Consider the following 71,062-nt stretch of genomic DNA (forward strand, 5'->3'; position numbering starts at 1 on the left):
GACTGAAGCCCAGTGGTTCGATGAAAGCGTGAAACTCGTCATCGGTCGGTGATGATCGATGGTACTCTGGAGTGGGGGTTGAGTGGTGTGGGTTTGCGACCCTTGAGACTCGACCTGGACAGCGGAGACTCGACGCAGTAATAGCGGTGAGGCGTGTGGTATGCACGGGGCATGGAGACGGGCCAGGGCTCTGGTGATCATACATGTGGTGAGACAACTGCGAATTTGACTCACGATGACTACAAGCAATGGTGAAATTCCTTCAAGTTTCAGACAGGCGGTCAAGAAAGGAGCGGTGATGTTGAGTTCAGGTAACTCTTATGTGCAGCATCCAATATGTGAATTGTTCACTTTCACGCAGGTCAGTGATCGGTGTGTGATGGTGCTGAACGGATACTCTGGAAGTTGGGAGCACAAACTAGAGTAAGGGGAACTTAATTTTGCTCGAGTGTTAACTGTGGTCAAGAAAAGAAGGGACTACAAGTTGCAGGTAGAGTCACATGGAGTCTTTGGAGTTGCAGCGATACTCATGGAATAAGTTCAAGTCCAATATATATGAAAGTTTGACGCATGGACAAATGCAGGATGGTGGAATATATTCGCCAAGGTGGAGTTTGTTGGAGTTGTGTCGAATATAGTGTACAAGGTAGGTTACAGTTGGACTTCTAGTTGTATTGTGTTTAGATAGGATATGGAGTCGTGTTCAAGTAGGACACTTGTATCCTAGACCTCTCATATATAGTGGGGTAGACACACGATGTAACCTATGCCAACATAATAGCACCGGAACGCAGAGAAAGCCGGCGGCATGTGCCGGTGTCCAGGGTGACTGGGTGCGGTATTGTAGCGGTGTCATGGGGAGGAGCGCCCATAGTCAAGCCCCGAGGATGTAGCCATATCGGTGAACCTCGTTAACAAATCTCGGCGTTGTGCTTGTGTGATTGCTTGATCCTTAGATGATCAACAGTGCCTCGGATTTATTCTAACAGTTTCACCTGCGATACTCTAGCACCATTTCCAACAAACAAAACAACCCATCCTTTGGAAACAATCAACAACCAACTTCTAAGCCTTCAACAACTATCCTTTATCCTCACCAACAATGGCCTATCCACCTTCTTCTAGGCTAACAGTTGGATCCTGGACCAACCTTTATCCAATGCCTTCCCCGGTGATTGTTCAAAAAAGACATGGTCACAAGACCCCAAGGAAACCAGCTCCTGTAAAGACGAATTCTCATAGTGATGGCCAAGGTGGCATTAGAGTTGCACGAGCTAAATGATACCAACTGAAGTTAATATCAACAATACCGCCCAACCGTTACACAGATATAGTCAATATCTGCATAATTACTTCCTTCCCTGAAGTAGCTTTGTGCATTTTAAGACGATTCACCGATCACCGCTTGCACTTTGCGCAATAATGGTTGCTCCTCGCCATCGTAGAGCCGCACAGGTAGCAGAAGCAGTGCCCGCACCTGCAAATCAAATCAGAGGAAACAATAATTAGTTTGCACTTTGGCGCACATAAAAATTGACTGTTGGTGTGCAGGAGCGAAGGAGATTCAGTGATGAAGCTGCAGCTACCTGCAGGCGATGAAGGTGCAGCCGTCCACCCTCTCGACGTAGATCTTGCACTTGGGGCACCGCTGCCACTTGCTCTGCTGCGCCACCTTCCTCAGCAGCAGGTCCTCCCGCCCGCGCTCGTCGTCCCCGAGCCGCTGGAACTCGGCGCACTCCACCCCCTCGTGCCACGGCACCTTGCACTTCGCGCAGAACACCCGCTTGCAATGGGGGCACTCCACCTTGGCCGCCGCGTCGCCGTCGCCGTCCCCGGGGTCGTCGTCCACCAGCAGCGCCGAGCAGTCCTTGAAGGGGCAGTAGAACTTGAGCTCGCCGAGCGCCATGTCGCAGAGCGCGGCGCCCCACCTGTGGAACAGCGGCGCCGGGATCACGCGCCGGCACTCCTCCGGGTGCAGCACGCCGTCCTTGCAGCCCGGATCAGGGCAGCCGATGGCCAGCAGGTTCTCCTCGACCCTCGCGGCGATGTACTGCCGCACGCAGCCGGCGCAGAACGCGTGCCGGCACCCGGGGATGCGGAACCGCTCGACGCCGGGGACCGTCTCCATGCAGATCGTGCAGTCGAATTTCTTGGCGCTGTTGGAGCATTCGCCTTTCTCGAACAGCTTCCTCTTGCCGCTGGCGATGTCTTTGAGGAAGATCAAGCTGCAGCCATCATCGTCGTCTAGATCGATCACTTGAGGGGGGCTGTCGTCGTCCAAGTCGATGACTTGGCGCGTCTCTGGTTTCGACGGAGATGTGCTGGGATCAACAGGAAACAGGGGCAGCTCCGACCGTAGTTTGCGCCTCCCCTTGCGGTCAGGAATGGACCCTTCGGGGGTCCCGGCGACGGCGGTTCCGGAGGAGGAGGGGGCGGTGGCCTGGTCGCGAGAGGGGTCGAGGGAGAGGAGGATGGCCTGCTGGATCTGCATCTCCTCGCGGCTGCTGGAGGAGCCAAGGACTGTCACTTCGTCGTCCTCGTCGGACGAGATGTCGATGGGGCAGAAGGGATTGTCGGCCTTCGCGGCGGCGGAGGCGGAGGCGGAGGCGGAGGACGCCATGGCCGGCGACGGGTGGTGTCCAGCCAGAGGCGGCGCTGCTCTGCTTCCCATCCGTCGTTGGTTGTGGGCTGGGGCAGTTTCAAATTGGAGGAGATTGCGGGACGCGTGGACGGGTGCGATCTACTGATGCGAGAGAGAGAGGGGTGGGGGCTGGATTTTTGTTGGATGTGGTGAATCGGAATTAGGGCTCGCAAAAAACTCAAACGTCGCTCTCGCTCGCTCATCGGCTCGTAAAAGTAACGAGCCAAACACTCTCAGTTTCTCTTCTTGTATAACAAACTAAAAAAAAGTTATTCTTGTAACGATGCTCCTTTTTATTTATATTTATAGAAAAATAATAATGGTAAATGATTCTAACCGAGCACTGCCTAAGCCCCCTTGCTCATGCGCCACATGTCTAGTGAACCCCATGCAGCCTCTCCTCGTCTCGTTCTTATGGTTGCGTGACACCACCCGTCGTTCTCCCCTCTCATCTCCCCCTCCCCCCCCCCCCCCCCCCCCCTAACGTTTACCTTCGTAGTTTCATCACGCCGTCGTCCGCTCTCCCCTGACTTGTGTCTCACCATGTGTGTGGGGTGTCGCTGCTATGAGCAGGGACCAACACTGTCATTATAGGGATGCATGAAGCATAGACGTTCCGTGCTACAAAGTAGGACCACCGCGGCTGCGTCTCGGAATCTGGAACTGCTTCTGGTGCAGGCCCCTTCACCATTGTTTAGGTACACATTTTACATTCCGTGAAGTCTAAACTTTCTTATAATCAAAGTACAATGTGTCCTTCTCCAGCCGCTTATGATCCTTTCATCGTGTGGTTGCGTGACACAAAAGGGCCGGGCATCGAGAGCCCAGGATGGTACAATGTTCACCATCGCGCTCTCCCCTTGCTTTGAGAGGGGCTGTAGACTACTGTGGACGGGCTCTAGGTCGATACGGGCTAGCCATCCGCCCGATGATACTACAAGTTCGCCAACCAATGTTGCGGCCGGGTCAGACGGTGCTACAAGCCAGTGAAAGTGTCAATGGCGTGTTGCGACCGCCAATGGCGGGTGTTATGATTTTTTACCAAGGATGTTATGACTAGAGACAACAAATGTTGCGACCAGGTAGTTTTTTTCATCCTTGTTCCTACTAATAAAGTTGCGAGATCTAATGGTTTTGCGGGTAGCAATCGAGCAGCTGGCAAGGCATGTCTAGTGCTCTCCAAAAACAATTACATCGTGAGAACATATTCTTGTACATTCTACCCGGAAAAAATATATTCTTGGTACATTCAATCAACTCCGTCGAGTTTATGGAATTGCTCCATGTACAAGGCACACCCCTCGCTTCTAGTGGACTGAACTGGACTGTTGATAGGTCTTAATTTTGCAAACCTCACATGCAGTAAGAGAGAAACACGACTGGTATCTTTTACTCCCTTCGATCGGAAAAAAATGTCCCGGCTTTGAACTAAGGTTTGGAAAAAAAATGTCCCAGCTTTGAACTAAGGTTTGTTTTCCGATCAGAGAGGGAGTATCATTTAAATGGTAGAGTAATCATTTTTAGAGAATTTTAAACAGTAGCTATATAAGACGAAAGATACCCACACACACACGGGACTTAAAAACCTGTCTCCGATAGGAAAAACTAGCATAGCCCGCGCGGCGGCACGCCGCACCCGTCAATACGTTGTATCCATATGAAGTGTGTTTACTTTTTGAAACAAATGTTATTGGTTTAATATAAGAGAACCCTGTGCGTATGAAGATAAACTGGAAAGAGGCATATTCTTGGTATCATGCATGCTGCATGTTGCTAAACAAGGAAAATACATGTTGATACATCTCTAATAAGTTTCATAGGACAAAGGGTATGTTATGATGATAACTTCCTTCCGTTAGTTTATTTTTATTTTAGTATATGAAAGCACTCATTTTAAAAACCAAGTATATGAAGGCACCATTAGCCGAGGGAGTGTCATATCAGTAGTTAACATGATAAAGTTCATAAAGGGGGCAAACAATGTGTACGAACCTATGCTTGAATCAGTAATTTATGACCATATAGACTTCAGCTATACATCAAGATAATGTTTGTGTATATTGGAAGTACCAATTTTTATGTATACGAAAAAATACCAATAGTTACGCCCATCTGTTGCAGTTCTTTTTTCTGACTGGTGACTAACTTGCATTCATGACATAGCAATTGAAAAACATTTTCTCAGTAGCCAGGCAAAAGTAGAAAAACCCATGATGACGAAAGCACTATTATTTGAAACAAAAAATGCAACCATATAGACCAGGATACCATCGACCAACAAATGAAGACTCGGCAAAGATGGCATGCAAAAGGTAGTGCTAACTCAGCTATGTGTAGCGTAGATCATGCGGTACATGTGGTTGTTTCATAGAATTTTAAGAACTTAGCTGTTAATATATGAAAAATATACATGGTTAATATAGTTAAGACCTTTTAGGTACAAAAATTACAATAATCTGAACATTGAGTAAGCAAGATTGTAAGCCATATGTGATTTGAGTGGTAGCACAAAGCTTGCATCTTGGTCGTTCCTTCTCTCCCTTCCCTGTTTTTACTCTGTCACGAACATTTGGAAATTTTAACATTTGCATGTAGTTTCTGAACTGAACTTCTTGTAGGTAGACCATCTTGTTGTTGTCTATTCTAGATGTGTACAATAGCAAGAAAAAAATCATAGTAATGTACTACATTACAATACAATCAGATCTAAGAACCGGTATCCTGCATTGCACTATCATCAAAATAGCCGCTTCCTTCCTTGATCAAAATCATGTTGCCTATAAACAAATAGTTCAGGTAGTACAACAGCAAATGAGTTCCTGCCTTCCTAGGCAACTATGACGCAAACTTGTTAGGACTGCTTTCATATGCAACTCTGATGTTCCATTCATCTTTGGAACTGCTAATCTAGTTCTAGTTTGCATCAAATTGCACCAAGCTCTCACGACAGTTACACAGCCTAGGGAATTCTTCTAGGTTAGATCAACAATAACTTCATGCCATGCACCCTTTGAAGGGAAGAAAACTGACCAACCTGAAGTTGAAAAGCTACAATGTTTGCCAGTAACATGCAGTGAGAATCCATCCATCTCGTGCGACCCAGAGGGGCCCTTGTTTACAAATTTTCTCATATTCACCCTACAATAAAGTTCTTCCACAGTTATTCCAAATTTTTATTTCCTAAAAAAGAAAGCAAATAGCTTCAAAGGCAAAGAAAAGCAGAAAATATCCAATCGGATTAGTCACTTGGCAATAAAAACATCTTGCCTGGTATGTGGTGGGTGAAGGGGTTTCCTGACCAAGTTAAATCGACAACATGGCACCAGCACCTCGAAAAATCGTTTGCATAGTTTTGAGACCCTTGCTCTGGAGCATTACCTCTTATGCTTGTACGACAATCATTCGATCAACGAATGAAACAATGGAGCATACATATAGAAGTGTACAATATCAGGTGCATGTAAATGCAAACTAATGGAAAATAGAAATGGGATGATGAAGCAATGGGGTGCATATAAACAATTGCATCCTGGTTCCTGTGCACGGTTGCAATCTGTTAGGTATATCTCATAAAAAAATCAAGTTCTTATACCAACTTCTCCGTAGCAGATTAGAGCACAATAGTGCATTGAGAAGAGAAAATAAGTGGAATAAATAAGTAAACCACTAATGCTTACCAGCCTTGTGATGTTACTTAGTCCTCTGTGTTGGTCGGGGATAGATCAAACAGACGCTAATTTTGCTGGGTTTTGAAATCCACTGAACTTACAACAATCAAAGAAGGCTCACCGTGGTCTGAGAAGATTGCCTTCTATTTATCTGTAGCCTGCCCAGCTTGAGAAAAGTTTACATGAGGATAAATGGAGCATGACCTGTTCAGTATTTGGAGGAGTATATTCTACAAGGATACACATTCAAGATTTGTGAGGACAACACTTTAAGCCTACCGCAAAAAAAATCTTCAGCATCAAAACCATGCAAATTAATGGTGGATACACCAACTATTTTGGCCAACCGTATCTACTGTAGGGATTGGAATTATTTAAATTAAACCCAAAAACAGCGATAAGAAAAATTTAATCAAGATTATCATTTCAAGGCTATAGAACTACAACTAAAAACAACCGGTGTACAACTTGCGTTAGAATCATATATACCTAAGAGATTCATCCCCACTAACCTATTTATCTTAACATGCAGGCTATCCACATCAGCATCCAGCCACATCAGCGTTTCGTGACTGGCTTACAAGCAGGACCCACTACAGGGGCGTACAGATTTGACATATCAACTTTTTTTTGTTGCCACAAATATGAGCGTTCTAGAAGATAAACGAGCCATCTTCATATATACCTAAGAGATTCATCCCCACTAACCTATTTATCTTAACATGCAGACTATCCACATCAGCATCCAGCCACATCAGCGTTTCGTGACTGGCTTACAAGCAGGACCCACTACAGGGGCGCACAGACTTGACATATCAACTTTTTTTGTTGCCACAAATATGAGCGTTCTAGAGGATAAACGAGCCATCTCTCGAATCCTTTCCACTTCTTGAAACGTAAGCTACCTCCACGTCTTCTGTATCCCCATCCTTTCCATTCCCTGAAAAACCAAACTCCCTTCCTATTCTCCCCGTCATATTTGATCTCCTTCGACAAAGGCTGCCGCCGTTGAGCATCGAGGCTGCAACCAACACCACGATGAAGGTTGGTCTCACCACTCTCCTCCCGCAAGATCAACGCCTCCTCACAACGTAGCCCACATCGTCTACCTCATCTGAGCTGACTCCACATCTGTTGAGGAGTCGATCTGTGATCCCTTCTGTTTGCATAATCGATGTTCTTGGTCTGCAGTCACCTCTCCCCTCTTATACAGATCGGTGGAGCGGATGCCTTCAAATCTTCGGTACCCCCGATGGCCATGACTGTGCATCTGGCCTCGCTGGTCCTTCCGAAATCTAGAATTGACGGAAAGGAGCTGCAGCGACCCTTGCCAGCATTAGATTCGAAAGTGAGGAGCTAAGCCAACCCCTTTTGCAACCGCCGCCAGCCTTGCCCCCTTCCCGATCTTCTTCAAAATTTCGCCTAGATGCAGGTGCCGCCCAATGGAAAGGTGAGAAAACATATGATATTTTTGTTTTCTGTTAAGTCCATGGAAGATTTGACCCAAATTTTTGTCGAGTGTTGTGGAATCTTGATCATGTAGCAGATCCCGTAATTAATTTTTGTGAAGAGATTGTGTTCAGAATTTTAGCCAAGGGATTTTGGATACTGCCCCCATTGTTGCAACACAGTTGGAAACAAGCAAGTAATTGTGTTTGCTTAATTCTTGGTTCATCACACCGATGAGCAACAAATTGATAATTGGATTAGCATGGTTGTATTGTTTTATCCCTTTGTCATTGCTGTTTTATAGGATGTTGAAAGTAAACAACAATGATGATTTTTTTTCCTTATAAGCAAGGATTTGGTACAGTATCAGGTAATGATCTATTCTTGATACTGCTATGGCAAAAGCACTAATACAGATTAATTAATCTACACATCATGCCATCATAGTTTTATTCATGATGTGCATGTTACATTTTAGTAAACGTATTTACTTTCATGATGCCATATAGTGATTTTACTACAGATTGTGATCAACAAGGTTCATGTTGTGTGTGTTTGTAAATTTTTCTTCCAGTTTTTATGGGATCATTACAGTGTTATGTACCACATAGTGTATTTGTCTATAAATTGTGTTAGACAGTTGGCATCTGACGTTTGAATACAATATTTAAAACAATATTTCCTTTCTGTTTCCTTCTTCCCATTAGGTGAAATAAGCATATTTTATATTGCCTTAGCTATCTTACCATGATTTGCTGAACCTTTTGTTTGTAGAAATCCATGACAGATGATTTATAGCACATCTGAACTTCCCTGTACTTTAGAAATTGGCGAATCATGTGTATCTTGAAGATGCTTCTATATTTCCCTTCCAGATTTCCAGCGTGGATGGTTAAACGTTGAGAAGTTTATAAGGATTTTCTCTACTTGGTTGCTTTTGAAATTCTAAGCATGTTTAATTAGCTTCAAGAGGTATAATATTCTAAACTCTGAAGCCTCTTACTATCTTGGTCCACCTTTTTCTCATAATGTGGCTTGCAAAGAATTAGAAATCTTGATTGTTTATAGTGGGATTCATAAGTGAGGATCATTGAGCTACTAAGATGATATGCTTTTACTCTTATGGTGTCTAAGTCACTACATGCAAATTTTTGTACGTTCTTTTGTGGTCAGCGTGTGTCACCATAACTTTTGCAATCTTCTACGGTGTCGCTTCATGTTGTAACCTAAAAGTGCACATAATTTATCACTTCAGGTTGTAGTCGTGTTACATCTTGTAGATTATGTTTGACCTTCTCAACTCATTTTTTCGTGAAAGTTCCACCAAATTGTTGCAGTTTTTCTTCCGCTCTTCATATTAGAAGACACGACTTATTTGAGTCCAAACAGAAAGAAGTTAATTGGCCATGTTGTACTGCGAAACAAGAAACCCCTTCCACTTAAGCATTATACACACAACCATCATTTTGAACTTGGTGATCAACTAAATATATCAATTGTTTAGCAGCTATACTTAGTTTTGATTGCACAAGCTAGCAACCTACCCAAATGTGTCAAAACAGTCTCATTCAGACTTATGCAAACCTCTAAATTTTATCAATAAAACATCCGGCAACAACATCCCGCAGCAACGCGCGGGGAATCGTCTAGTTAAATAAGAAGCATGGTTGATTAATTAGTGAGAATGGATTAAATATGAGTACCCACAACCTCAAGTGTGCACCCAGCCACCCAGGTCAATAGAAGCAAACACGGACACACGCACCCACCATGCAGCACGCACACAAACACACTCAGCATACTGCGCACTGCACCAAGCCATGCATCACACACTGACACACGATACAGCGGCAGCACGCGAGCCGTGCACGCACGCTATGCAGCGGCAGCCCGCGCAAGCGGGAAGCATGCGACGCATCGCACAGGCTGGTAGAACGCACGGCCTAGAGAGCGGGGGTGAGGCAGCCGCCATGCGAGCTCTGTGCTGAAGTTCACATGGAGAGAGGGTGACAGGGAGCTGGAGCGCCTCCTTGCGTCGTTTTCGACAGAGCGCTGGGTTGGATAGGCTCCAGGTGCCGACGGGTTGGGCGAGCTCAAGGTCAAAAACGCCGTCCTCGGCGTCGACACGGCAGAAGCTGTCCCTTCTTGGAGTCCAGAGAGCTCAGGTCGTGGGAGGCACCCGCCCGGTCCTCTGCAGTACGCAGCTCCTCGGCAAACGCGGCGCGTAGCCTGTCCTAGCAGTAGGCAGCGACCTGAGCACCACCATGCCCGTGGTACATGGCGACGAAGTGTCGCGGGGAGGCGGAATGAGGTCGCTGATATGATAGAAGCGGGGGACGACGGCAATGGCGTCCTCTATCTCCGGGCAACGTCCGCAGAAGGACTCGAGAGTGGAGAGTCGAGACTGGAGAAGCTCCTGCATGCGCCACCGGGGACCGTCGCGGTGTCGGCGGCAACCGCAGACATGACGTGGAAAGGAGAGTGGGCGGTCTGGCATCGGCGGAGGCGAAGAAGAGGCCCTCGAATCGGCAGAGGCGACGTAGCAGGTGCTCCCTCACAGGGGCGGAGCCAGGAGGGACGAGCAGGGGCCTGCCCCCTCCCCCCCCCAACGATCAACAATTTTAGTAGAAGCAACTAGTAATTATCAACAAGATTCGATCAATGTATGTACTCGGCCCCCCTATACTCGAATCCTGGCTCCGCCACTGCTCCCTCAGGCGGACCGCGGACCCCTCTTCGTCCGGCCGGCGTCCCAACGATGAGGACGCAGCAGGCTATCCGGGTGCACGGCCGTCGCCGCGCGCGTCAACCTCCGTAGCCAGCCACTACTGACGCTCGGCTTGCTGCCGGTGACGCCCATCTCCAAAGCCGGCAACCAGAACGCCCATAGCCCCACCAATGGCCGACTCCAGGTCCTCGGCCCTGACGTCGCTCGCCACGTGCAGGCCGTTCTGCGTCGGAAATCTTCCCCAGCCGGCGATGAAGCGGTAGGCCTCGTTGCAGCCCAGCTTCTTACAGCCGAGCACGGTCCCGTCGCGGCGGTCGTAGGCGGTAGGCCTGCACTCGCACGCACGGCTTCTCTTCCGCCGTCAGGGCACTAGTAGAAAAAGGGTCTAAGCACATTAGTGCCGGTTTGTATTTGAGCCGGCACTAATGTATACATTAGTGCCGGTTCCAACGGCTAGCCGGGCCGCTTTCATTAGTACCGGTTCGTGACGAACCTTTAGCACCGGTTCGTGCCACGAACCGGTACTAATGAGAGTGGTGGCAGGATGTTGTCAGACAGGTGCCCCTCCAGCCCCTTTAGTACCGGTTCTTGGCACGAACCGGTACTAAAGGTCGTCCTACATAGACCCTTCGTCCACCCGAGCTCACTTTGTTCTTCCCCTTTCCCCTCTCCTCTCTGTTCTTCCCCTCTTCCTCTCGAGCTCATCACACATTTTGCCCAAAATTTGTCAAGATTTGAAGGCCCCCATCCATTCAAATGATCACAAAGGTTAGCAACTTTGTCCTTTCATCTCTCATTGCTAGATTAGCTCTTGCAATGCTTTATATAGTGATTAATTTGTGAGTTTAGTAATTTGGGAGGATATATATATATGTGCTAGTATTTGATTTATATGCAATTTGAGGTAAAAAATAACACTTAGTTTGCATATGTAGGTGTGGTTTACTTAGTGCCTTCTAAATCTCCATCGTAGCCACCGTCGATCGCCCGCACCGTCCCGTCGCCGGCACCACCTTGTGGTGAGCCTCTAGTTCATGAAATTTTATATAAAAATTGATGTTTGTGTGATTTGGATATATAGTTACTCGTATAATTATCTTACCCGTACGTTGTTTGTTATACATATAGTGCCATGGTTTTGATATCCGTCCCCGTTAGCCCTAGTCCTTGTTTTGATTCGGATGTGGTATGTATATTCTCTTTTAAAACTAGTTGCATTTCGTGTTTATGACAAATTATGCCCATCAAGTTGACATAGAAATTTTTTCTAGGAGGTATGTGAACCGGAAATTCCAACCGACCCTATTGCCGAGAGGTTAAATTTAGTTGAAAGAGAAAACAAGTACTTGAAAGAAAAATTGAAAAGAATTGAGGGGGAGAAGATGGAATTGGAGTTGCATGTTGCCGATGTCGTCGATGATCACAAGATGAAGATGGAGAAAATGCGCTTGAAGATTAGAAAGATTAGAAAATATGCCATCGATAGTGAGGCTTGGTATCATTATGCTGTTGGATCCATTGTTACCTTAGTTGCGATCTTGATCGTATTTGTTGTTGCATTTAAATGCTTTAACTAGAGAGTTATTTGTTTGTTGCATTTAAGTGTTGTATGAACTTTATGTATGAACTTGTATTAATTTGGTCTATTCGGTGTTGTGTAATGAAGATGAGCCGGCAATGGATGTACGATGACCGATGCTCTCCCCAGTTCGTTGAGGGCGTGCATACTTTTCTGCTTGCGGCTGAGGCAAACAAGCGGGCGGATGGTTTTATGCTTTGTCCATGTGCTCGCTGTAAGAATGGTCACAATTACTCTACGTCAAGAACCATTCACGTCCACCTGTTTAAGTCCGGTTTCATGCCCCATTATAATGTTTGGACCAAGCATGGAGAAATAGGGGTTATGATGGAAGACAATGAAGAAGAAGAGGACGACGACAGCTATCCTGGCCATGGGTTCCCTGAATACGATGATACAACAATGGGGAAGAAGCTGAGCCGGTAATGCGGGAAGAAGCTGAGCCGGCAATACGGGAAGAAGCTGAAGAAGAGGCATCAGATGAGCCCGTTGATGATCTAGGTCGGGCCATTGCCGATGCAAAGAGAAACTGCGCAAGTGATTTGGAGAAGAAGAAGTTGCAGCGCATGTTAGAGGATCACAAAAAATTGTTGTACCCGAATTGCGTAGGTGACAAGAAAAAGCTGGGCACCACACTGGAATTGCTGCAAATGGAAGGCAGAGAATGGTGTATCTGACAAGGGATTTGGAAAGTTGCTGGTAATGATAAAGGATATGCTTCCAAAGGACAACGAATTGCCCGAGAGTACGTACGAAGCAAAGAAGGTTGTCTGCCCTCTAGGGTTAGAGGTGCAGAAGATACATGCATGCCCTAATGATTGCATCCTCTACCGCGGTGAGTACGAGGATTTGAACGCTTGCCCGGTATGTGGTGCATTGCACTATAAGATCAGCCGCGATGACCCTGGTGATGTCGAGGGCCGGCGCCCCAGGAAGAAGATTCCTGCCAAGGTGATGTGGTATGCTCCTATAATACCATGGTTGAAACGTTTGTTCCAAAACAAAGAGCATGCCAAGGCGATGCGATGGCACAAAGAAGACCGTAAGAAAGACGGAAAGTTGAGAGTACCCGCTGACGGGTCACGGTGGAGAAAAATCGAAAGAAAGTATGGGAAGGAGTTTGCAGATGACGCAAGGAGCGTATGGTTTGGTCTAAGCGCAGATGGCATTAATCCTTTTGGGGAGCAGAGCAGCAACCATAGCACCTGGCCTGTGACTCTATGTTTGTATAACCTTCCTCCTTGGTTGTGCATGAAGCGGAAGTTCATTATGATGCCAGTGCTCATCCAAGGCCCTAAGCAACCCGGCAACAACATCGATGTGTACCTAAGGCCATTTATTTGAAGAACTCTTACAACTGTGGAACGGAACAGGTGTACGTGCGTGGGATGAGCACATGGGGGAAGAATTTGACCTAAAGGCGTTGCTGTTCGTGACCATCAATGATTGGCCTGCTCTCAGTAACCTTTCAGGACAGACAAACAAGGGATACCGTGCATGCACGCACTGTTTGGACGATACCGACAGTATATATTTGGCTAATAAGAATGTGTACCTGGGACATCGTCGATTTCTTCCGAGCAGGCATCCCGTAAGAAAGAAAGGCAAGCATTTCAAAGGTGAGGCGGATCACCGGACGAAGCCTCGCCACCGTACTAGTGCTGATGTACATGATATGGTCAAGGATTTGAAGGTGGTCTTTGGAAAGGGTCCTGGTGGACAACCTGTTCCGAATGACGCTGACGGACGCGCACCCATGTGGAAGAAGAAATCTATATTTTGGGACCTGCCCTATTGGAAAGACCTCGAGGTCCGCTCCGCAATCGACGTGATGCACGTGACGAAGAATCTATGTGTGACCCTGCTTGGCTTCTTGGGCGTGTATGGGAAGACAAAAGATACACCTGAGGCACGGGAGGACCAGCAACGTATGCTCGGAAAAGACGGCATACATCAGGGTCATGCAAGCTACGCTCTTACCAAAGAAGAGAAGGAAATCTTCTTTGAATGCCTGCTCAGTATTAAGGTACCGTCTGGCTTCTCGTCGAATATAAAGGGAATAATAAACATGGCAGAGAAAAAGCTCCAGAACCTAAAGTCTCATGATTGCCACGTGATTATGACGCAACTGCTTCCAGTTGCATTGAGGGGGCTTCTACCGGAAAACGTTCGATTAGCCATTGTGAAGCTATGTGCATTTCTCAATGCAATCTCTCAGAAGGTAATCGATCCAGAAATCATACCAAGGTTACAGAATGATTTGGTGCAATGTCTTGTCAGTTTCGAGTTGGTGTTCCCACCATCCTTCTTCAACATCATGACGCACGTCCTAGTTCACCTATGCGAAGAGATTAACATTTTGGGTCCTGTATTTCTACACAATATGTTCCCCTTTGAGAGGTTCATGGAAGTCTTAAAGAAATATGTTCATAACCGTGCTAGGCCAGAAGGAAGCATCTCCAAGGGCCGTCAAAATGAGGAGGTCATTGAGTTTTGTATTGACTTTATTCCTGACCTTAAGCCGATTGGTGTTCCTGAATCGCGGCATAAGGGCAGACTGGATGGAAAAGGCACGCTAGGAGGGGAACAAATAATATGTATGGACGGACATTCTCTCGCTGAAGCACACTACACAGTTCTACAGAATTCCGCCTTGGTGGCTCCGTATATGGATGAACACAAGAATTTGCTACGCTCCAAACACCCGGAGCGGTCTGATGACTGGATTACACGTGAACAAACTAGGAGTTTCGCCAGCTGGTTGCAAGCACGTACCATGCATGACACCTCTATTGAAGATGACCTGTACTTGTTGTCCCAGTTACCATCTTCGAATATAATGACTTTCAAAGGGTACGAGATAAATGGTAATACATTTTACACGATCGCCCAAGATAAGAAGAGCACCAACCAAAACAGTGGTGTCCGCTTTGATGCAGAAACCAAGACGGGAAAGGAAACATATTATGGTTATATACAGGACGTATGGGAACTTGACTATCGACGTGGTTTGAAGGTCCCTTTGTTTCGGTGCAAATGGGTCAATATGACACGAGGCGGGGTAACGGAAGACCCGCAGTACGGAATGACAACAGTGGATCTCAACAATCTTGCGTATGCAGACGAACCATTCATCCTAGCCAATGATGTGGCACAGGTTTTCTATGTGAAGGACATGTCTACCAAGCCAAGAAAAAGAAAAGATAAGGAAGCGAATGCATCATACGATGAGCCAAAGCGGCACATAGTTCTTTCTGGGAAGAGAAACATCGTGGGAGTGGATGACAAGACAGACAAGTCAGAAGATTATGAAAAGTTTGATGAAATTGCTCCATTCACAGTGAATATTGACCCGAGCATCCCGTTAAATGATGAAGATTTTCCATGGCTACGACGCAAAAGGACACACGCGAAGAAAAAGTTTCACACCCAAAGATCTGGGATGTGATCGGCTTAACTATCATCACTTTCTTCTGTGTTTCACACCCAGGAGGGAATCTCTGTAATAGTTAGGGTAGCTAGTTATGTGTTTTGGCATTTGAAACGCGAAGAAATTTTATGTGCAAGCAAATTCTTTCATGCATTTACTGATTTTTTCAGCTAAATGACCCTGAAATTGAAAAGCATTTCAAATGAACTCAGAAAAGGATGAAAGTTGGTATGATATCATAATTTCACCCACATAGCATGTGCAAAAAAGTAGAGAGGGTTACCGCAAAAACTGGATGCACTTCGTGTACAAAATGGACAATCTGTTTCGAAGTATCAGGGTTTCGGACGAAAACTCATCCGTTACAAAGGCATTTCATTTTTTAAATAACCTAAACATTACCAAATTGAATATAATGATAAAACACACTAATATTAAACATAAGAAAAAAGAATCACTGAAAAATCTATTTTCAAAGTTAAGTTATTCACAAAAATAAATAAAGCAAAAAAATAAAAAAAAAAGCCCACCTACTGGGCCACAGCGGCCTGCATACGATTAGAAACCCAAATTCAAGTTGGGCCAGGATGCAGGCCCGCTAGCCCAGTAGGCCCAACAGGGCATCGCAGAAGAGGTAGGCCCAGTAGGCCTGCTTAAGAGAGGAGCTCGAGACAGCAGCGACGGCGGGGCTTATAAGCAGGTGCGAGTGCCCCTCGGCTAGCAAGGTGGGACTAAACTTTTGTGCCCCTCGCTTGGCAGCGCACACCCTTTAGTACCGGGTCGTGGCACCAACCGGTACTAAAGGGGGGGCCTTTAGTACCGGTTGGAGCCACCAACCGGTACTAAAGGGGGTCGCTTCCCGCCGCTTGGGCTAGCCAAAACAGACCTTTAGTACCGGTTGATGGCTCCAACCGGTACTAAAGGTGGGTTCTATATAAGAAAACACTTCAAAATTTCGTCAGTTTCTCATCTCTCCGTCTGCTTCTTCTCCTCTGCACCGTCGCCCGCCGCCCCCGCCGTCTCCATATCCCTCGTCGCCGCCCCCGTCGCCGCCCCGTCCCCATCGTCGCCGCCCCGTCGTCCCGTCCCCGTCGTCACCGCTGCCCCGTCCCGGCCGCGTCGTCACCGTCCCCGTCGTCGTCGCCGCCCCGGCCCGTACGTCCCCGTCCCCGTCGTCGCCGCCCCGTCGTCGCCGCGCCCGTCGCCGTCCCCGTCGCCGCGCGCCCCCCGTCCCCGTCCCCGTCGCCGCGCGCCCCCCGTCGCCTCTCGCCTCGCCGGCCGGTGAGCGCGCACACACACATACATTTTTAGTTATAGATTTTTCTGTTTTTCAGAAATTGTTAGACATTTTTCTGTTTTTTAGAAATAGTTAGAAATGTTATAATTGTTGGAATAGTTAGAAATGTTAGAATTGTTAGAAATGTTAGAATTTTTTTCTGTTTTTTAGTTATAGAAATAGTTATAAAAAAGTTAGAATTGTTAGAAATTTTTCTGTTTTTTAGTTATAGAAATAGTTATAAAAAAGTTAGAATTGTTAGAAATTTTTCTGTTTTTTAGTTATAGAAATAGTTATAAAAAAGTTAGAAATTTTTCTTTTTTTAGTTATAGAAATATTAGAAATGTTATCGAAATGTTAGTTATATATAGCATTGTTAGAAATGTTATAGAATGTTAGAAATTTTAGTTATCAAAATCCAATAATTAAAAAAATGTTACTTTTTGCGGGCATACAGCTAGTATTTGTTGTCGACGCCCGGCCCGCATCCTCGCCGTCGACACGTCCGCGACGACGTCCAGCTGACCCATGTCCGGGACTGGGCTCCGCCGGGCTGGCACTGGGAGGTGCTGCTTGGAGGGGCGCGTCGCTTGATGAGGAACCCGGCCCCTGGTCCCGTCGTCGACCCTGATCTCGTTTGGTGGCGTTCGCGTGGGCCAGTTTCGGTGCGGAGGGAGCCGGCCCCGCTGGAGGTGGTACGTCGTCGTGTCAGGGAGGAGGACGAGCACGTCCATCGCTACATGGTTGCGTTAGAGGGCGGCAGGTTCTCCAATACCTGGCAGTTTCTTCAGGGATCTCACTTAAGCTATGATCCTGTGAGGGTTCCTTCTCTTTGGGTGTCCACCGCCCCCGCCGCAGGAACCGCGAGTGTCCTAGATTCTTCTGTAGTATTCGATCTTTATTAGCTACCTAGCCAGTGATGTACTTGATATATAATATTCAAGACGATGTATTCGAGATTATATATTATTCGAGACGATATATTCGAGATTATATCTATTATTCGAGACGATGTATTTGAGATTATATCTATTATTCGAGACGATGTATTCGAGATTATATCTATTATTCGAGACGATGTATTCGAGATTATATCTATTATTCGAGACGATGTATTCGAGATTATATCTATTATTCGAGATGATGTATTCGAGATTATATCTATTATTAGAGACGATGTAATTTGAATACTAAGTTGTTTTATATTTCTTTTGGCATAGTTAAATAAAAGCTATGGCGGACAATACCAACAGAGAGGGAGAACAGACCATGTTCGATATAATACGCGGGCCAGATGATGATCAGAATGAAGAAGATTATGACGGCTCTGAATTTCTAAACAACACCGGAGAGGGTGATATGATATTCGATCACGACGACCGAGAAGATGAAGTCATGAACTACGACGAAGAACATGTTGATCCTGAAACAACAAACACCGGTGAGGTATATATATTTATATAAGCAGGAATCTGGTGATCATCGCATGTTTTAAATGAGTTGAAGATATATTAACGAATCGATCTTTCTTCTTTCAGCCATCCGGATCGAGCAAATCTTCAGGCAAAAGGACGAAACGAGGCCCGAACAAAAAGTTGAAGGAGGGCGTAAAGTACAATATCGAGGCATTCAAACCTAATGGCGAACCATTAGCGCCTAAGAAGATTGCGGACAAGTTCGTTCGTCAGTGCGGAGTTCTTGTGAAGGACCAACTCCCGATCTCCCTTCAAGAATGGAGAAAGCCAGCAAAGCCACGTCCAAATGTTACTTTTGTCGACGAGAATAAAAAAAACTGCTTTGGGATACTCTCATGGAACATTTCACCCTACCAGATAATTTCACAGAAGCAGATATGCGGAAAGTCAAGGACGCTGCTTTTAGGAAGATGGTGGTTGCATTCAAGAACCACAAGAGAACGACGTGGGAGAACTACGTCAAGGGAGGAAGGAAGACTCCAGTATTCGAGGGGATACTAGAGAATCAAAGTGCTCATTGGGACGATTTCGTGAAATTCAAGGATTCAGAATTAGCTAAGGAACGGTCGAGAATAAACAAGAAGAATGCTGAAAAAAGGATAAGTTCCATAAGCTGGGGCCAGGTGGCTACGCGGTGGCAATGCCTAAGTGGGATAAGTCTGAGAAAGAGATGGAGGATGCAAGTATCACTCCGGTTACTAAGAGCTGCCCCCCCAGGTGCAGGACTTGGTTCTATGCGCATGGGGGGGAGTTGGACCCGAAGACAGGCAATGTTTCGACGAAGGCATGTCTGAACGGAGCCGATGATGCGCTACTTGTTGCAATAGAAGAGGCTCGATCGGGGGTGTTCCAGCCCAACAGAGAGAACGACGAGCTTACGCGTGCCTGGGAAATCCTGAACACCCGGGAAGAACACGAGGCAAGGGCGCTATTCCGTGGTATGAGGGGTTTTCAGACTGGAACGCCGACTACAGAACCCGTGCGAGAAAGAAGATTGCGGAGGAGAAGAAGAGGAAGATGGAGGAGGAGCAGAGGAAGCTCGACTATGAACGCCTTCAAGGCCTAGAAGCAAGTCAAGCGGAATTGGTAGCTAAATTCCAGCGGCAGCAGGAGCAGATCGACTCACTTAGCCAGTAAAGGGGGTCTCAGCAGCTGCAGCAGCTAGCGGATGATGCAGCATTGGATACCACCGCCCCATCCATGCCGAGAAGCAGCGTGGGTTCCGCCCCGGGCGATGCAGTAGTGCTGGATAGATACCCCGTGGATGACATCACGGAGAACACTAACTGCGAGCTACACTTCAAAATGAAGAACATATCCATGAAGGTGGCAGACGCCGTTGCTTTTTCAAATTCCCCCGAGGCAACCTTCCATTGCAACCCGATTCCAGCGGGCTATGCTCGTGTCTTGGTTGATGAGGTGGTGGACCAATATTCGGGGCTAGAGCTTGACATTCCTGAAGGTGACGAGGAGCACACACTCGAAGATGCCAAACATCATATCATCCTATGGAGAAAGGATTGCATCATTTTTCGAAGGCCACCGACACCGCGTCACCCGACTCCTCGTCGAAGTCCGCTACCGAGTCAGCAGACTCCCGCTCCTCCAAGTCCAACGCGTGAGGCCACTCCTCCTCCTCCAAGTCCGGCAAAGTGTCAGGCCACTCCTCCTCCAAGTCCGACACAGCGTCAGACGTCCACTCCTCCTCCAAGTCCGGCACAACCTCAGGCCACTCCTCCTCCAAGTCCGGCACAGCTTCAGGCCACTCCTCCTCGTCCAACTCAGCCCCGTCAGCCGTCTCCGCCGCCTCAGCAATCGCAGAAGAGACACCCCGCAGCTATGGTGCGTAGCGGTACCAGTCGAGGTCATAGTACAGGAAGTACAGGTGGAGGCAAGCGATATAAATATGGTCCAAACCTCACTACTCCTCTTCCTGTGAGGGCTTACGACAGGACCGAGGAGCAAACCAATGCCATAGTGCGGGCAGAAGTCGACGCCCATTTTGGACCGAAACCGCCACCGCCGCCAAGGGAGAAAGTGCCTGTGGAAGTAGTTGACCACTTCATTCGTATGGCTCAACCACCAGCTCCTAAGCCTGTTGACACAGACTATGAGCGCCACATTAGGAAGTTACATCGACAACGTCTACAGAAGGAGGCGAGCTCGAGCTCGAGCAAACAACAAGCAGCTGTCAAAAAATGTGAGAAAATCGTTGTCCAGCTGGAAGAACAGGCGGCGCAATCGACCCCCCCCCCCCCGCTTGTTGTGCCGCCAACAACACGTGACAGTACGCGCGCCCAATATTATTGTGGGCAAACAGTTTACGTTCCCGAGGTGGGCGATGTGGTAATAACCCAGGAGCATATAATGCATGCTGAAGAACTCAAGATCACTGTTGGACAACTCCTTGAGATCGAGGACATGTCTGTGATTACAGAGGAGGAAATAAAACGGAAATATGTCCGGGGCCAACCTTTGGTCGAGCCAGAAGATGTCAAGAAGCTCCCAACGAGAATGTATGAATTGCATCAATGGTACATGGACATTATCAAGAGATCCGATCGAGAGTCCGTCATGGTGTATGTCAAGAAGGATCATTACTACCATGAGAAAGTTGTGGCCGTTGAGTATTCTGAACTGTTTCAGTTATACAATCAAGACACACTTGACAAATCTATCGTCAGTTGCTATTGTCTGTAAGTGATTTCTTTCTGTAATTTAAGTCTCAAGCTAGCTGTAGTGATCCTTTTGATCAATCATTACCTGTAATTATCCTCGCTATATTTTTTTCTGTGGTATTATGCAGAATGAAGATGTATGAAATGAGAAAAAATGGACGCTATGGCATTGGGTTCATTGAACCAAACGCCGTTAATGAATACACATGGAAAATGAACAAGTATTATGAAAAGCAGGTAGAGGACATCATGCTAGAGTTCTTGAAGCGCCTCAAATACAATGATGATATACTACTTCCTTACAACTTCCAGTGAGTCACACATTCTTGTACTACAAATTCTCTGTTTTTGCCTACTAGCTAACTACATGTTTTTGCTTACATATATATGCCCGCTTAATTAAGACATGCAAACGTGTGTGCATGCAGATTTCACTGGATCTTGTGTATCATTAAAGTTGACGCCGGAACAGTTAAAATACTGAACTCGCTACTCAAAGCAAATAGTGACTACAACATCTTGTATGGGATAGTCAACAGGTAATTTCAATCATTATTAACTATATATCTCGGCCTATTTAGTTCGTCATTTCATGATATGAACTATTTAATAACCCCTTTATTTATTTTCTTTGTCGGCGGGTAGGGCTTGGGTAAGGTTCATCAGCGTCACGGAAGGCGAATGAAAACCATAGCTGAAATGGTTTCGATCCAAGGTAAGTAATTAAGTATTACTAGCTAGCTAGCTAGCTGCCATCTCTTTAATTATCATGCTTGATTAATTATTATCTGATCAAATTAAATTCCATTCTCGTAATAAAGGCCCTGAAGCAGGCGCAGGGGACTGATCTGTGTGCATTCTGCGTTTGCGAGAACATTCACATGATGGCGTCCGAAAGGAGCAGATCTCAAAGACAGGAATGGGTACACTTGTCAGAACACTATTCACAATTTTTACACCATTATCGATATCTAGTCACACAACTAATACACATGCATATTGATCTCCTTCTTAACAGTTCAAAGAGGTGCGGGACAAGCTCCTAGAAACGGAGCGCGTAGAAGCACTTCAAGAGGAAATAGCGGGATTTTTGCTCGACCAGGTCATAAATCCGAAGGGAGAATACTATTACCCGCTACCGCCCCCATCGAACAGGTCATGAACCACTTCCAATTGTCATCGTGCTCCGAAGGCACCAATTAGGCTAATGCCACTGGCTCCGAAGGCAACATGCATATGTAGGAAAAATTGTATATAGCTATACATGTGTGTATGTGTAAATTAATATGGTGGTTTGTGAGACATTGATGATATATATATATATGATTGGTTCTACTAAATTTTTTATTTATATATATACATATATATGCATAACGTGTACAATGTGTAGTACCGTAAAATACCAGCAAACGAAAAAGAATTAAAATGGAAAACACAAAATTAAATGAAAAAAAAATCATAAAATCAAAAACCCCCCAAACATTTTAATACCGGTTGGTGTTACCAACCGGTAATAAAGTGCTCCCGGCCCCCGGAGCTGGCTCGTGCCACGTGGTTGCCCTTTAGCACCGGTTCGTGCTGAACCGGTACTAAAGGGGGGAAGCCTTTAGTGCCGAAATGTTAGTGCCGGTTCCGAAACCGGCACTAAAGGGCCTTACGAACCGGTGCTATTGCCCCGTTCTGCACTAGTGGGGTCTTGTCCAGCAGGAACGGCTACCGCGGCGCTAGCTCTCTCTTGCACGGCATGAGCAACCGGTGCTGCTTCAGCACCCGGTCCGTCTTTCGCGCTTCGCGTAGACACACACCGTTGGGGACGCTCCCAGTCCCAGGTCCTGATGTCCCGTAGTGCAGCGTCCAACGGCGATCGCGTCGACCGACGGGTCGTCCTTCGTGGCTGACGCCGGCTTAGAACACGCGGTCGACCAAAAACGACACTTCTTGCTTGCAGAAGATTAGGCCTGGTGGAAGGCGACATGAGGCCGGGGAGCGATCTGCAGCAGGAACACGGCCACGGACGTTGCGCACGCGATTGATGATGGCTGCCTGGATTTCAAGAGGATGACCCCGCCGGCCTCGACCAGAACACACAAGAGTATTACTAATAGAGCCCTTAAACCCTTAAAAATAACTGTTTTTTTATAGTTTTCATCGGAAAAAAACGTAGACTAGAATCCTTTAACCTTCAAATCCTCAATTTTTTTTAAAAGTCCAACCCTTAAACTCTCTCCTAATCCTTAAAAGTAAGAGTTGGGAAGCAAAACTTACCCCAACCCTCATTTGGCGGTTATACTCGCGCGAGAGAAAAAAATCCTCTCAACTCCCGCGTCCACGCCCGCGACCGCCGCTGCTAGTCGGCCCCATTGTCGGCGGCCGTCCCGTCGACCTCCCACGCGCAACGGCAACGTTGTTTATGAGAAATATTCCATTATAAGGGTTGGGTTTGAGGGTTTTAATCTTTGCCCCTGTTTTTCAACCCATAAAAATGTATAAAAAGATCATTTTTAAATATTTAAAACGTTAATAAGGGTTTGAGAGTTCTACTAGTAATGTTCTAACGCTAAGAGAAACCATCAACGCAAACCGTGATGGATGAAGTGAAACAGCAGGGAAGGCCCATATTTATAGGAGATCCGTTAGAGTAGAAAACCAAATCGAACACATCAGCCTGGCCGCGAAACGACCAGAACAGCCGATCTAAGCGGCAACCGCCTATATGTCAACAGCCCACGTGTACTGAATCGAAGCCCAACTGTAATCAGTTGTTGTCGTGGCAGCCTTCCAGTAGAACAGCGGAGCACACGGGAAAAAGGAGCCGATCTGCCGACGCAAACGCGCGGCACGCAGCCACACGCATGCATGCAGGAGAAAGAAATTGAGGAGGAAAAAAAAATAAAAAAAGCGGCAGTCAACGGACGGGCATGCACGGCCAACTGAATGACCACAAAACACTGGTATACACACATGCAGCCCAATAGGAACGGGAGGATCGGGCGGACATGCACATCAAACTGAAAACCTGCTAGAGACACCCAATAACGTACCTGCTCATATCCCCCAGTAAATAACGTGTCACTACCTCATTGGCCAGTTTTCACTGTGAGAAAAAGTCGAAAAATACAGGAAAAAAGAAACCTGGCCAGGTTTAGTATATTTACTAGTTGATACCCTCGCGGCGGCACGCCGCGCCTTACTTATTGGCGGTGATATATGTTGTTGTATAGTAAGTAAATATTCTTATGTTGATGATTTTTTTTTTTGAAAAAGAGATTGGCACGTTTAGTTCGGCATTCATTTTTTATGGGATGGTGATCAAAGGAAGGGAGAAAATATTGGTTGGCTATTTTGATCAATGAGATAAATGGAATTTTCTATAGTTTTGGCTCTCTTCCCTTTAAACTTGGTCGGAGTGTATGCATGTTATATGAGACATATGTGGATCGAGTCCTTATACATGAGGTTTGATGTGTGGATCAAGCTCAAAACATGTGTTATCGATGCACACGTGTTACATATTCATGTGAAGGATGATGATATGATTTGTGTAGCTTGTGGTACAATGGGTTCTTTTTTATAGATATTGTTCGATCTCGAATGTTCTAGCCTAAGGGAGATGGTGCTAAAATAGGGATTCGTTGTGTCTGCGGCATTGCATTGTTTCTGTATATTGTTTTTTATGTAGACTAAAATAATAATGACCTTGGAGCTATACGGATGCTATGTGGACTTGAGGAAATAGAGTGCAATACATAAAGGAAAAAGGAAGATTTTATTTCTTATGGCGATAGAGTAGATGTTCTACAGTGTTCTGGTTTTCCCTCCGTGATAATGTAGTAAATAACTTGACCGAATTATTGAACTTGGTTGCGTGCTGGTGTTGGGCCAGTATATGGATTGTATGATCATTGGTAGCCGGGTGTTCCGAGCACATGTGATACAATCTAATATGTCGTTTGGGTACAGGTGATATAGTCAAATCTTTATTGGGTTACATTGCATCACCTTGGGCAGTATATAAGTCAGGAATTTGAGAACATGTCAAGTTTATTTATTGATGTCATTGCGCCCTTGTGTATTTAGTAGGAGGTCGATGAGTTTAAATAAGGTTAGCTACACGCTGCTTGTGAAGTGTGCAGAACGGTATCTTTTGTGAAAACATGGATTGACAACAATCGTGGGAGTTCCACGTGATGAGGAATGAAGATGTGGAACTTGCATGATAAAAAATATTGCCCAGATCTAAATGACATACATGTACATGAGAGTAGAGGGATGTACAACATAACCGATAAGAATAACAGACTGAAAAACCTTAACAAACTGACTGGCTAACAGTACGGTCAGTGTTACAACATGAAGGATCACTCCCATATTGTGCAGAAGTGTACACAAAAAGCATAGTATATGTTCCTAAGAATATGAACATTCATGAGAAAGTAAGAAATTTGCATACATTAGGAACTCGTTTCAGCATGAAATAGTTCATGTGTCGTCATATTTTCTCAGTAACAATTGCAGAGCATGATAAGAAGGATAGAACAATACTAATAGTTTCATTAGGCGGTTAACTACACAAATCATTGTCACCTTTTCTGCCTTATGATTCTCCGGAGAAATATCCTCCTCAAAGGGCTGTGAGGAAAAGGCATCCTAGGAAATATAGAATTTGGGAAATTCGTTACAAATCCTACGGCCACATCCAATAAAAACTGAAAATTCGAATACGCAAACACTGGAGATAATGGATCCTTTACTGGATAGGTTCGAAATTATTGCTGGACAAATATTTTCTAATGTACATTCAGGTCAAAAATTGAAGAAAATAATGACATGGAATGTGGACCCACTTCTTTTGATAGCCTCGTACATGAGCCTGGTGCAACATTTATGGAAACAAAGATGGTAGTGGCAAACCATACAATATTGCAAATCTGTTCAACAATTCCTCAAATGCACACATGCAAAGAAAACAACAGATGACCATCAATGCCAAGTTAGGAAATGTGTGTCAAGCATCAATAATTAGGGTGAATGAGCAGAAGCTTGCCTTGTTTCAAAAGAAGACACAAAATAATGATACAGAAGGGCGATGAACATCCATAAAGGTTTTAGGAGTGAGAATGACATCATTTACAAAATCTTACATCCAAATAAAACTATATTGATAATCATGCCTAAAAGGTTAGGCAAAATCTGGTTTTTTCTACTCTTAAGTTATTTTTTGGAAAAAAAGGAAAATAGCTGCAACCAAACGTCATTGAACTGATGGAGTGACATATGAGAACACCCCTCCCAACAGAACATTCTTACAAAGAGGATGTTCATTTTTCAGACTTTCTTGCAGAGCCCGTGTAAGCTCCCCATCTTCTAAATGATCATCAATACCTGGTTCATAAAAAAATGAGATAACATTAAAATGGTGCTTTCTATCAACTCTTCATTTTTTACAGCCTCCTTAACCTACAACTACTATTCCAAGATAGGCAATTTAATGACTCATACAACCAGACAATGGAATATAAATTTGAGAGTATCAGAACTGGTTTAGATTGGATAATACAAACCTAGTGTTTCCCTTCATTTGATCTTTATCTGTAAAGAATAGTACAATAGTGCGATCAACAGTGAAATAATTAAACAAAGCAACATCCGGTGACTTATATAAAAAAAATACAATATGGCGCCTAATATTCAGGAACCATCATGAGTTTGCTTCTGATACGAAACAAAGAGCTATATATTCGAGTTACTAAGAAATTCAGTAGTGCATCTACACCATCCGTATACGGATCCAGTATGAGACCATCACCTAGCTACTACACGCATGCATCAAGCCCACACATCACACATGCAGCAGCAGCTAGCTCGTAAGCCCTGCACGCACGCGACGCAATAGCCCGCGCATGCAAGAAGCACGCCGCACACAGCGAATGCGCGGCAGCAGGGCGCACGGCAAGAGAGCGAGGAGAAGACAGTCGTGCGCTCACCGTCGTGCAGTTCAAGTGGAGGCGAATCGACAGGAAGCTGAAGAACCCTTTGTGAGGGTTTCCGCGCTGATATACCGGAGGCAACTGATCCTCACGGCGACCTCACGGGCCGGAAACGGCGGGGTGCCGAAGATAGGCGCAAGGTCGAAACGACGGCTGCGAGCTCGAGATGCATGCAGGCTGGGTGAGCTCGCGGCCGGAGTTCTGCATCGCGGACAGACACGACCTCGGCTCTCCTGCATGCGCCATCGTCTCTATACTCTCCTCTCCACGCCATGTCTGCGGTTGCCGCCGACACCGCGACATGCAGGAGCTTCTCGAGTCTCGACTCTCCACTCGAGTCCTTCTGCGGACAACCAGAGCTCCTCCACCACGCAGGCCATGGCGGCGAGCCGCCCATCCACGGCATGTCCTCAGAAAGTACCTATCCAACCTCCCTCCCTCAAATCGCTGCCGTCGCCCTCTAGCCATCGCCTTCGTCACACAAACCACCGCCGTCCTGTGAGGCTGCGCGTCGTCCATTATCGCGTCCAATGCACGCCAGCAAGCAAGCCGGTTTCCTCCGCCGTGGATGTTCGCGCCTGAGAGTGAGAGGGCCTGCTGCTCCTCAAGGCGGCGGCACTGGAGACTGGACGCAACCTCGCATGTATCAGTGATGAGCTCGGTGGATGAACCGACCGAGGAGGCGAGGACAAAGGAGGACGACGTCCACGGCAAATTGTTCATGCGGTCCCGTGAGCTACGCACCTTGGTAGGCCGCATGTGCGTGCATCTCCTGTCGCCGGCTGAAGGTGGAGGTCATAGCTTGCATGACCACGAAGCCGGCCACCACCGTGGCCCGCGCTCGGAATCCACCCCGCCATCAAAGCCTAGGGCCGCTGCCGACCGGCTCCACGGGCTGAAGCTGCGACCGATCCTCACCAGGCCCGACCGGTGGCGCAAAGAAGGTTGACTGGGAGGAGGAGGCCAAGAGCAGCTGCAGGGCATCGCCGACGGACAGGACGTGACGGCGACGGCTACTACATGTGAACCCGAGCGGCTGGTTGAAGGGAAGAAGGCCAGCATAGGAGCAGCCTCCAATGGCGACCACCATGCTACAGAGGGGGACTTCCTGGAGAGCATGGCAGAGATAGTCACGGCCAGGACGACGTCTGAGCGTCGTAGCGGGGCCTCGAGGAGCTTCTCGCGTGTTACCTCGTCGTCAACGCCACTAAGCACCACCGCGCCATCGTCACCGACTTCCGGCGGGCCTGGCTCGACGGCACGACCAAGATATGCTGCCACCGAACTCTGGTTGCTTGTCCTCCACCCTGCCCATCCTGCTGTCGCTCTCCACAAATCGGTGCTGATAGAAGTGGTGGAGAATAGACAAAGATAGAGATACAACTGCGTCAGTGGGGATGCGGCGAATGCCCTTCATCGAAGGCAGGGGGCTCTTTATACGCGTATAAAGGCGGTGGAGGATCTGGCGGGAACCTTCTTCCCAGGGCCTTCGAGAGGGCACGATCGAGGGCGGCAAGGCGGCGCTGCATTGGGAATCGAGAGTTGGAGAGAAAAGCGATGGAGAGAACCGACACGTATACCTATCAGGAAGCCTCCACACAACTTATGCTGTCAAAATTAAAAGATGGATATCTCAACTGAGGACACGTACGTAAAACAACAACCGCATGCGAACAAAAGCCAGCAAATCGCAAGAGCCGGGTCTAGCACATGCAGATTTTTTCCAACCAACAGACGTGGTCAAATCAAACTCGTACAAACTGACACAGCAAAAGGAATGTTGTATACCTCCCTACTGAATCGCCAGATGCACCCGAACGCGTACAAGCCCAGATCCCCCGCTAATTGGCGTGTCATCACACCATTGGTCAGGTAAAAAGTTAAAAAAACCAGATAAAAGAAACCTGGTCAGATTTAGTATATTAAGAATTATGATTTTGTACAACTAGTTGCCGATGCAACCCATATTCTCTCCTCCTTTTATATTTTTCTTGAATTTCTAAATAATGTGAAATAACTCAAGGTTGTTAGTAGTGCTATGTAATACACATTGTAAAGCTTCATCCAATAATATAACCATTTGTGACCCAGACAAAAATGGTAAGATCCAAATTAATAGTGCTTAGTTAAATAGCATGTTCTCACAAAAAAAAGGAAGTTACATAGCACGTAGTAGATGGTATAATTTTTTTCTCTTTTGTAAAGGTCATGATATTATATTTTGTTACGAGTTTGCATATGCACATGCACATTATATAGCATGACTTGCATCAATGAATTACATTCAAATGTCATGCAATATAAATCTCTACAGAAATCCAAAACACAGAAATACTCTAAAACTTCCGTTTAGATATATCACACAGGAAAAACACAAGAATTCTATGCTCCCTCCATTCCATATTAATTGCCGTTGATTAAGTACGGAGGGAGTACAAAAGAAGCAGAAAACATGAGGTAAGACCATATGTTTGTCCTCCTCCAATATTCCCATGGATTGCCCAATTCCATAGGAATTTCATAGTAATCTTGATGAGTGTCAGCCCACTGTTCCAAGCACAAACAGCAGCATAGGAATTTCATAGTAATGTTGATGCCCATGTGTTTATGTAGTGCACAAACAGATTAAATGGATTATTGGTTGCAGAATGCCGTTTCTATTTCTATCAGGATGGACGATGGATTTTCAGTCATGTGCAGAGTTACGGCGAGAGAAACCCGTCTAGCAGAGATTAATAGTAAAAAGTTTCCGTCATCGACATGCACAGTGTTTGCATGACATCCAGTAGGCCTCTAAGCTATAGAGCCTATTAGTTTCTTACTGAGAAACTGGCCAGCTCCTTCATCAGGAATAATCCCCAGAACAACACTCTAGTGATGATTACTAATGGAGCTCATACAGTTGCCACTTCTGATGTCAACTAAAATTAGTAATGGCATCAGAGCTGCACGAGCTAGCAATGCTAACTGAATCAGTAGTAATACCCTAGTAGAGTACTGTCCAGTTTTTAAGCCGATAGTACTGACATGACGAACTTGCTTCCCTGAAGTAGCGTCGCGGCATCTGCAGACCATTCACCGATCACCACGTACGCTTGCACTTGCTGCAACGATGGTTGCCCTTCGCCATCTCAGAGCCGCAGAGGTAGCAGAAGTGGTGGCCGCACCTGCAAATCCAAGGAAACAAGAACATCTCGTCATGGACGTGAAAATAATTGCTGGTGTGCAGCAGATCCAGCTAGTGAAAGCTAACACAGCGCTCACCTGCAGACAATGTACACGCAGCCTTCCACCCTCTCGACGTACATCTTGCACTTGCCGCACCTCCGCCACTTGCTCTCCTGCGCGACCTTCCTCAGCAGCAGGTCCTCCCGCCCGCGCTCGTCCTTGCCGAGCCGCTGGAACTCGGCGCAATCGACGCCGTCGTGCCACGGCACCTTGCACTGCGCGCAGAACATGCGGGAGCAGTGTGGGCACTCCACGTCCCTTATCGCCGCGTCCCCGTCCTGGTGGTCGTCGACCAGCAGCGTCGAGCAGTCGTTGAAGGGGCAGTAGAACTTGATCCCCTCGAGCGCCATGTCACAGAGCGCCGCGCCCCACCGCTGGAACAGCGGCGTCGGGATCACGTCCCGGCACGCCTCCGGCTGCAGCGTGCCGTCCTTGCAGCCCGGGTCGGGGCACCTGACGGGCAGCACGTTCTCTTCCACCTTCGCCGCAATGTACTGCCTCACGCAGCTGACACAGAACGCGTGCGTGCACCCGTCGACCGGGAAGCATTCTATGGCAGGCACTTCCTCCATGCAGATGGTGCAGTAGAAGTCGTTGGCAATTGCTGTGCCGCTGGAACATTGGCCGAACTCTTGCAGCACGTCGTTGCACGGTTGCTTGCCTTTGTCTATTATTGCTCTGATCGATGATGAGCTGCCCGTATCACCATCATCGTCGATATCGATCACTTGTGGCGTGTCTGGCTTCAACAAAGAATCACAAGAAGTAATCGGACACTTGGGCATCTGGGTGGCCATTGTCTCGGTTGTGTATCTGGCGAAGCAGGTGATGCAGATGATATGATCGCAGTTTTCAGGTTTCCACGATGCTTCCAGTGATACTGTCATCAACCTCCAAACTGCACACATCATCGTGCCACTGCCGGAACATTGCCCGAATTCTTCCAGCCCATTATAGGGATGTTCCTTCCCTTTGCCATCATCGATCTCTTTGATTGCGATCAGGCTGCCATCATCGTCTACTTCCATAAGTTCATGTATCTCTGGATCGACATGATATTTGCAAGAAGCAACCGGGCACTTTGGCATCTCTGTGGCCACTGTCTCTGTTGTGTATTTGGCGAAGCAGTCAATACAGATGACATGATCACAATTCTCAGGTTTCCATGATGCTTCCAGTGATACTGTCATCAGTCTGCAAACCGCACATGCCATCGTCGCGGACTGAGATGAGAGTCGGAGGACCTCTTCAAGCTGCTCAGCTTCGGCTGCAGCAAAATCATCATCCATCCTGCAGGAGCTCATTGAGATTCGTAGTGACTTGGTGTTCAAATGAATAAGAAAAGCGGGCTAACAGCAAAATATCAAACATCCAACATTGTTGTTAAGCTTGTGATATGCAATGAAGATGAAAACACATCCATATTCTTATTACCACTACAGATTGAGGAGCATCAGTAGCAATCAAGTAACTCATATCATCAGCTATCCATCATGATATTATTAATCAAATGAATATGAAATACGTGAGATAGAACATTCAACAAAAGAGTAAACTCCATCATGGGCCGTGCATTCATTACGAATGATAAACATATATAAAAGCTTACTACAATACATTGCACAAGATTTTATAGCTAAATCTCGATTTCAATCTAGCCGAACCATATTGCCGTTGGATATTTCGGTTGCTGATTAGGTATTGTTAAATGTGATGATACCCATAACTTTGGGTTAACCATGACATTTTTAGAAAACAGAAGTGATTGGATTACCCAAACTTCCAAATATGCTCGCTCTAAGCAATGTAGACTAACACAACCGGGCATGCAGACTAACCCCTCGCAAGCATATCATCGGACTTTTGGTGTGCACACGATGGCTCCTACGTTGAATATGCCTCTACACTTGATAAAGCCTATTATTATCTTGTAAATTTGGGTTGATGGTGGTTTTCAATCTCGCTCTTTCATCGAGGACCCACCAGACGATCTTCGGCTTTAAAACTCTACTACCTTACAGATTTGGGTTGGTGATGGTGGTGGTGAGTTCACTGCCCCACTCTATCCCAATCTCGCTCATTCATATACGACCCGCAGATGCTCTTCGGTTTTTTTAATAAAAAAATCACAAGCAAAAGAATCACAGGTCGGAGGCACTACGATAGTACCTTTGGAGAGACTTGACCACATTGCGCGAGATTTTAGAAGAGATCCACACCTCAATTTTGGTTAAACCATATATCCTCCCATTTCTCGTCGCTAGACGGTGTGAAATTTGGCTACACGCTGGCATTTGTTATGAAATTACGGGTAAAGTCCACGGAAATACCCCTCGTTCAAATGTATAGGATCTACACCACTACTGGGAAATTACGTGTAAAGTCCTGCGACACAACTGGGTCTGCAATGCAGACTGACCCCTTGCAAGCATATCGCCGGACATGTGGCGTGCACGCACCGACCGCAAACGAAGAGCACGCCCTAAACGTGGCACAATGGCCAGCGCCGACCGCATTTCGACAATCTTGGGAGTGGAACCGCAGACAAATCCAGGAGTGCAGAGGGTAGGGATGGATGCTACCTGTGGCCGGCCGGCGACCGACCTTGCGCTTCAGGCGTGGGAGCCGGAAAGCGCCGGTGCGTGCTCCTGCCGAGTGGCCGCGACGGCGGGAAGACGAGCTAGCGGGCCGGCCAGCTGAGGTCCCTAAGGGGCGCGTCGGCCGCGATCGGTCGGAGAATGTAGGCACCAGCTAGAGCTAGGGCCGGCGGCGGGAGGAGGAAGGGGAGGAGAGGCGTCGGGCGCGCGGTGGGTGTCGTGTCGAGGAAGAAGCGTGGCGATTGTGACGAGGCGGCTTGAAGCGGACGCGTTGGTTCGCTCGCCTCGTCGGAACTCGAGCCGCCTCCTTGTGTTGGGTCTTGGGCGAGCCGCGACCCCGTGCTTGACCGGCCGAGTCAAAGACGCGTCTGACTCGTGTCGTTTCAAGTGTCCTTCGTCAGCAGCACTGAGGCTGGCAGTAACTTAGACCAGTCTAGTCTAAGTTACTACCTTCATAATGCAAAGTAATATAAAAGTAATATTATAGATAACTTCATTTATTAGTTTCTAGACTCATTTTGTCTTGCAAAACACTATGTTATAGTAATATATTATGTTACTACTTCTCAAATTACTTGTCACATAAGCAGAATTTTCTCGAAGTGTGCTATGTTACTAGCTAGTCCCTCCTTCCATCTATATAGGGCCTAATGCATTTTTTGAGGTTAACTTTGACCAAATGTTAGAGCAATAATATATGACATGCAACTTATACAAAGCATATCGTCAAATTCATACGTGAAAGGAGCTTTCAATGATATAATTTTCACATTATACACGTCATGTACTATTATTCTTGTCAATAGTCAAAGGCGTTCTTGAAAGTTACTTCCACTATGACTAGCCTGAGAAAGCAACCGGCCGAGAGCCTGCTGTCCTCTCTGCACTTGTCTCTGAACAGGCTCCGTAGAAAATCATAAATGTAAAATCTTACAAAATCTAAGTATTTTTCAAATCTGAGGATGTACCAATGGTTGATAGGATGATCTTATATTGTATATAGCGGAAATATCTTCTTTGATTTGGGTGAAGAAATTAATTACAGACGTGGAGTTTCTGCTCCCGGGCGCATATGGATCCGGATGAACAGTATAAAAAGGAAAGGAATAGTACTCTCTTCGATCCAGATTAATAGTCGCAGCTCTCTGAAGTTGCGCAAGTAAAATTTTCAGAATATTATGAACATTGGAGATGGGTGCACAGCCGCATAATGTAGTAGTAATCTGACATAAATTATGCCTCTAATAACGCGGCCAATAAATGGTTTGGTGTTATTTTTCAGTTGAATAATGATTTGGTGTTGATGCAAGCAAGTAATGTTGCAATCATCTTTGACGGGCACCGAAGTCACAGGGTCAGAATAACTGACCGATCTTCAGCGGAGCCCAGAGCACACGCGTCCTTGCCGCTGGATCCGGCCCGCTCAACCCCCGCCGCCGCCGTCGCGTCCGGCATGCCCGAGCTCGCAGCCGGCGATCCGCGCAACGGAGGAGCCGGCGGCGGTGGCTCCTTGTGCACGACGAGCTGGTGGTGCTGCTGCTGCAGAGCTGCGACGCGCTGACGCGGGTGGGACGTGCCCCCGAAGCAGCGCGAGAGGCGGCGGAGCATGGACGGAGGAGCGTGGCGGTTCGGTCGCGCAACAGGAGGCCCAGCTTTCCGTAACCCTTGGGATCTTCCCGTCTCGTATTAAACGTGGCAACGGTTCGTCCCTAGATCCCCGTAACCCCAAGCGGTACCCGGAGATTTGCGCCCTGATCCTGATCGATCAAAAGGACTCGACGCCCCCGCCGCCGCACGCCGCCGCCCCGATCGATCGCGCCGCCGCCCGCGCCAGGGAGAGGTGCTCATCGCGCATTCCGCGCCCGCTCGCCTCGCCCCCTCTGTCTGGTTCGTCTGTGCTTCCTCGGCCCCTCCTTAGCCCCCCTGCAGCTCAGGCCTGCTTCCCTCGCGGACGAAAGGTATGGGACCCGAAATCTACACGTCGTGAACCCTAAACCCTAGAAGTTTGAGCTGTGTGGGGTCGGTCGCGGTCGTTTACGGACGGATTGTGCTTGCATAGAATGCCTACCTTTGTTTGGGCATGTTGAATTGGGATGAAATTGGTTTGGGCACCCTATTTCCTTTGCCTTGAGTTTTTTTTTGGGGGGGTCAAATTTGCAGCCCTTGTTGGTTGTATTATGTATACCAGGAAGATTAGGAATCTGACCCCTTCAAGAGAAAAAAAAAGATTAGAGGAATCTGAAGGTAGCACTGTTTTTCAGTGACCTCACAATTTCTGGAATAATTCTTCAAGATGCAAATCTCAGTCTGTGCCCTGTATTTGTCACCTATGCGTTTGTAGATGGGCATAGGATGATTAGAAAGGAAAAACATTATGCTGTTTTGGGCTACTGCATTGGATGCTTTGTATGTCTGGTGATCTAGTCTAGAATCAGAAAATGAGGGTACATGTACCTATCACCTAGGCCCCAGTTGTGGAGTGGGGTAGTAAGGGCATTGGCTATTTAAATGATGAATTTTAAGAGAATGATACAACTTGCCCTTTTCTCCAATATTTGAGAGAACCATCTTTGCTCCACCTCCGGTACAACATAAATGACACTAGTATTGAGGAGCTAGTTGTCATGTTCTTAACCGATAAGCATAATAATATCACTCTGAAAGTGAGTGTCTGTTTTGTTTTGCCTCTTTCGATGAGTTTACTGCCATGACTTGAAACTTTTTTTAAGTGGTCTTCTTGAATGGAAAATTGAGTGCTCATAATCCTGATTTTTTACTTGCACATTTTGATATTTATAATTGGACTAGAATAGAAAGGTTGTGTGCTATGTTCCCAAAAAGGGATTATACCCACATAATAGAGCCCATGACTCCCCTGTTTGGCAACCAGAGATAAGCACACACCACAGAGAAGTAGGCAACCCTTACATGCTAATTCTAAATGTTTAAATTGTAAATTGTGTTATTTGGATTCGAATTGGACAGAAACAATAGTGAAAATTTGGAGTGTGCTATCCGTGCTTGCATTTTTGCACCCACTCTGCAGAGTATCGTGTATGCTTGGAACTAACAGAATCATACGATGAACTTTCGCAGGCTGATCTGAGTTGGATCATCCTCGGCACTCAACTTCTCTTCAGCAATGGTGTTCTGTGCTCACTGTCAGGATGACTGCCCGTATATACAGGACCCTGACAACGGGATCACGTGAGACCTTCATTTCCTGCTCTTGCACTATTCTTCTAATAATTGCATGCAAAATGCCAAAACCAGTGGGTTACTGTTATAACTTGGCTGTTTTTATCTACTCCTTCCGTTCCAAATCGTAAGGCATGTGACACAAAATCGATATCATTGAACTCATAGTAAGAAATACTATCTCCGTCTCAAAATATAAGGCGTTTAGTTTAGCCTACAAAAACGTCTTATATTTTGAGACAGAGGTAGTTCATACATATGATTGCGATTCTGGCCGGAGGAAGTATTATTTTTTTCTCAATTGATTCCTGTGAACACAGCTTAAACATTTTTTCATCTTGTTCTTATGCTCTTTGCCATGTTGGTTGTCAGATGTTGTGGAATGTGCGGGAAGGTTTTTGATGAGCACATTTTTGAGGTTGGGCCTACTTTTGTCAAGAACTCCTCGGGACAGGTTGGTCTTGGTGCCGCGCTTTATTTATACTAGAAAGAGCCCGTGTGTTGCAACGGTAGAAAAAAATACCACACATCCCTAACACAATAACCATGACTGAAGACCCCAATAGGACCATGTGCATCCCATTTGTGTTGTTCCTTACTCTCCTTCCCACCCTTCTAGGCGGTGGCCTCAGTGCTCACGCAATCATAACGTGTTTGAATTTGGCCAATTCTAAGGTCTCTCTCCCTCTTTGCATAAGATGAGAAATTTGTTTTTTTTCACCTGGAGGTTTTGCCAAGGCGTGCATGCATGGTTATGGATGATTTTTTTCGTCTCCAAACTGATTTTGCTGAGTTGTTGATTTCCAATCCGGATCTATACCGAAAGAAAGACAGATCATGCGCTATTGATTAAGGTTGCACCCTCAATAGTATTTTTAAAATGTTTAACAGGTAAAACAATATCATATTCAGATTCTACACATTTTTCTAATCAATTTCCATATATAACATTTCAAAATTGGAGTTAGGGTTTAAAAGATATGGATATTTTTTTAAAAGCATTTGAATCTGCCCAAAAATAATAGATGGACTGTGGGTTGATTAACCAAAAGATCAGGGTTTTTTTTGAAAAAAGTGAACCATTTTTCTCCCTTAAAATAGGACCCTGGGTGAATTAACCAAAAGATCAGGGGTTTCTGAAAAAAAGGGCGAATCGTTTTTTCTCACTTAAAATAGGACTGTGCGTTGATTTCGAAGAACAGGGTGTTTTCTGCAAAAATCACGATGGATGGCAGAAGCATTCCTCCCTTTATTAGTAGGTTATTATTATTATTATTATTATTATTATTATTATTATTATTATTATTATTATTATTTATATTTGGTTTCTTTATTTGGATTTGTAACTGTTGGTTGATTTGTTTTGAATGTGAATAGAGCGAAATAGCTGGAAAAATAATTGAAGGCGTTGGGAGTGGCTGTTCGATATCCCGTGAAAGAACTGAAGCAAAAGGCATCTCTTCATTGCATTTCTTATATCTTATCTCATTATGCACACTTAGGATTTATGATGTGCTTTATTTCACCAGGGAGAGATGAGATTTGGCAGATTGTCCATGGCTTGCATGTGAGCGGTGGAGATGATATCATTTGCACTGCTCATAACTTTTATAAAGTATGAATCTTTGTTATCACACAAAACATTGTCCTTCCAAAAATGGCAGGGTATTTTCCAATGCTGATATTTATTCATTTAAATGTAGCTAGCTCTTGATAATGACTTTACTAAGGGACGTCGAACAAGTCACGTTGCAGCCGCTTGTCTTTACATTGCCTGCCGGTAAGCTATCACCTAATTACTCCCTTGCTTTATTGAAAACATAGTTAAAAAACGCTAGGCGTTAATTGTGCATTTTGTCACCGCCTTGCGCTTTTCCGACCAAAGCGCACGGTTATGCGCCAGGCGTGCCTTTTTTTAACTATGTTGAAACCGTTCCTATCCATTGGGCTTATTTCTTGTTCAAACATGACCTTCTCCCTTTGCACTTATGGGTGGGCCTTTTAGTATTCTGTGTTGTATTTGTTAGGATATGGCCTCTGCTGGGGTTCATTTATGTCTGCTTTGTTTGATGCCAGAATTTGGCTTGGCAATGCTTGGGTAAGCCCCAAAAAATTGCTACCAAATTGCCTTGCCAACCTTGAAAAAGTTGCTCTTGCCAAATATTGGCTTTCAAACGAAGGATGCCTTTAAGTTCGTAGTGAAAACCTGCAGAAGTGTGCCTTTATAGTAGTTTTCAAAATGTAATAGAATGCCATATTGTGCCTTGGACTTGTGAGGTTCATCAAAGAGCGATAAATAAAACCAAAATGGCAAGACTTCAAGTGTGTAAACTACAAGACTTCTAAGCTTCTCCAGAAATATGCATGCAAAATTCTGCTAGGTTCACACACTATTTTCTTCTAAAGTTTAGGAATGACCAACTATTGTTTCTAGTTTGTTACGTTACAAACTGCAATTTCAAGGCAACTCTCATCCATACTGGTTAAGCCATTTTTGACTTTGACCATCATTATCTAAGATGGTAGGTATCTACCCTATCCACATGAAACTGTTTCCAATAGATTCATCAGGAAATGCACTTTTGTAGTACTCCCTCCGTCCCAAAATAAGTGCCTCAAGCTTAGTACAACTTTGTATTAGTGTTAGTACAAAGTTGAGACACTTATTTTGAGACGGAGGGAGTATATGCTTTATATGATTCTAATTAACATTTTTTGTGATAGAAATTAGCAGTCAAAGTGGTGCTTTGGACTTAGGTCAAGTCCAATAGAAGGCACACTACATGCTTATGTTTCAGTGTTTATTGCTGTCCTAAAAATAATCAATTTTTCTGCTTTCTTCTGTTTTTTCCTTTCTCTGAAATCTGTTGTCCTTTTATGCTTGTGTTGGTGTTTCCCTGTACATTGATTGTCCTTTTGGTATCATCAAGGAAGTGTGCATATTTTAAATACTTGTTTTTTCAGGCGAGGTGAAAAACCTTATCTTCTTATTGATTTCTCAGACCATTTGCAAATAAGTGTGTAAGTACTCGCACTCTCATGCCCTCTATCTTGCACCCCTCATTGAAAGGGCTCATCTTAATTTATGTTTCAGTTATGTCCTAGGTGGTGTTTTTCTGCAGCTTTGCCAGGTTTTGTTACTCGGAGAACACCCAATTGTTCAAAAGCTTGTAGATCCTAGCCTTTTCATTCATCGTTTTACTGAACGTAAGTTGACGTACATGTGCATTCTTATATAATATACGCAATGCTTCTAGCTACATACAAGATACTTATTTACATCAAGGATTGTCAGAGCATTCACAATTCTTCACGTTCCTTTTCTGTTTCTGTTGTGATAAGGTAGTTCTTTGTGGGTTATGCCAGGATGGTTGACCCTTACCTTTCGTTGTATGAGATTTCAGACATGTTTGGATATCGAGACTGGACTTTCAGCTCCCGGGTGCAGGGGCACCCTCATGAACAGTAAATTCAGAACAATATGAAAAAAAAACTGAAACTTTGGGGGATCAAATATGATCAAACTTCAACATTCATACAAAGTTCTAGCATAAAGAAACATTCGTGGAGCCCTCACAAAAAAAATCAAAATCAGTGTTCAAAGTTATGTGTACTTTTGAGCAGTAATTTTTTTTTGTGAGAGTTCCTCGAGTGTTGTTTCTGGCTGAAAAATCGCAAGAACATCAAAAGTTTGATCATATTTGATCCCTCAAAATTCCACATTTTTACGATTTTCTTTTCATATCGTTTTGAAGTTACTGTTCATGAGGGTGCTCCTGCACCCGGGAGCTGTAAGCCCAGATGCTCCAGATGGATCTACTTTTTTTTTGCAGGGTCCAGATGGATCTACTTACACAAGAGTTGTATCCAGAACGTCTTTCCTTTGTAGTTTTGTACTACTCCCTCCGTCCGGAAATACTTGTCATCAAAATGGATAAAACGGGATGTATCTAGACGTATTTTAGTTCTAGATACATCCTTTTTTCTCCATTTTGATGACAAGTATTTTCGGACGGAGGGAGTAGCTATAAAGTAGTGGTGATCTAAAACGTCTTATATTAGTTTACAGAGGGAGTAGTATTTATTGTGCATATGCAGCACTATTGAGAGCCTATGGTGCGTCCTATCCATTTGCTACTTCATGTGCAACCAGCGAGCATGGGACCACAAATAGCGCAGAAATTTCTGAAACATATTTACAGCATTGACAATACATGTCATCTAAGGAACAAATTGTCTTTTTTTATTTCTCAAATGTTCCTTGAATTTTGCATCAGAAATTTTGAGATCTTGTTTACTTGGTAGGTGCATCTTTTGTTAATGTGTCAAAATGTATCCCAGTTTTTTGTGACGTTGTGGTGTTGGTAGCATTGAAAGGTAGGAAGCACCAGATGTGTGTAATGTAGGTTCAAATATGAAATGGCACTAATTATGTTTTATCTTTTTCAGGCTGCTGTTGTGCATGTCTGTGAGGCAACACTATTTAAGCGCTTGGTAGAGTTTGAAAATACAGATTCTGGTAGCTTAACGGTATGTATGTGCTCCCCATGAATAGCCAAATGTGGGTTGGCTATTATCAAATGACTCGCATTTTTCTAAAATATAATCATTCTCATCAGTAATTACTTACATCCTATATAAACTCACTGTTTAGAAAGTACTAAGACAAGAAGTTGTCTAACCTAGGCTACATTAAAGTAAACATAGGCTAATCCCTACAAATACAGAAACAAGCAGAACAAGAACTTAGATATCTCTTACACTACTTCAGATCGGCACCGCACTAATCGGCACTTAAATCCCTCTGCTGATGGGTAGGGGCGTAGGGCACCTGTCAGTGACCAAACTTCGGTTGTGTGTCCATCCAAGCACTCCACCCGTCAGTGGACTCAGTCACCAAACTTCGGTTGTGGTCCATCCAAGCACTCCTCCACCCGTCAGTAAAGTGTGAGTTCCATTGACGGGCACTCCAAGTTTGCCCATCGGTGGTGACTTCACCAGTGAACATGCCTGCCCGTCATGGTGTGTTTACCAAAAGTTTTTCAGGATTTTTTTAAATTTATTATTACACATATTTCATATACAATTGTATTCCACATACACTACAACACACGTTCCATATAGATACATATACATTGCACAATTGATCACTACAACAAACATTGCATATTGATTCATCTTAGGAAACAATTCTTAAAAAGAAAAGGTGTACCCAGTGCTGAAAGCTCCCACACAAGATGGGGTTTGGGGAAATGAATTTCTAGACAGCCTTACATAGGTTCCATCAATACATTTCATATGTTCATCAGTACTGATCAGAACTGCCCTTCTAAGAAACAATTCTTACATATGTTCATCAATACATTTCATTCCTTACACTGTGATATTCCAAAAACATCCCTTCCAGGAGCGAAATAAATGAGTACAACCCCAGCAGCTTATAGGTGTGTGCTTAATCGTAGAACTTAGGAAAGAATGGAGCGGGACAATGAGATGTGCTCAAGCGCATCGATCTCGTCGACAAAGATATACTTGATTGCATCTCCCCTCCGTTGTTCTCTAAGTTCCATAGCAAGGCAAGCACCCGTTTTACCATCCTGCAGTCTTGAAAAATCATGCACTAATCTACCTTCATCTAGCTATCCTACAGATCATACTGATCTATCTAGCTAGGTTATCGTATTTTTGACTTGCTCATCATCACTTGGTGCCTACCAAAAGATATTTTTTACAAGTTATTAGTTACTATGAAACACTAGAAATGCCTCAACTCGATGGCAGCCAACCACATATGCCTTGGCTTGATGGCTCGGACCCACAATAGAGCTACGTCTTGATGACTGGCACAACAAAGCTGAAACAAGGACAAGGCTAGGTGAGCCAGCTCGATTATGAAGGCTTCGCTGGAGGCGCATTGGAATCCGGTGGGCACCGTCATTGCCTTGGCCTTATGGGTGCCGGCACCATGGCCACCCACGTGGCGAATTGAGAGGGATAGACCGGAGCACCGCTGGATCCTGCAGAGGAGGGTTGATGATGCCATGGCCACCCACGTGTTGCGGCTTGGAGAGGACGGGACCGTCGCACCGCCATATCCTGCGTAGTTGGCAAAGGCAAGGATGAAGGCTGTCGCCATGCCTCCGGATCCGGCGTAGCCGAGGATGAGGTGGAGGTGGGCGGGGGGGGGGGGGGGGGGGGCAAGTTTTTGTAGAGGCGAGGGGTGAGGTATGTAGGCTTTTTTGGCCATCAAAAAAAGGAACATGAGCTTTTTGGGCCTTTTCAGTGACGGGTGACACCCTAGCGACTTTCCTTTCAGTGGAAATTTGTCGCCTGCTGACGAGATGATATCACTGACAGGCACACATGCTTGTCCATCAGTGATGATGGGAGAATCACTGACAGGCAGGCATGTTGTACTCATCAGCGAAGACATGCTGCCAGTAGTGTTGTCGACCAGAGTTGCTGGTCCGCATACTACTGACAGGCACTTTCTGCGCTCGTCAATGGAGATTTCACAATGTTGCGGTGGGCAGTCAGTATGGACGCTGCACGACCATCAGCAATGCACCTCATCTGACAGGAACAGATCGCCTGCCAGTGACCCTTTTTCTATTAACGTTATTTTAGTTTGTTGTGTCATTATTGTGTAATGTTAGTTGATGACCGAGAGACATGAAAATTTCAGGTGACTGAAAATTAGTGAGTGTTATTTTATTTGTTGGCACACCATAATGGCCAGCGGTGCAATATTGTTTGATTGTTCTATTTGGGGAAAGTCACTCAGGCCTTCCATTCTCAAACATACTCAAATTGAGTAACTAAACTATCATCCAGCTGTCATTGAATCGAAGTCATGTGTTTACTTCCTTTCATCTTTTCAGATAGCCAGTTTATATTAGGTAATATTCCTATTTATCTTCTAGACCATTTGTCATTCCCTCTCATTTCTGCGTGCTTCTATCATATCTACTACAAACATATAATTACCTGTCATGACCTCTATGCAGATGATAGCATGCCAACATAAATGTGATGCTTTGTGAACATACCCTCTGTTCGACACCGATACCTGTCAAATCCCATAGCTGATGAATATCTTTCTGTCGCCTATATATCTTTCCCTGTCACAAAGGACACTTTTCTGGGACAAACCAAGTACTTATTTGTCCTGCTGATCGTGGGCGGATTGATGACACTGATCTCCAAGCAGGGGCGGAGCTTTGTTGGGGCTAAACCGGGCCATGGCCCGCCCAGGTTTCTGTGGTTTTTATACCTATATAATGCTATACTTTCTAGCCCATTCAGTTCAGTCCACCACATCCAGGAGTCCAGGCGTGACGATTGATCAAAGCGTCCAATGTCGCTCGAGTGTACAGCATGCGCAAGTAGGAGCAGCAACCGCCAGCCGGCATCTCACGCAAGCGTCTGACAGCCACGACGCACAACTAAAATAGCACAACTTCCTCGCTCCTAATCACACGCGGCACCACTGGTGACTTTGCCGTCCGCCGCCTCCGCCTATGCTGCGCCGCCAGGGCGCTGCTAAAGGCACGTGGCACGACCCACGCGGCACCTCTGCTGACTTTGCCATCCGCCGCCTCCGCCTATGCTGCACCGCCACGGCGCCGCCCTCCTCGGCCCTTCGTGCGACCTCATTGTGGCACCATCCCCTCTTCTTTCTGGGCTCCGGCCTCCGCACTAGCGAGTCCTGGCCTCGGCCATTAGGATCCCGCCAAGGTCTGCTGATGACGCTCAATATGTTCACCCCTCGATGACGGCGTTTCTGTTATCCATTAGTTGAATTGAGCATAATTAATGCATTTTATTAGCAAGTCATATGTGAAAATTTGGAAATAGAAGATAAATAGTTATTCTTCCTTTGTGAATCAGCGGGTGTTGGTACCTAAAGCTTAATGTTCTTTTGTTAAGCGCACTTGAGTTTATGAAGTTCATTGAAACAAGCTTGCCTGACAAGGTAAAAGATGATTATCTTGCCAGTAACTGTTTGTTAAAAATTCAGTGAAAATAAAAATGACTAAGTAGTGACTAATGCCTAAATTTTTTGCGTTGTTCTTTAGCCTGGCCCGCCCAACTTTTTCTTTGAAGCTCCGCCACTGTCTCCAAGGCCATTCTGTTTACGATAGACTGCGAATGCCATTGCCCATCAGGATTAGATATTGGAGGGGCTTCAACATTTAAATCATCAACTGCATTTATAGCTCATACACTAATTTTATGTACAACCTTTTTTTTTGTGAGAACTTAATTTATAGTATACCATCACTTCTAATTTGTATCTTCATGCCCCCATGGTAGATTGAGGATTTTTTGGCAAAGGCTGATGAAGAGACGGTTCCAAATTGTCCAGCCAAGTATGGAGAAGTCCTTTGTGAGCACAAGGGTGCTGAGTATTTTTCTCATGGACTTTGCGAGGAATGCCACTACAATGTAACTCACATTTACTCTGTTTGTAATGCCTTGGTTTTTATGCTTCATTCACCACTGACATGACTTGATTGGTCAGTTCACTGAGCTGTCAGGTGGACTGGAGGGTGGTGCTGACCCTCCAGCTTTTCAGCGAGCTGAAAAAAAAAGACATGATGCTGCTAAAAGAGCTAAGGATTCTTCTGTACTCGACGCAACATTATGTGAGTTACATAGTTCTGATGTTGAGCATAACATCATGAGCCCTGGGAAGGTAGTAGTTTCTGAACATACTTAAACCCATGCTTCTTACCCTATTAATCTGAGAAACTATCTTTTTCAACTGTAATTATCAACTAAGAAATCCCACTCTTATTATCGACTATTTTTAAATTATTGTCATCATTCACCCAAAGCTATTTGAAGATTCTTTTTCATCAGTTGACTGCACATACCCCTCACAAATACATTTTTATTACTTTTGATGTCTATTAATTACATTGATGACTTGTTTTCCTTTTTGTTACAAGAAACATTCAAGTTTCATCTTTACATCTAGATTATATTCCTGAACTGTAGCTTGGAGCTTGAGAGTGAGGTTTCTAAGTAATCTCAGAGTTTTCCTTGCTATCTCACAAAACTCTTTGCTGACAAGCATCTCAAATCATCTAGTGCTGAAACAGCTTAAAAAAATAAGGGCAGCCCGGTGCATGTAGCTCCTGCTTGCGCAGGGTCCGACCGACCCGTGACCGCATGGTCACAAGGCAGCAGCTTTACCACTGCACCAAGGCTCCCCTTGTAACTGCTTCTCTTTATTTATACATTTGTACTCTACCTTTTGTTGTGCTCAAAGGGTGTCGCAGGATGGGAAAAATATATAGCCATTACATCCAAACCTGGAATTTACCAGACTAGCGGTCTTGTTGGTGCAATCTTTTAATGGAATATTTGAACCGGCATAATCTATTTTTATTGCTCAACTTTGGCATTTGTTGTATTGCGCTAACATCATGTACTCCCTCCCTTCCATAATCTAGTGCGTATAGGTTTTTTCAAAAGTCAAACATTACAAACTTTGACCATGTTTTATAGACAAAAATATGAACATTTAAAATACCAAATGCATATCATTGAAACATCATCAGTTATATTTCCATGTTGTATATGTTTGGAATTGTATATATAAATTGTTTTCCTGTAAACTCGGTCAAAGTTTGCTAGTTTGACTTTTCAGAAAATCTATACGCACTACATTTTGGAACGGAGGGAGTATAAGATATCTCTTTAATACATCTGCACTAGGTCTAGTTGTTTCCCTTATAGTTGATTCAGTGTGCTTGATGTGCGTTTGTACGTCTAGTGACTCAGTTTGACTTCTTTGAACAGAACTGTGTAGGCAAATCTTCGACAGGTAGTTCCAGTCAAACTGCAAATGATTTTGAAGCTCCCATCAATCCTGAAGTGGAAGGTTTGTTGGTTCCTGTAATATGATAGTGCTCTGCAACAATAATGTCCTTTCCCCTTTTTGGTTTGTACTGCCAAGCTGATGGCTAATCAACTTGCTGATGTTATGTTGCACCCTTAGGTGAAAATGGTAAAGCTGATTCTGATCCTGGAAATCTTTCTGATATTGATGATGTGGAGGTATTTTTTATCCATGAGATGTTTCTGATATTGTTAGAGCCTGAGATATGACTGTTCATTCTGATTTCCTGTAATTATATTTGGCAAAATTGCAGGTTGACGGGTATCTTCACAATGAGGAAGAAACACAGAACAAAAAGATTATCTGGGAGGAAATGAACAAAGAATACCTAGAGGTAGTTATCATAATGGGGCAGTTTCTTGTCCTGACAACAGGGTGTAAATATATGCTGACCTCTTTTACAGGAACAAGCTGCAAAGGAAGCTTTAGCGGCTGAATTGGCAGCGAGAGGTATATCTGTTGGAGAGGGACGACCGAAGGTATGAAATGTTTCTAGTGTAGCCCAAGCGTCCTGTGTACACATCTTTACTATTTTCGGTACAGTTCATGATTAGCCAGGGATGTCTTTTTAAATGTAGAAACGGAAACGTAAGGAGGACAAGAACTCCACACCTGCTGAAACACCAGCAGAAGCAACATGCAACATGTTGAAACGGAAGGTACTGGACCTTTTGTACAGCAATAGACATCCAAAATATATGTCATGTGACTATTATAGTTACACGTTAAACTTTGCGTGCAGACGAACTAGTAGCATTTAACGTGTGACATTGCTCCTTCTGCAGGGACTTGGGTCAAAAATCAATGTTGAAGCCATTAGTGGATTGTACAACGTATGTTTTTGCCTTTTATGTTCACTGGAGCTTGGATTTCTGTATCATAAAATTCATGCAATGTTCTTTTGTAAATGCTCCAACATCAAAATAAATATCTTGTTTAGTTGTTATATTTGCTGTCATTCAAATGCTTACTGAGATTCTGCGTGCAGACTGAAGATGAAGTTAGCAAAGCAAATGGCAAAGATGACCTACACTTTGACGAGGAATATGAACACAATGTCGGTTATGGTGAAACATTTGATGCTAGTTATGACTATGGTCACGATGCTGATTACAACTACGAAGGCTACATTGATGAGGGTGGTGGCGGAGGCTATGATGATTGTCATGACGCTGATTACTAGTAGCAGTTTTCTGCAGAGTGGCAACCTGACCAAGATCTGTTCCGACTACCAAGGCGAACTGAAAATCTTATTCTACCTATACCAAGGACTTAAGTTATAGTAGATGCATAAACTGACACCGAATCTAGATTTGTGGACCACAGTAAGACTGCTCTCTTAGAAAAAGTTTCCGGTGCAAAGTTCTAAAAAGATGAGTAATCCACAATAAGACTGAAGAGACCAATTCCTTTCCCCGGGACCAATTTCTTTGTATCTTTTAAAACATCATCTGAAATAACAGTTACATCATTTATGAGCATGAGTGCAATTTCATTGAAAGGCTCCTCAAACCAATCGAAAGTCAAAGAAAATCTAGCCAATCTAGCAAGCTCATGAGCAAACTTATTAGCTCAGAGAGTATATTACAATGTTTGAACCTAGAGATAGGAAAATCACAAACAATATAATAGCAATTGTTGAAAACTGTCGCTGCCGCTCCTGCATGTTGACCTCCATTCCTAGTGGTGTCAATGACATCCAAATTGTCATAGTTAAGAAGTTGATTATAACCTGCCCTTTGGGAAGGGGTAATCCTAATTTGGGAGCCTCTCACCCCGTCAATTTTGCAATTCCCCATAGCAATGATTTTTTCCCCCGTTAGTACCGCCCCGTTGTGTTCAAAAGATGCATCAACATTAAGTTTTACAAAAACCAATGGATTGGTGGATCAACCCTTCCTTTTTCATTGTAGCCTATGGAGAGGAAGCAGTGAGAGCACGAATCTATCTGAAAAGCATCTTGAACAATCTCCTCATGAACTAGTTTATGCCTTTCCCACCATAAATACCAAGTAGTAATGGTGATTATTTCGTGGGGATTTTGAATACCCATAACAGACAACTCCTGGTCTCACAAAAGCAAGAACTCTAGAACCACCTCATCAGTACGATCGTTTTCACGTGTTCAATAATATCATTCATCCTAACCTTCTCCAACCCTTTGTTGCTAAGTGCTTTGTATCTTCTGGCCCAGAAGAACAAGGACATTGGGGCAAGACCTTCATATGTCTATTGGCAAGCGTGCAGATACGCAAACTAAAAAAAATTAACCTTTGTCAGGCACGCTAGCTTCTAAATCTTACACCAAATAAGGTTAACTTTGGTTTGTCCCATACCATTAGTACATGTAGTTTTCTCCAATGTTAATGATCCCATTCCATGATATAAGCTAATCAAACCGAAAACATCCCACTTTTCGTGTAGCTCCAAGAGGTAAAATCCGACATGTCATGCTAAGGAAGAGGGATAGCAAGAACTTGTTGTCGCAGGAGGGCTGAATCTGGCGAGCCGCCACCGCATTATCGCCGGAGATGCCTCTGGATGCCCGTCGATGTAGATTGCACGGGTGCGCCCGCCAAAAGCAGAACGTGGGGATGAGTAACCTCTGTGCAGGGGGGGGGGGCACCCGCCCTGGATGCTGGAGAGAAGCCATCAGTTGAAGCTCGCGACGAGGCGGCAGATTCTAAGCCGCGCAACAGGGGGCCCTAGCCTCACGAACCGCGAGCGCCCACCATCGAGCAAGAAGATGGCCCCATTGCCGCTACGTTTTGCCGCGTGTGCTTATCCCGGCGGCATCCTCAGGCGATGGCAAATGGGAGAGAGGCAAGAGAGGAGTGATGCAATACGTGGGTGGGATGGTCTCTCTGGACTGTTTTCATTCATTTCCATCATCATTATATCTCTATCTCATGGTGTACCTCTTCTGAACCAATCAATTCATCTACAACGCATAATGCATGATGATCAACACGCCAACAATAAAGAAGGGAACATCAAACATATGCATTTGCAATAGTTGTCCTCACTCTCCATGGCCCATATGGGGCACAACTAATTCTTAGAATCGGCAACCAAAAATTGCGTAACTTGAAACAAAACCATGCGACCAGACAAAGCCATTGGTGCTTGCAGAAAAGTACCACATCATGAAATAATTGCCACGTCCCCGCAAAACAAGAAATAATTGCCACGATATTGTCATAAGAAAGAGTTGATTATTTTATGCAATGGAAAGTCAAAAGTCAAAACCATTGGGAAGAAATCATAAAAATAAAGAATGTCCTGTTTGTTGGTTTCGCATCCTCTGCCTTCTCCCATAGATATTTTTTTCCAAACCACGCGATAACCTCCATTAGTTTTTTCCAAGCCGCCCCCACATCCTCGTTTACGAAAAAAGGATCCCTTGCAAAACAACCAACACAAAATCAAATAAATCGCCAATAGCAAGAAATCCATTGCAAGCAAACAACAAAATCAACTCACATAGTTGTACATACACAATCTCAATCAAATCATATATTTCTTTAGGTGCCTATGGACTCTTCCCCCACAACATATCTCAATCTTAACCCAATCAAGACAAAAAAAAAATCTACGTTGAACCACTAGAATAAAGTTGCTCCGTTTCAATGCACGAGTATTTAGCTAGTACCTATAAACGTGCAGTAAAAGTCATTAATTCTCTGATCTCTAGCAACACACTGCAACAAACTACATGTAGATGTATGAAAAAAAAACATCTTTCAAGCCCCCGACAAAAAAAACATCTTTCAAGAAAATAAAGCTACGACTGCAATGCCAAACAAGAGAGGTTTTCAGGAATAAACATGCTATATTTCTTGACATTGTTTGTTTTCAGGTTGCTTACCACATGGGCCATGTGGTAAACATGCTATAAATAAGCAAAATTAAACTCTCAAGCTGTTCTAGGGAAATCCCTATTCGCCGCTCGCTGCGGCAAAATGTCGGGCTACCGCACAGGGCAGCGCAGCCAGCGACAAACCTGGGCCGGCCCACTAATACATATTGCGTCCAACCGGTTTTGGGAACTTTCTAGAAGGTTCCCTGAACCGGGTTTTTGCCTGTATCGTTTCTTCTGGTTCTTTTTCGGCTTTCTATTGTTTTTTCATTTCTCTTTTTTTGTTCCTGTTTCTTTTTCATATTTTTCGTTTTTGTTTTTTGTTTCATTTTCTTTTTCAAGTTTATTTTTCTTTCTCAGAACTTGTTCGCGGTTTTACAAAAAATTTATGATTTTCTTTTTTATTTATTTTCTTTTCTTATCATTTTTTTTAAATCGAAAAATTTAAAGTTTGTTCGTGTTTCCAAAAAATGTTCTAAAAATTCAAAATCTGTTCTCGTTACACAAAAAGGTACAAATCTTTCAAAATTCAGACCGGATTTCAATTTTTTGTTCACACATTCAAAAAATGTTCGCGTTTCCAAATTTGTTCGGAATTTTTCAAAATTGTTCTTCGTTTCAAAATATGTTCTCAAAATTCAAAAAATGTTCGTACTTTAAAAAATTGTTTGCGCTTCCAAATTTGTTCAGGATTTTTCAAAAAATTTCTCTGTTTCAAATTTGTTCTCAAGATTCAAAAAATGTTTGGGAATTGAAAAAAATGTTCCAGCTTTCCTAATTTGTTCACAAATTCAATAATAGTTCATGTTTTTCAATTTTGTTCACAAATTCAAAAAATGTTCTGGAAGTTTTAAAAAGTAAACATTTTTATTTTTTGTTCACAAATTCAAGAAATGTTCCCTTTTTCAAGTTTGTTCACATCATTAAAATGTTCCTGTTTTACAAAAATTGTACGAAAATTCGAAAAATGTTTTTATTTTGAAGAAAATATTCATAATTTCGAAAAATTCAGTTGTAGGAGGTCGTTGATTCGACCCAATAAATGGACTGTAGGATTTTTTGCGGATTAATGTTTAAGTTTAGTCTCTGTTGTCTACGTCTTTAACTGTCGCACTGCAATTGGACATGAGATGGTCTGTGTCGCAGTGGTTTGCACGGCAAGCGAATTTGTGCGAAGTCTCGTGTTTGAGCTACAGCGCTAGCGTGATTTTCGTTTTTTGCGATTTTTCATGTCGGGAACGTGCCGCCGCGTGCCACTGTAAATGGGCCGGCCCACGCTAGCCGCTCCTGTGCGAAGTGCCAGCACTTTGCCGCAGCGAGCGGCCTATAGGAGCTCCCCTGTTCTAGCTCCCATCTTTTTTTCTTTCTTTCTTTCAATTTAGACCGGTTCCCTGGAGCCCAGCCCAAGCGAGCGTAATTCTTTTTTTGAGGTGAAGCGAGCGTACATTTGCGTCCGGTAGAAGTAGTGGGCCGCAATTCTCCTCCTAGCCGAACCCACCAACAGCCCAAGCGAGTGTACCTGCCGTGAAACAAAAATCTTGAGCACCGCCGAGGAGTGGAAAGAAACCCCCAAATCGCATCGCCTCCTCCTCCCACGCCAGCCGGAATCCTCCTCCGCAGCCGCCTACGGTACCTCAGTCGAGCTCCTTCTTCCCCACTCCGGGCGAAATTTCTCTCTCCGTGAACTCGTAAGAGGTCGGCGTTTGCGGGCGCGGGGGATACGCCGGAGTCAGAGCATCCGCGGCGACCGGAGACCAAGGAGGAGGAAGGCGAGGAAGGTGCGGGCGCGTTGAAGGCGAATTCGCCATCCTTCCGGCGCCGTGAGGTGACCTGCGCGCGGCGGAGCTGGGCGTCCACTCAGCCACTCAGGTAACACGACGAGCCTTGTACTACGAGATCTTTTTAGTCTCACACATCGCCAAGCGACTAGGGATCCCACCAGTTTAGACTTTAGAGGCTTTGGGTTAGAGGGGCGCGGGCAGAGGGGGGAGCTATGCCTCACCAGGACGGTGAGGGGCGGCGGGGCATATCGCTCCCATGATTTTTTTTTACTTGCACACATTTCGTAGTTGTAGGCAGGCATTTAGATAGTAAACGTCTCCGAGCTGAAATTTCTTTATCCAATGAAGATCACTTGTGTACCTCACCATGCTAAAGATAGATAATACAGTAGAATACTGAATAGTTGGAGAGTAGTGGTGGTGGTGATTATAACGACCAATAAAACACAGAATTAACATTTTCTCGGAGGATCGTGTCTGTTGGGCAAACTAAATGTGAGAAAGTATTTTCTTAAATTTGTAGCTTGCAATTACCCAAAGCAATGGAAAACAAATTATTAGGGATTATGATTGATGGTAATGTTTCTGAAGATGGCTCACAAGCATAGTAGCTAGAGTTTGTTCTAGACAATGATCTCAATTGGATACACATGTACAGTTGCAAATAATTATTAACAGTAGTGTACGTCATACCAATGCATATTAAGCTACTCGTACTTTCTAGAAAGCCTAACATAACTTCCTTTGTGCTTACATCTTTTGTAAGTGTGTAAATGTTAAAATCTACTGCCAGGCTCGTCTAATCTTTAACATCTTCCTGCATGAGATGAGGTAGAACTTAACATCAAGATTTTCATCAAATTTTAAGTGTCCTCAGTCTTTACTGATGTTAAGACACAATGGACTTTTAGAAGCTGGGAGTAAATGAGATTTCAACATAAAGAGTAGTACAAACTAGTGGATTAGCAGATAAAATGGCATATGTTGGTGTGGCAACCATCTATTTTCTGTGCTTATTTGTCAGATTCTTGATCATAGGGTCAGATATTAGTGCATCTTCATTCCTGATTGTTTGCTCCATCAGGTACCATAGTTTAAGGGCAGATGCACGTTGGTTACTGAAGAGACCTGAAACCTCTCTTAGAAAAGAAATAGGACAACTTCTTTGTTTCAAGAGGAGCAACTTGAATCTTAAGTATGCCAAAATTACATTCCACATTTACATAATTGTGTTTACCTTTTGATTATTACATGATGGGTACAGACTGTTCCTTTTGACCCGTGCTTCAAGGTTGAGTAGCGGCGGCTCTGGCAGCGATGGACAGAACAAGCAGTGGAGGTGTCAGAGGGGAAGGCGAGAAGAAGGCGGCTGCAGCATGCGACGTGGAGGCGCTGCGCAAGTGCCTGCAGGAGAACAAGGGTGATCGTGTCAAGTGCCAGGCTCACATCGATGCCTTCCGATCCTCATGTTCTCTCAGCCCCACCACTACCTCCAATGGCCATCCTGCTGTATGATCTTCCACTTCTTGCTCCCAAATCAGAATAATTTCTTTTCACTAACTTTTACCCATGTATTAGTTAAGTAAATCCTTCCTACCCAGATTGACCCAGATTAACAGGTCTTATCTGATACACTATTTTAAACAAATGAAGTTTTCTTCAAGTTAAAAGGCAAACATGGACTCATCTGAAACTTGATTTAGAGCATGACACCGTTGTTTTCAGTGTTAGATTAGTCATCACTCCGAGGTCTTCGAGACAAACGAAATAGCTGCTTTGGGAAGACATCAGTATCAATAAAGCCGATAAACATAGTATGCATGCAGATAGATCCTACATACAGAAAAACAAATCATGTTATCTTGTAACTTCTAAACACACTCTCTGAACCAGTTGGTAGAGTTTCAAGTGCAATTAGGACTGAAACATGATGCTATTTTTCTGGTGCAGGTAAAAAAGGGGATGTGAAACACAATGGTTCTGTTGCTGGTGTAGTTTTACAAGAAACTGCATGGAATACGTATGATGAATAAGGTGACGACTCAAATGCAACATATGTGGATGGTCATGTGAAAGAGGATAATTAGAACTTAGGGTATGTTTGATTTGTAGCCAACATGTACCTTATCAATTTTTTTGGCTGTGACCAAAACTTTGGTCATGGTTTGGATGGTTGTTAACTTTTTGGCATGCCAATGGCTTCATACCACGCTAGTTCATTTTTTCTGCTAATATTGCCCAGCTCATTGGCACACAAAACCTTGACCAAAATTTGGCTAGCCAAATATTTGGTGGGTCAACCCAGGGCTCAAACCAAACTTACCCTAAGACCTAATAATTATCCTATATATGGTATTTGTTGGTGCGGAAAGAACCATTGGCAAAACTCCGAAACTTGATGTCACTATTATCTTCAACGAGTCACTTTTTGCTACAGGCTGTGCTAGGCTATTTCAAAAGTTGGAGTCGGTCTAGTCTAGTGTTTTGCATAATAGGCACCTGATTCAATAAACCTTGTAAGGTATACAAGCTTATCTTTTTTCCTTCTTCCACTTTTCCTTAGGGATTTGGTTGAATAAAATGGTTAGTTGATCACTATCTACTCATACAATACTTGTAGCTAGTTGGTTTATGGTGTTGACATGTTAAAATTACAACACAGAGAGTTGGTTGTTCTTGTGTCACCCTGTTGAGTTTCCAGTCCAGATTCGGGAAGTAGGACCAAATATCTCTGTTTGGGTTCACTCCAAACAATAATAATCTCCTGCTTCAACAATGAAGACGTAAATTCAGTCAGTGAGTCTCCAGCGTTGTGGTTACTTCCTAGAGTTTACTGGTGTCCGGTTTCATCGACCAACGCCTAGGTAGCAATGAGTAGGCTGGTCAGAATTAACTTCACTGTTAAAAGGTGTCATGTGCCTTCTCATCTTAGAAGTGATGATTGGTTTATGTTGGAAGAGTTGTCTTGATTTCGTAGTGGGTTATGAGAGATTCCAGTAGCTTGGCTCCAATCTCTCGGCTGCAGATTTTTCTTCTATGGTACTTGGCTATCTACCTATCTATCTATCTGTCTGTCTGTACCTGGGAAGTTTGCTTCGGCTGCTATGCTGACATGATTCGAGCTTGAGAATTTGGAATTTCAAGTGGCTACAGCGTAGCAACAATGTACATTTCTGTGGACAGGATTTCATTAGAGTAAATTTCAGTACCTGTAATGCGTGCCTTTGAACGAGTTCTCAGAGAAGCACACATTGATCTTCTCTAGATGCCCAATTCGCTTGTGTAGTTCTTTTTGTCTGGCAATTCATTTGATAAGTAGGGTATCTTGGAAACTCACTTTGTTGTCTTGCACAAACTAAGCACACACGGCTGAGTTAAAAGAATATGCAATTGGTCTTAAAATAATGTGTTAACAGTCTCTACGACATTGCATTTAGCAATTGCAGCACTGAACTATGGGGACATCACCATTTGTCCGGATAGCAATCAGGATCCTGGCCTAGATGTTTTCCTGTCCACGGAGATCACGACATTTTCCTTGGTTGCATTCAGTTTCTTGAGCCCGATGTGATCGTGACTTTGGCGTTCTTCCTACCTGTGAAACCCGGCCAAATTCAAACTCTGAGAGAAGTCCGTGCCCGACGCCACTCCCTGAGTATATGGATTTTGGAATTTTGTATGCGAGGTCCAATTGCATGATTTTGGACAGGAAACCAGAAATCTGTGTGGCCGAAGCATATGGATGCTTCTTTAAAAGAAACAAAATTCATGTACCATGAAATCAAGATGCTTAGTAGTACTTGAAAACAATTGTAATTTGAGGAGTACATCTATTTACTCACACGCGAACCATATCAGTAGTGGCAGTATGATTAATTTTCCTTTTACAAGGGAAACATGTCATATGAGAAGGTGAAATACTACAAAATTATGGAGTTGGTAAGAAGCAAAATTTCAGGTTATAGTATTCAGAATTAAATCGCAATTAATGGAGATCTGTCATATGAAAACCAGACACACAATTTTGTTGGTTAATCGTACAACCAATTGCCATCTCATCTAACTAACGACAAGAAAGTAAACCCCGATGGAGTTGTTTCAGCTCATGAACCACGTGGAACCGGATATGCAAGCACGCATATTACTTATCTTCTCGCTTTGCGCGAATAATGGTGACGGGAAGGAAAGTATTGATGCTTGTGTGAGTTATCTGATCAACCTTCATCTATTGCTTTGGGGTATTCCGGAGAAAGTAGTGGATAATGGGAAGGGAAAAGAGCTTTTGCCCTGAAATATGCACCTCAAGCTGGTAGAAAAACGACACAAAGTATAGACAAACTGGTGCCTTCCATCAGAGGGGTGGGCCAAGCTAAATGCCTACGCAAGCTTTGCTTCACGTACATACGTGATATCGTACGCCCGCTCCCCCGCCCCCCGCGTCGCCCGCTCGGGCGACTCGGGCGGCGAATAGGGTTTCGAGCGCCATCACCTACATCTCCTCTACTCCTCCTCGCCGCTACCCGAGGAGGGCGTCGGGCAAGCCCGTGCGGCCACCAGTGACGGTGGCGGCGAGGCCTTCGTTGTCCCTTTCGCGGAGATCCGGATCCACGGGGTGGCGACCCCTGCTGGTGCGGCGCTGCCATTCGCGCCTTGGACGTTGTGCGCGGGGACTCTGCCCGGCGTCCTCAACCGCTCGGGTGGTGGGGCGTCGGCGCTTGGTGGCGGCAGTTCGGGGGCCTTCGTCCTCGCCAGATCTGGAGGCCTGCTGCTCCCTCGTTCCCGCTCCTTCCCCTTTGCGCTGAATGCCGGCGGCTGCTGCTGGATCCGGTGCTTCTGGGGATGGTGGTGCAGATTGGGACCGGGGGAAACCCTAGGCCGGCTGGTTCGGCTCGACAGCGACGTCGGCTTCGGGCGACGCATCCTTCCTGAAGGCGGTGTCGTGGTCCCTATTCTTGCCACCTCCGGTCCTCTCCCGGGTGAAAACCCAAAATCCAGCCTGGATTGGGCAGCGGTTGCGCCATGGGCGTCATCCCCTCCTTGGAGGCGTTGCCTGGGGAGTTAGGATTCGGGTGTGGGTTGTTGAAGGTGGGGGCTTTGGCCATCGGCTGGCTCTCTGCTGCAGCTGCTCGCGGCGGCTTTCCTGCTGTGCAGAGTGCCCCTTGTATCTTTAGGGCGTTTCCTGTTTTTGGTGTTCGCGTCGGAGGAGCGGCGTGGCATTTGGCACGTCGACAACGGCGGGTCTCAGCGGCATGGAGCAGTGGGGGTCTCGCCGGTGGGCGTGTGATGATGGACGAGCGCAGGATGGTGGCACTGTCTGGCGTCGTGGTGGCGTCGATGGCAGAGAGACCTGGCACGGTTCATGCAACATTACAGCTCTGAAGATGGATTGATGACACGTGGCTGCGGCGACCTCATACCCGGCAGGCGTCCTGGTTGAGGAGTGCGCCAGACTGGTAGGTGCCCCATATCCGGTAGGCGTCCTGGTTGGGACCTCATGTCTTAGATGTTTAGATTTGGTTGCAATGTCTGTTTGGTATTAGGCCCAGACTATCTGCGCCCCTTCATCAATTGGATAGGTGTAGCGACAGCTGTTGCTTAGACGGTGACTTTAGTCTTACTGTTGTATGGCTTTGTAAGGTCTTGTGAGAATAATAATAAAGTGGCCATATGCATCGCCCAGATGCAGAGGCCGGGGGTCATCCTCCTTTTCTAAAAAAAACAAAGAATTCAACGATCGGGTTTGTGGTCAGAAACTGTAAGAGCAAGTACAATAGAGTGAGGTAGATGGACTATAAGAGATGACACGCTAGATTTGTGTCTAGTTAAAAAAGATAGAAGAGGAGAGGAAAAAGAAGCGGACTATAAAGCTTACAGCAGGCTGTAGCACGAGACCCGACGATCTTTGTGAGAGAAAGATGTAGGTCATAAATTAATGATATTACTAGTATGACTAACTATTGTATGGGTGTGTTATTAGGTTGGCTATAAGTGACATGATAATTTCATATAACCGGCCGCTAGCTATATTATTAACCATGCTTTAAAGGATTAAGGAGAAGTCCTCATGACGGCAAATCCTGAAGGTAGAAGCCACGATCCAGAAGAGGCCGAGAGCTATGCACTTGCTGAAGGGATCAAGCTGTACGCTGAGCGAGCGGCCATGGCTCTAGTTGTCGAGTCTGGTAATCTATGTGACATCGAAGTCTGCAAGAAAGAGGGGATGATCAGTCTCTATCTTGTTTCCACTACAAAGATGTGCGGAATATATCTGAGAGACTAGAAGATGTCAAGCTCTAGCATACTTCTCGAGGAGCCAGCAGAGTTGCTTACATGCTTGCACAGGTAGCTGCTAGGAGTGGCAACAGATCGCATCACCTGTTAGTTTCTAGCCTCTCTTTTTTTTTGAAATATTATTTTAGCTTCTTTTAGATGGTTGCAAACATCTTGTTCCGTAATGTATGGAATGCCCTTTATTGGAGAAAAAAAGGTAACCCGGTGGATTCTCTAGGCTAGCTCGGCAGTCCGGTCTATGCATGCATGGTGGCATAGTGTGGTTCCCAAATCTTGTTGGTTTGGCTATGACCTATGAGCGGGGCAACAACAAGAGTCCTCGATTGACTCGCGTCATTGCGTGTACAGCGGGCATGAATGAGCTAGCTAGACCACTTTTCAGCTGCGACCTGGTAGACCGTGATCCGACAAGCCCTGATCGATGATGTGCCATCTACCTGCCGCCTCGTAGCCACATTCGTCGCGCCACCTTCTATACTTACTCTCGACGCATACTAGGTAGGAACCGCCGGTCGCCGGTGGCCGGTCTTTACCGGTTTGCACCGAGGACGTGCTGCGTGTGACGGGCGCGTGAGCAGCGCACGCGGGAGGAAGACGATCGATCGAGAGTGTTCGAGCGGGGGGTCGACCGGACGGGATCACGGGACAGGTGGATGGAGCGGATCGAATGGGCGGGACCGGGCGCGCACTCGTCCGCGATGGAATGAGGTGCGGCCGCACGCGCGCGCGCGCCCACCGCCCCACACGCACGCACACGGCGACGCGACGTCCAACAACCCCCGCGCACCCGGCGCCGGAGCGGGGCGGCGCAGTGGCCTTTTTCGGGTCGGGCCACCGTTGCGCGGCCAACGCCGACCGGGCGTTCCACTTCCTTTTTCCCGGCGGGAGCCAACGGGCATGGCCTCGCGCGGCGGCGGGCCCCGAAGCTGCCTCCATTAGTCGGCTCCGAGATGGTGTGCACACGGCGCCATGCCCACTTGCCGTCGCCGAATCTTCGAGAGGAAGTGCTACTACGTGGTGATCGCTGAGCTTCATCGGCCGAAAACGATGCCATTTCTTGCCTTCCCTCGTGCATGCATGTGTTTCATATACTATATATCTAACATCTTGTTTGACGCGGTTGTTGCGATTAAAATGCCTTGTGTTTTACTACTGTTTTCCTAACGCCTACGCTGCCATCTCCTGCCTTTCTTCCTGTCGCATCACAGTGCAAGTGAGGTTGCCGGGGAAAAGGACATGATACGAAGCTTTTGTTTTGGGCGGCGTAAATCAATGTGGTTGCCGGAGACCACTGGCCTGCATCGGCGTCCAACAACCCCCGCGCACCCGGAGGCCGCGGAGCCGGAAAAAGTGCTCAGGGCGCTTCTTTTCCCTCCCTGCGCCCGCACCGGCCACCGTCGCCACTCACCCACGCGCGCGGCACGTACGTTACTCGCGGGACCCCAAGCCGCGCAGCCACTACTACTCTAACCTACGTTCTGTTCCGTTTCTTTTCCAGGTGGATGGAAACCAACCAACGGGAACGGCCCCAGGCACTGCCACTGCCCCAGTAGCTATCTGTATACTAATAATGCTAAACATACAAAGAGTTACACGCAATTACATGCTGACTAGAATTTTTTTCATCCACTAACCAATCATAAATTTGTCCCCCCTGATTTTCAGGGGGATGGGCCGTCTCGCCACCTATTGACCAATCAAATTAACTTTTTTATAAAAACTTGTAACTGTTTGTACGTGTAGCATTAGGTGTACAAGTCTTTTCTTCTTTTGCGGGTATCAAGTGTACAAGTCATTAGCATCAGTCATGTTGTTTCTGAAAAATATTATGTGGACTAAGATGATTATTCCAAAGCCCCACAATATTTCAGAATTACTGGAGTTATAAATTATTTATAGCAATTTATAACCCAATCCAAATAACTTAGTGACTTAATTCAAAGCCCAAGTACATCCTTGAAAAGTGCGCACCATTTTTTATAGAGGTTTTCACCCTGTTTCATAAATCATGGACATTTTTTAAGAGCATTTTGGGTTCATTGAAAAGATTTGAATTTGAATCTAGTTTAATTAATTATCTGCTAGGGTTTGATCATCCCCATTTCAAGGTTAATTGAAATTTAAACATGATACATGATTACATCTAAACGAAACTATTTACAAGCAAATATTCTAGAGTTGTGACGACTCACCCCAACCAAACAAGATTTTTTTTTGAAAGATCCAGCTTGGCTGGCTTCGATTGATTTAGTAGAGGAGTGAAGAATACAATGTTTGATCAAAGGATGATCAAAAGGACATAACAAAAGGAAGTGAAGAAAATAAAAGACTAACATGGGGGTGTCTTTGCACCCCCACGGCCTGTTTGATTTTGATTCCTATCTCGCGCCTGGATCCCCGAATGGGGGCTCTATGGCTTTAGCTCTAGCAAGCCGCCATTGTTCTATGTTTTCTCTGATCGCCCCGGTGATTGTTGTTGCCTGCACATCCTTCGCTCTGAAAACGCTATTGTTTCTCGCGTTCCAGAGCTCCCAGGTTGTCGCCATGATTATGGTACGTACTAAGCTGTAGAAGACTGTTCTCCTTGCTGCGGGGCTAGAGAAGCACACCCCTTCCACGTTGCCACTTCACTCCACACTGCCCTGGAGATATGGCAGTTCCAGAAGAGGTGGACAGATGTCTCCAAGTTTCTTCTGCAGAGGTGGCAGAAATAAGAGTTTGGCCATCCACATCGCCGAAGCCTATCGTTGCACTAGAGTCGGTCCAAGTGTAGCAACCATGAGAATATCTTTATCTTTGCAGGGGCCCATGCTTTCCATATTGTGTTCTTCATGTCTGTGGAGGGGATGCCGTTGAACTGGGTCTTGTACGCTGCACTGGTGGAGTAGATGCCGTTGCTACTTTCTGTCCACCTGATCATGTCCTGCTACTGTTGTACCAAGGCTTGCCCTTGTTCTCTGATCATTCTTGCAAGATAGACTACCTCGATGACTATGTGTTCCCAGTTTCCATGCTGTAGGTCCCTGATCCACTGATCGTTTCTGAGGGCCTCCGCCACTGTCCGCGTCTTTTTTCTCGAGTGCCTGAACAAAGCAGGGAAGGCTGTGCAAAGAGGCCTGCTGCCCAACCAGTTACATGACCAAAAAGTGGTTGTTTTCCCATCGCCGATCGTAACCCTGGTGGTCAGAGCAAAAAGCTGCTTGTCTTCTTCGCCGCAGGGTGAGGGAAAATCCTTCCATGGCCTGTCTGGATTTTTCCAGGACATCCACAGCCACCGAAGCCGTAGCGCTCTGCCAAAGTGCTGGAGGTCTTGAATCCCCAGCCCTCCTTTGTCAGTCGGTGCGCATACCGTTTTCCAGTTGACTTTACACTTCCCTCCCGATAGCTCTTCCTCCCGCGCCCAAAGAAATCTGCGCCTCGCCTTGTCTATTTCCTTGATGAGCTTCTTTGGCAGTCGAAGAACAGTCATGGCGAAGGTGGGCATTGCCGAAAGCACACTGCGCACCAGGACCCTCCTCCCGGCCATGTCATGAGCTTTCCTTTCCAGCCGGCGAGCCGTGATCGTATCCTATCAAGAATGAATTGTAGCTGCACTATCCTAATTCTACCCGTGGAGATTGGGAGACCTAAATAGTTATCGGGAAGCTGACTACAACTCTGTCAAAAACTTGGAGTATATCGTCGAGGTTTAGGTCGTCGCATCTAATTGGGGCTACTGAGGATTTTGCCTGGTTAAGTCGCAAGCTCGTTGCTTCTCCGAAGAGATGGAGGATGGACAGGAGCGTTGTCACATCGACTTTGCTAGGGTTGGTGAAGATGACAGTGTCGTCGTCGTATAAGCTAACTCTCATGCTCGTACCCCTACCTGGGAGAGGCGCTAAAATACCCTGTTCTGTCGCTGCTGCCAGCAGCCGGTGAAGAGGGTCGATCGCCAGAATAAAAAGCAGTGGAGACAGGGGGTCTCCCTGCCTAAAGCCTTGTCGATGCAGGATCGGGGGCCCGTTATCGCCGTTAAGCAGGCAGGAGGACGAGGCCGTGGATAGCAGAAGCGTGATCCAATCTCTCCAGCAGGCGCTAAAGCCCATGTGCTGCAGTAGTTCTAAGGCTCGGTTCTTTTCAAGCTTATGGGAGGCTTATGGCGGAAATTAGGCTCAAGCCAAAAAGAACTCGTTTAGGTGCCATTAGCTTAATTTCCAGCGACAGCCCCCTCCTTCACGTTTGAGATAAGCCAGCGATGGGCAGCTTCCCGAGCGCAGCCCTTTAAAAATTGAAGCGGTATTTATCCTTGCCCTTTTCGCTGCTTGTATTTACGGAAAAACTGCCACTGCTCAGCCAACAGAACAAGGCAACAAGCCGTACCTGCCCCATGCGGCCATGCAAATAATAATCCATGCACGTACAGAACGATGGCTCCAAGATATATTGGAGTTTTCACTAGTTTATCAGAAAATAAGTTAAACAAACAGAAACAAAAAAGAACTGGATGGCTTATTCACAAGGGGCTTATTCTCACTGCAGCTTCTCACGGGCTTAATTTCACCGCAGCTTATGCACAAGCCGCAGCTCAAAAGAACTGGCCCTAAGAAGTACTCCCAGGAAACTGAATCGAATGCTTTCGTGATATGTAGCTTGAAGAGCAGTGCCGGTTTTCTGTTTCTATGGAGAGCCTTGATGCAGCTTTGAACGTATAGGAAGCTATCGTGGATGCATTTCCCTTCTGGAAAGCTGATTGCGCCGGTGATATGATCTTTGGGAATACTTTTGCTAGTCTCATAGAGAGAACCTTGGCGATGAGTTTGGAAACTGAATTGATCAAACTGATTGGCCTGAAGTGTGTCATTTCCATCGCAACCTCCTTCTTGGGTAGCAGAGTGATGAAAGCTTTGTTGACATCGTGGAAATTGTCTCCCGCAAGGTGATAGAATTTTGTGAACACCTCCATTATGTCGTCTTTTATGGTGTGCCAGCTTGCTCTGAAGAATTTGCCGGTGAAACCGTACGGCCCAGGGGCTTTTTCAGCCGGCGACGCCACGATCGTGGCCCAAACCTCACCCTCGGTGAAAGGGTTATCCAAGCCTGGCGCCGTGATTCTTGGGATTTGTAGGTCGTCCCAGGTCAGGGTGTGCTGCCGCTGCTTTGCTGTGCCAAGAGCCTTTGTGAAATGCTTGTGTATCTCTGCAGTTTTTGCTGCATGTTTAGTTATGATCGTTCCCTCCCTTATTCTGATCATGTGGATATGGTTCTTTCTTCTTCTGGCATTGCATTTTGCATGAAATTTTTTTGTGCTTGCGTCCCCTTCCCTGAGCCATGTGACCCTAGAGGCTTGCCTTTTCCTTACCCTCTCAATCGCAGCAAGCCCCAACACTTTTGCCTTCGACATTTTTCTGAGCCCGAATTCTGCTGCAGTCAAAACTCTGTTTTCCTGAGCAATATCTAGTTGCAGTATGACTTCGTTTGCTATGTGGAACTGCATCTTTGCCTTGCTGAAGAGATATGTACTCCAAATTTTGAGATCTCTAGCCGTTCTCTGCATCTTGATTTTGAGTCTGACGAACGGGCAATCGTGGTTGACAGGCCTCTCCCAGGCGTGAATCTCATCCCGAGATTCAAGACGCAAGGTAAGAGGGAAGAAGGAATGCGGATCTGACACAATCTTCTTGATCCAATTGCACTTCTTGAAGACGATAATTCATTGCATCATCTTGACCTTGACGTCTTTGCTTTGAGAACTTCATCCAACACAATGACAAAAAGAAAGGGAAAGTCTACAGGAATCGATCTTCCTGAAGATCGAGAAACTCACGATCAACTCATGGAATGAGAACGTAGGAATATCTTTTGAGCTGAGACATAAAACACACATTAGGAGCGATGGAAAGAAACATATGACGAAGGTTCAATTGGTAGGTAACGAATGGGTTGCCCTTGATACATTAGCAAGGCACCTTAGGAGAGGTGACTCGTAGAAATATTTCCTAGCCAGGCAAGAAAATTACTTTTTGTACTAGACTGAGGAAAATTTACAAACGAACTTCAATGGAATTCAAAAGGTTGGCATACTCAGATTGGAAAGGAAACTATGGTTATAGAACAACCCGGGAATGGAAGGCACATTCCAATCGATACCGAACGTATAACCTAGTGTTTGAGCATGCTTTAAAGAACTTGAGCATTCCATATTCATTAGGTTTTGCCAACATCTATGCCAAAGATCTTGGTACAACTTCATACCACCATGACGAATAATGGAAGACCTAGATGCAAAGGAAGATAACACCTTCTCAAATTTTACCCTAGCTATGCCAAGGAAACAAAATATAGATTATCGACCGAGAGACATTAAGCACTCCACTTCTAATATTCTCCTTAATGTTCTAGATACCACAGTCATGCTTTGGACTAGCATCGAAATGATCATCAAGTAAAGGTCGGACTTCGGAAACACAAATGATCCATAAGGAACAACTTCTAGAATAAGTCATACGAAAACCTCATGGGGAAGTGGCCCAATTGCTAAATCAATATACTAAAATAATAAGTCTTTCGGCTAGGTGTGTTAGCCACAACATCACCTTTACCGGGTTTTAGTGAGGCCAATATTATAATTCTTGAGAAATGTTCCAACCATCATATATATCTGCCAAAGATTCAGACCTGGTTTGTGGCAGGGTACTTCAGACTCAGCATCACCGAAAATAAAGTTTGCAACACAAATCAATGAGATGATCTCGCGAGATTCTCAGGAACTGAACTACGGAAGCAAGCTCCAAAGCATGATCTAGATTGTAAGTCACACGGGAACACACTGTCCAAGACAAACATGGCCACATAGAATTCTTACAACAAGACAAAACCGAGTTTTGATCGGGAACCATCATTGAAGATATCAAAGTCTTTGCGCAAGTCTAAAGGATTAACACTTTAGAACATACACCTTTTTCTTGAACAAATCAATCAGTGGCTTGGTGTGCTAGGGAATACATATGGAATGGAGGTGATCAATTTACCAAACCATAGAATACTTTGCACATGCATGACTGACTTGGGATAATCCCAGAGGAAACAAAAATGAACTTATCTCAAATTCATGGCCGCAACTTGTATCAAATGCACGTGAACTTAAAGGACTTAAAGGAAGTCACTTATTTCATCATAAACATATACTTCATGAACCGGACACGAATAGGTTTATAAAAGTTTCCAACACTAGCTTTAGTGTTCATCATGAATCATGGAGAAGATAAAGATGTTACCGATGGGCTCAACAACAATTTGTCGAGAGTTCCGTGAAGATGGAATTCCACAACTATGTGAACAAGCTGGTAGCATTGGTCAGACCAAAGGATGTAGTGGCGTATGCTCGAGGAAACAACCACAAGTAGGACAATATTAGGAAAATCCTTGGTTCTGATTTTGATTTGACGATAACCCACAGTCAAATCAAAGCTTGGGTAAGACAATAGATCCAACAGTTGATCATGAAGGTCAACCGATCAAGGTATCATCTTTCTTCAACACACACACACAATCACAAAGATATCCCTTTGGAATGAACTACGTTAGATCAAGCTTTTATCTTCTAGTTCTCCAAGTTGTAGTTTAGCTTAAACAACCAGTTCAGGGGTATCCAACACGAATTCTTGAAGAAGGGGTGGTTTAGAAGGGAAACCAACTAGATCGTAACTCAACATAACGCAAGGTTGTCAGAATTGTGATTTTGAACCGGATCGGAGCTCTGATGGTAGGATCGCAAATCATAGAATCTTAACTATCAGGATCGTAGAAACATAGATTCTATGAACTAAACTCATAGAATCAGAGGGTTTAGATTGGATCATATAGTGGTAGAATCGTACAACAGAATCGCGATTCTGACAACCTTGCATAATGGTCATTGTTGGGAATATAACTTTCAGGTATGACCCGCCCAGGAGGGGCCGGGTCAACCCTAATGGCAGATTGTTAAGAGAAGCCCAGTAATATTCAAGGTGATAGTTTATTAAGAATTGTAGAAGGCCTAAGCCCAGAGGCGGCTTAAGGCCCAATATTGTAAAACGCCATATGTAAAGAAAGACTTGTAAAGAAAGGCATATAAAAGAATTCACTGAGCCGAACACGTTTTATGAGCCGGCCGGGACTCTGTAGGCCGCCAGGCGTCAACCCGTGTATATAAGGGGACGACCCGGCGGCGGTTTAGGGGAAGAAAACAATAGATCGATAGCCAAGATAGCGGATTCACTCCTTGGTCATTGAAACCTAGCAATACAACATCAACTGGATTAGACCTTACCTTCACCGTAAGGGGCCGAACCAGTATAAACCTTTAGTGTCCTTTGTCCCGATTAATCCCTTTAAGCTTCCTAGTTGTGATGGCCCTACGACTAAGTCCTTTCGCTAGGACATCTGCTGTGACAATTCCACAGTTGGAGCCCACCGTGGGGCCAGCGCATGGTGGATTTGAGTTCTTGAAGGGCAACTTCGAAGGGCTCAAGGGATACGTTGTGGGCCGGATGACCAAGAGTCATCGCGGCAAGCTCTACATCGACGACGAAGGCTGGGCCCCCGACGTTGGCTCGATTTAGTATGGGTACCGGGTCCCCTTCGGCGGAATCCATGTCTTCATCGGCCGGATCGGTGAGTCAGGCCCTGAGACGGACATCTGCACCAACCTCATCGAGACGGCTCAGCACGCGAGACCCGCCCGGGCTCAACCCGCCCTGCAGCGGGCCTTCGTGGGTTGCATCCATGGAGGGGAATTTTCTGAAGGATCGATAGACGGTGGTGAGACGGCCTTCTGCTCTGACGATGCATTGTCCACAGGCGAGACATATTCTTTGTATCAGCTACAAGATGGCGTGCTTGGGGGCTGTTCCGATGGCAGCAGTATTCCGGACCCCTCTGAGCTGCCGAATCGAGTCGGAGTCTTCATGGCTGGCACTCAACCCGGGCAGAATTCTACGGTTGTGGCAGCAATAACCACCGGGTCGGCAGCAACTGGGTCAGGAGACCCCGCGCGCCCCCTAGCTCAAGTACTAATGGACCTCATGGATAAGATGGCGGCTCTGTTGACTGTTGTGGTTGAGCCGGCAGATAAGGCTCAGCATGGCGCGGAGGTGGCACGACTACACGAAGAGGTGGCACAAGCCAAGGTAAATTTAGCAGCAGAAGATGTCAGGATGGCTGCGGAGCGGGCGGTTTTGGATGCTCGTGCTCGGCAGCTTCAAGCGGAGACTTTCCGGCTCTCGGTGGATCTGAACGCGTCAAACGAGGTCATGAGGAGAAGACACGAGAAAACTCAGTCACGTCTGCCTCTGACTTACGATCCTAGGAACCTTTTTCACACACCTGGGGCCGGTCCCAGCAACCCACCGGAGGCAAACCGGATCACAACACCCGGGACGGGGGCGCCGGTTCAGTCGAGGGCCATGGAACCACCCCGTGTGAATACTGCTCCGCCTCATTACACACCAGTACCACTGGGTCACTTCTCTAACCCTTTGGAGAATTTAATTGCTGCGTCAGCTCATCTGGCGGCTCTCCCAATGGAAGGCGACTCTCCAACGGCGATCAAAACACGAAGGGTCAGACAGCCCTGGCACAGCAGGATGCGTACTCTTATAGTCGAGACAGAATCCATTCAACCCCTCGCCCAAGCCGGAGCCCGAGCTATAGCAGGCATATGGACTCAGCGGCTATGTCAAGCAATGCCCAACGCCGTAACCAACCGCGCAGGCATGACCTGGTGCAGGATGGAGCCTTTAACTTGGTGGATCAGGAGAGGATCCGTCAGGAGGCTGAGCGGGCGGTTCAACTGGCAGCTGAGCAGGCGGCCCATTAGGATTTTCCGGTTTATCCAGCAACCTCTGTTGAGGCAGGAGTGGCCACAAGGACAGGAGGTGTCCCTTGCCTGGTGCCAGCTCTACGTAATGAGTGCTTGCCAAAAGATTTTAAGGGGCCTCGTAAGGTGCCTAATTACACGGCCGACTTGCAGCCTGGGGCATGGATTGAAAGTTATGAGATGGCGATGGAGCTATTGGAGGTCAGCGATGCAGCAATGGATAATTATTTCACTATGATGTTGGATGGAACAGCTCGCACTTGGTTGAAAGGGTTGTCACCCAACTCCATCGGGTCATGGGCGGAGTTAAAAGCCCGGTTCATTCAGAACTTCAAGGACACATGTAAGCAACCTATGTCAATCGTGGACCTGACTAACTGTAAGCAAGAGGAAGGTGAGTCCATGACCCATTGGGTGCGCCGGGTCAAGGGGATAATACATTCATCTGATAAGATGGATGCCGGCTCTGCGGTCTTAATGTTGGAGAAAAATTGCCGTTTTGAACCTCTGAAGCAGAAGCTGGGGCGGCTCAGGCGTGATTGTCATGACATGGGCCAGCTGATGGTGTCTCTGGTCAAATATGCTGATTCAGATAGTACCAAGGATCCCGCGTTTGATGAAGAGAAGGCAGGGAAGGGAAAAAAGAACGTCAATGGCAAGGGTCACCAGCATAACCCGGCGAATCAAGGAGGTAATAAACGTAAGGCTGACGAGTTTGTGGCTAACACTAGTACACAGGGCAACAACCAACGGCGCAAGGGGAGGCCACCTCCTCGGTCAGGCGGGTCAGGTCCCACCCTTGAGCAACTACTGAATGAACCCTGTCCGAGACACGGCACCCGGGAGAAGCCAGCTACCCATCTGTGGAAGGACTGTATGATCATGAAGGCGTTTAAAAATTCCAACATGTTCGATGGTAACCACGGACCTGACGGCGGTTCAGGTGGTGGCGACTTTCATGGCCCGAGTGCCGGCTCAGGCGGAGGCGGTTTTCACGGCCAGGGCCATCCGGGTAACCAGGGTGGTTATAATCAGCAATCCGGCCAAAGTAATCAGCAGCAACAGCAGCAGCAATCCGGGTATCAGAGTAACCCAAACAGCTGAACAGTGGGTAGTACCACATATTTACCACTAGTTTGTGCAAGAGGGACCAAAAACTTCACAAGAGGGCTATAAACGCTGTTGAGCCGGCGGTTCCATGTTATTTGAGATGGTCAGAACAGCCTATTGTGTGGAGTAGGGAGGATCACCCTCCCCGGGTTGATAATCCGGGTCACTTGGCTTTGGTAGTGGCGCCTCAGGTTGGTGGATATAAGTTTACTAAGGTGCTCATGGACGGAGGCAGTAGCATCAACATCCTCTATTATGAGACGTTTTGTCGCATGGGGTTGACTGACAAGAGTCTTAAAAAATCCAACACTGTTTTTCATGGTGTTTTACCTGGTAAGTCGGCATACCCAGTTGGTAAGATTGAGCTGGAAGTAGCCTTTGGGGATGAATATGATTCTAGGGCTGAGAAGTTAACTTTTGAAGTGGTTAAGATCAAAAGCCCATATTATGCCCTGTTTGGACGGCCGGCTTATGCCAAGTTCATGGGTCGGCTGTGTTATGTGTATCTGCAGCTCAAGATGTCGGGTTATAAAGGCACCATCATAGTACATGGAAGCTGGAAAATAGCCCTGGAATGTGAAGAAGGTGATGCTGCTTATGCTGAGTCTGTTTGTGCAACAGAGAAATTAAAGTTTTATAAAGATAATGTTGAACCGGCAGACATGACGTCTTTGAAGAAGCTAACTACGGAGCATGAACCTGTGTTGAAATTCAAATCAGCTGATGACACCAAGATGATTGATTTTGTGCCTGGCGACTCATCCAAACAGTTCATTATCAGTGCTAACTTGGATCCAAAATAGGAAAGCGCGCTCATCGAGTTCATCCGTGAGAACCGGGACATCTTTGCATGGAAGCCTTCTGACATGCCGGGTGTACCAAGAGAACTCGCCGAGCACACTCTCAATATTGATCCAAAGTTTAAGCCGGTCCGGCAATTTCTTTGGCGATTTAACGAGGAAAGGCGCAAGGCTATCGGAGAAGAGGTGGCCCGGCTCTTGGCGGCCGGGTTCATTGTTCAAGTTTTTCACCCAGAGTGGTTGGTTAACCCGGTGCTTGTGCTTAAAAAGAACGGCATTTGGCGCATGTGTGTGGATTACACAGATTTGAACAAAGCTTGTCTGGCTGACCCTTTTGCTCTTCCTCGTATTGATCAAATCATTGATGCTACGGCGGGTTGTGAGCATTTGAGTTTTTTGGATGCTTACTCTGGTTATCATCAGATCAAGATGGCAGTTAAGGACCAGGAGAAGACAACTTTCATCACTCCATTTGGAGCCTTCTGCTATGTGTCTATGCCTTTTGGGCTTAAGAGTGCCCATGCGACTTATCAACGGTGTGTACAGAATTGCCTTCATAAATAGATTGGACATAATGTTCATGCTTATGTGGATGACATAGTGGTGAAATCTAGAGAGAAGGAAACCTTGGTAGCTGATCTGAAGGAAACCTTTGATAACCTCCGGGTCTACCGGATGATGCTTAACCCGGCCAAGTGTGTTTTTGGAGTCCCAACTGGCAAGCTCTTAGGTTTTTTGGTGTCTAACAGAGACATTGAGGCTAACCCGGAGAAAATTAAGGCAATCACATCTTTGGCTAAACCGGCGTGCATCGATGACGTTCAGCGGCTGGCGGGCCGTGTTGCAGCTTTAAGACGGTTTATAAGCCGGTTGGGTGAGAAGGCTATGCCATTGTATCAAATGATGAAAAAAGCAGATGACTTTGTCTGGAGTGACGCTGCCAACTCTGCCTTTGAGGATCTGAAGAGATAGCTCGCTGAGCCGCCAGTTCTTGATGCTCCTGTTGAGAAGGAGCCATTGTTGTTATATGTGGCTACTAACTCACGTGCTGTCAGTGTGGCTATTGTGGTGGAGCGCAAGGAAATTGGCAAGGAACATCCGGTTTAGTGGTCGGTTTACTATGTCAGTGAGGTGCTCATTGAATCTAAGCAAAGGTACCCACATTGGCAGAAGCTTGTTTATGGGGTATTCATGGCAAGCCGGAAGCTCAAGCATTACTTTCAGGGTCACCCTATCACTGTGGTTAGCTCCGCTCTGTTAGGAGATATTATTCAAAATAGAGAAGCCACAAGACGAGTCGCCAAGTGGGCCATTGAACTTGGGTCTCATGGTTTAAAGTATGTGCCACGTACTGCGATCAAATCTCAAGCGCTGGTCGATTTCATTATCGATTGAACAGAGTCACAGACACCTAAAGAAAAGCCAGACAACACATATTGGACGATTCATTTTGATGGGTCCAGACAGTTGGAAGGCTCGGGGGCTGGAGTTGTTTTAACTTCTCCTTGAGGTGACAAGTTTTGTTATGTGTTGCGATTG

The 71,062-nt window shown here is 45.6% G+C and overlaps 3 protein-coding genes and 3 long non-coding RNA genes across 8 annotated transcripts; 3 read left to right on the plus strand and 3 right to left on the minus strand.

The window, feature by feature from the left end:
* Positions 1-772: 772 nt before the first annotated feature.
* LOC125556119 (uncharacterized) lies at positions 773-2,730 on the minus strand. The gene is made up of 2 exons (XM_048718907.2): positions 1,587-2,730; positions 773-1,477 (listed from the first exon to the last, which is right to left on the minus strand). The coding sequence occupies exons 1-2, from the start codon at positions 2,669-2,671 to the stop codon at positions 1,399-1,401; spliced, it is 1,164 nt and encodes a 387-aa protein (XP_048574864.1). The 5' UTR covers positions 2,672-2,730; the 3' UTR covers positions 773-1,398.
* A 4,510-nt stretch (positions 2,731-7,240) lies between these two features.
* Positions 7,241-9,501, plus strand: LOC147971755 (uncharacterized). The gene is made up of 3 exons (XR_015603336.1): positions 7,241-7,353; positions 7,501-7,759; positions 8,634-9,501. It is a non-coding gene; the product is annotated as an uncharacterized LOC147971755 (long non-coding RNA).
* A 15,631-nt stretch (positions 9,502-25,132) lies between these two features.
* Positions 25,133-28,412, minus strand: LOC147971756 (uncharacterized). Its single transcript, XR_015604813.1, has 3 exons — positions 26,909-28,412; positions 26,486-26,513; positions 25,133-26,306 (listed from the first exon to the last, which is right to left on the minus strand). It is a non-coding gene; the product is annotated as an uncharacterized LOC147971756 (long non-coding RNA).
* Positions 28,413-29,225: 813 nt separating this feature from the next.
* LOC125556121 (uncharacterized) lies at positions 29,226-34,344 on the minus strand. Of its 2 annotated transcripts, none has more exons than XM_087526313.1 (3): positions 34,106-34,344; positions 30,176-31,429; positions 29,226-30,078 (listed from the first exon to the last, which is right to left on the minus strand). In XM_087526313.1, exons 1-3 carry the CDS (start codon positions 34,342-34,344, stop codon positions 29,994-29,996), a joined length of 1,578 nt encoding a protein of 525 aa, XP_087382439.1. In that variant the 3' UTR covers positions 29,226-29,993. The 2 variants fall into 2 exon arrangements, with proteins under 2 accessions (XP_087382439.1, XP_048574865.2); XM_048718908.2 differs by lacking the exon at positions 34,106-34,344 and adding an exon at positions 32,722-33,039 and having other exon boundaries at positions 29,241-30,078.
* Positions 34,345-34,560: 216 nt separating this feature from the next.
* Positions 34,561-47,323, plus strand: LOC125556122 (transcription factor IIIB 60 kDa subunit-like). The gene is made up of 19 exons (XM_087524103.1): positions 34,561-34,694; positions 35,833-35,943; positions 36,307-36,388; positions 37,312-37,387; positions 37,464-37,549; positions 37,638-37,714; positions 38,899-38,955; positions 39,029-39,157; positions 39,301-39,399; positions 40,341-40,464; positions 44,251-44,382; positions 44,459-44,632; positions 45,745-45,826; positions 45,944-46,002; positions 46,098-46,178; positions 46,249-46,323; positions 46,423-46,503; positions 46,630-46,677; positions 46,833-47,323. Exons 2-19 carry the CDS (start codon positions 35,879-35,881, stop codon positions 47,025-47,027), a joined length of 1,722 nt encoding a protein of 573 aa, XP_087380229.1. The 5' UTR covers positions 34,561-34,694; positions 35,833-35,878; the 3' UTR covers positions 47,028-47,323.
* A 3,899-nt stretch (positions 47,324-51,222) lies between these two features.
* LOC125509436 (uncharacterized) lies at positions 51,223-52,906 on the plus strand. Of its 2 annotated transcripts, none has more exons than XR_015604815.1 (3): positions 51,223-51,572; positions 52,569-52,679; positions 52,776-52,906. It is a non-coding gene; the product is annotated as an uncharacterized LOC125509436 (long non-coding RNA). The 2 variants fall into 2 exon arrangements; XR_015604814.1 differs by having other exon boundaries at positions 52,749-52,787.
* The last annotated feature ends 18,156 nt before the right edge of the window (positions 52,907-71,062 follow it).

Source organism: Triticum urartu, chromosome 5A, assembly GCF_056163025.1.
Source record: "Triticum urartu cultivar PI428250 chromosome 5A, HENAU_Tu73, whole genome shotgun sequence".
Classification (NCBI taxonomy): domain Eukaryota; kingdom Viridiplantae; phylum Streptophyta; class Magnoliopsida; order Poales; family Poaceae; genus Triticum; species Triticum urartu.

Coding starts and splice junctions, on each gene's coding strand:
- LOC125556119 (XM_048718907.2), bottom strand. CDS start 2,671: ATGGGAAGCAGAGCAGCGCCGCCTCTGGCTGGACACCACCCGTCGCCG. Junction 1,478..1,586: donor TGCACCTTCATCGCCTGCAG/GTAGCTGCAGCT, acceptor TTTGATTTGCAG/GTGCGGGCACTGCTTCTGCT.
- LOC125556121 (XM_087526313.1), bottom strand. CDS start 34,344: ATGCTCCGCCGCCTCTCGCGCTGCTTCGGGGGCACGTCCCACCCGCGT. Junction 31,430..34,105: donor CTGGGCTCCGCTGAAGATCG/GTCAGTTATTCT, acceptor GAGCTCCTGCAG/GATGGATGATGATTTTGCTG. Junction 30,079..30,175: donor TGCGTGTACATTGTCTGCAG/GTGAGCGCTGTG, acceptor TTGGATTTGCAG/GTGCGGCCACCACTTCTGCT.
- LOC125556122 (XM_087524103.1), top strand. CDS start 35,879: ATGGTGTTCTGTGCTCACTGTCAGGATGACTGCCCGTATATACAGGAC. Junction 38,956..39,028: donor GACCATTTGCAAATAAGTGT/GTAAGTACTCGC, acceptor TTTATGTTTCAG/TTATGTCCTAGGTGGTGTTT. Junction 44,383..44,458: donor GCGAGGAATGCCACTACAAT/GTAACTCACATT, acceptor TTGATTGGTCAG/TTCACTGAGCTGTCAGGTGG.